The sequence below is a fragment of the Schistocerca serialis genome, chromosome 8 (genome assembly GCF_023864345.2).
Source record: "Schistocerca serialis cubense isolate TAMUIC-IGC-003099 chromosome 8, iqSchSeri2.2, whole genome shotgun sequence".
Taxonomy (NCBI): Eukaryota; Metazoa; Arthropoda; class Insecta; order Orthoptera; family Acrididae; genus Schistocerca; species Schistocerca serialis.
Genome location: NC_064645.1, coordinates 65,165,655 through 65,237,743, shown reverse-complemented (window position 1 = coordinate 65,237,743; position 72,089 = coordinate 65,165,655).

Here is a 72,089-nt window from a genome sequence, read left to right as displayed (position 1 = left end):
GCTAGGAAGTCTCTCTAGACCTGCCGTGTGGCGGCGCTCGGTCTGCAATCACTGACAGTGGCGACACGCGGGTCCAACGTATACTAACGGACCGCGGCCGATTTAAAGGCTACCACCTAGCAATTGTGGTGTCTGGCGGTGACACCACAGAAACTGTTAGTAATGTACATAGCCTGGTTTTTAATTGGCTACTTCCAAAAAAGAATGTATAAATAAAAATGAAATGCAAACGCCCGCATGGCATAGACTAAGACCGGGAAATTGAACTTTCATTTACGCTGATTACACAGTGGATTAGACAAGCGACTCATTTAATATTCGTAAATTATTGACAGGGCTCAGAGCTAATAGACAGGAATAACAATGAGATAAAGAGTTCTGCCAATGAAAGTTAGCGCTACCATCAACTCGCTCAACATTTGTTTTCTGTCAGCCGAAAACAATGCTACGAATGCAAAACATTTCATATGTCAAACTTGGTGGCAGATTAAAACTCTGTGCCGGGCCGAGACTCGAACACGCGTGCAAGTGCTCTACCAACTTCTCTTTGCCATTTTGCTCGTTGCGGACGTCACATGACATCCGTTGAAGTTCGTTTGTTGATCCTTAAACTCAGTTTTTTATTACAGAAGCCAACCAGCTCTCTGACCGAACACGCTGAGTTATCGTGCCAGCTGCAACTGAGCTACCCAAGCACGACTCACGACCTGTCCTGACAGCTGCAATTCTGCCAGCACCTCGTCTCCTTCATATGTACGAGTTATTAGGAGTCTCCAGAGTGAGCGCGCCAAGTTTCCATCATTTCCGACAGATAGCGTAGCTGCAGGACAGTTTCGAAATGGCGTCTGTGGGTGATGTACGTCACAAACAACGTGCCGTCATTGAATTGCTCTCTGCAGAGGAAGAAACTGTGGGGAATATTCACAAACGCTTGTGCAAAGTCTACGGAGCATCTGCTGTCAACAAAAATACAGTTATTCGCAGGGCACGGAGGGTGAGGTCATCAGGAGGCGGTTAGGCGGAGATCCACGATTTGCAGCGGTCGGGGAGACCATCCATGGCTGTCAGATTTGACACACCTGACCTAGCCCCCACGGCCTACCACTTGTTTGGACCATTCGTGGAAGAAATTTTTGGGATGATGAGGAGGTAATTCCCGCAATGAAGCACTGGCTCCGCCACCAGGGCAAGGATTGGTAACGACAGGGCATACACGCCCTTGTTTAGCGCTGGAGGGAAGCCACAGAACGGGATGGAGATTACGTGGAAAAATAGGGTGTGTGGATAAAACACAATTCTTTCGCTTCCGTAATTTTCATTTTGTTCAATAACAAATTGGTGAGGGAAAAAATCCAACCCTTGTAATATTTCTAGTGATGATAATAACGTCCCCATCAGAAACAGCACTCGTAGCAGTTCTGAGGCGAACTCTGCGGGGAGCTCCACGTAAAATGGTCTATCGCTCTGATTTGTAATCACCAAAAGTTAATTTCTCCCCACGAAAGAGGACATTAAGCAAATCTAAGGATGGTGTATAGTCCTTGCGAGTTCACTTCCTACTTTTACCGAAAACACTTCTGGTAGGTACTTGGCTCTAACCTCATTCGAGGCACAGCGTGTGCTGGGGTTTGACAGACTGATATCTCGGTGGGAAGTGTCCCTTCTCAACTACCTCATTAGCCAAATTTATATATGGACACAGCGGACCACTGAATGGAACATCGGCTTTCAACAGCCTATGTACAGGTAGCAGCATCTAAGTTGCCTCTTTCTTGGACATCTATTAACTAATATCTTGATGTTTAATACTTCATAATCTTCATAATTCTTACATGTATGGAGTTCAGTTTACTTTAGTAACCGATAAAGTTTTATGTCGACTGCATTTAAACATTACCAGCTATAATTTTTAGAACGAACCGAAAGTAGAACACAACCTCTGAACTGCCTCTTTAAGATTCTTTGTAATGATTGTTATTTACAGTAAAGTTTTGAAAGTTGGTACAGTTGTATTATTCCATCGTTGTAATTGAGTGCTGTAATTAAAACTTCCTACAAGAAATACAAATGATACTTAATTTATTACGAATAAAGATGTTTTCATTCCAAATTTAGTTTCTAGTAAATAACTTGAAAAGCATTAGAGGTACTTAATGGAGTCACGGGGTTAATGTTTCTATATAAAAGTGACACTATATATTACTTTTCATCTTCCTGAGTATAATACTCAGCGCCCTCAAATTTTCGTAAAAACACTGATTTTGATCAGAGTATTCCCCCCTCCACCTCCCCTCCCCCCCTCCCCCCCACCAATGAACCATGGACCTTGCCATTGGTGGGGACGCTTGCGTGCCTTAGCGATAAGACAGCCGTACCGTGGGTGCAACCACAACGGAGGGGAATCTGTTGAGATACGAGAAAAAGTATGGTTCCTTATTTTGCTGTGCTGGTACTGCGAAAGGCTGAAAGCAAGGGGAAACTACAGACGCAAGTTTTCCCGAGGGCATGCAGCGTTACTGTATGGCTGAATGATGATGGCGTCCTCTTGGGTAAAATAGTCCCCCATTCGGATCTCCGGGTGGTGACTATTGAGGAGAACGTCATTATCAGGAGAAACAAAACTGGCGTTCGACGGATCGGAGCGCGGGATGTTAGATCCCTTAATCGGGCAGGTAGTTTAGAAAATTTTAAGAGGGAAATGTATAGGTTAAAGTCAGATATAGTGGGAATTAGTGAAGTTCGGTGGCAGGACGAACAAAACTTCTGGTCAGGTGAATACGGGGTTATAAATACTAAGTCAAATAACAGTAATGCAGGAGTATGTTTAATAATGAACAAAAAGAATAGGAACGCTGATAAGCTACTACGATTAGCATAGGAAACGTATTATTGTAGTCAAGATAGACACGAAGCCCACGCATACCACAGAAGTACAAGTTTATACGCCGACTAGCTCCGCAGTTGATGAAGAGATTGGAGACATGTATGATGCGATAAAAGAAATTATTCAGATAGTGAAGGGAGACGAAAATTTAATGGCCATGGGGGACTGGAATTCGATAGTAGGAAAATGAAGAGAAGGAAGAGTAGTAGGTGAATATGGACTAGTTGGAAAGGAATGAAAGATGAAACCGCCTGGTAGAATTCTGCACAGAGCATAACTTAATCATAGCCAACATATGGGTTAAGAATTATGAAAGAAGGTTGTACACTTGAAGAGACTTGGAGACACTGAAGGGTTTAAGACAGATTAAATAATGGTAAGACAGAGTTTAAGGAGCAAGGTTTTAAATTTTAAGACGTTTGCAGAGGTAGGTGTGGACTCTGAGCACAATCTATTGGTTATGAACTGTAGATTAAAACTGAAGAAACTGCAAAAAGGTTGGAATTTAAGGAGACGGGACCTCGACAAACTGAAAGAACCAGAGGTTGTAGAGAGTTTCAGAGAGAGCATTAGGGAACAGTTGACAAGAACAGGGGAGAGAAATACAGTAGAAGACGAATGTATAGTTTCGAGAGATGAAAGAGTGAAGATAGCAGGGGATCAAGTAGTTAAAAAGACAAGAGCTAGTAGAAATCCTTGGAAAACAGAAGAGATATTGAATTTACTTTATGAAAGGAGAAAATATGCAGTGAATGAAGCAGGAGAGAAGGAATACAAACGTTTCAAAAATGAAATCGACGGTAAGTGCAAAATGGTTAAGCAGGGATAGCTAGAGGACAGATGTAAAGATGTAGAAACTAGGGGTAAGATAGATACTGCCTACAGGAAAATCAAACAGACCTTTGGAGGAACGAGAACCACGTGTATGAATATCAAGAGCTCAGATGGAAAACCAGAACTAAGAAAAGAAGAAAAAGCAGAAAGAATGAAGGAGTATATAGAGGGGTCTATACAGGAACGATGTACTTGAGGGCAATATTGTGAAAACGTAAGAGGACGTAGATGAAGATAAAAAGGGAGAAGAATTTCACTAAGCGCTGAAAGACCAAGTCGAAACAAGGTTCCCGGAGTAGGCAACATTCCACTAGAACTACTGCCACCCTTGAGAGACTCAGCAATGACAAAATTCTTCCATCTGGTGAGCAAGATGCATGAGACAGGCGAAATACCTTAAGACTTCATTGTCCATTGTTCGTTTTTTCCAAATCACGAAGCAATTGCACAGTATCGCCTCTGCTTCAATTTTCTGTATTAACTTTTATTTATGAAGCCAAATGGTATTGTTTTCAGAGTGAGGAATATGTGCAGAATGTGTAGTTTTGAAACTGACAACTATTGAGGAACAAAACCTCTGTTGCATGTTTTCATAATTATTTACGTCCCTTCATTTGCTTGAGGTTCTAAAAACATACAGCATATGTGCTTGTGGAACACTCAGAACGGAAACAAAGAGTATGCCTCAAATGACAGACGGTAAAAAATTGCAAAGAGGTGACTCCTAAACTAAGATTTGTAATTTGGGTTCGTCTGCGTTCATGTGCAAGGACAATTGAACTGTGATACTTGCTTCCAAATACTGGAGAAATGAAACAGCCAGTGTTAGTGGAAAGCAAAAGACTGGTACAGAGAGACATATTCCTTGGCCCACCTAAGTTAGGGATTACAAGAAACAATTGGGATCAATTCATGTCTCTGCACAATGTTGACTGGATGACACCAAAAGGTGTAGAATGTTCTGGACCGTTACTGATGTAGTATTTACCAACAAATGTGCAGTTTATTGTAATTTGTACGAAATAATGCCCAAGATATATGCAGTTTATTGCAATTTGTACGAAATAATGCCCGTGTTACAGTTAAGAAGACAGGTTACACCGAGGTTGATGGCGAAGAGTCTTTGAAAGTGGAGAAAGAAAGGGGAAAGAAGTTGAAGCACATCAACAAGAGACCGTCCTAGAAATACGAGCCAAACAATGAACAGTGATTTTCTTTGCCTAAGGATGTTGGTGTAAATATCGGAGGAGTGCACTGGCCAATGTTGGTGAAAAACGGAAGATGTTGTGAAGTGTGTGCAGCTAACAATATTGAACCACGACTTCACATAAAATGTAAAATGTGCTAGGTTTTCTTGCGCTTGGACGAGAAGAAATCGTGTTTCTTTGCGTACCATGAAACTTCACAATAGTAACCATGAACTATTTAAGTTTTTGATACTATTTCCGTAACTGCTAATAAATAAATAAGCCCAATTAGATACTCTGATTATATCACGATTGGAATAAGAAGTCTCACTTACGTTTTGTACATATATTAAACAACATACATTCTAAAACAAAAAAAGGGACGCAGCACTAGGAAACTGAAGGCTTTACCCGAATAGATCGGAAATCGGTAGATGTGATGTATATTTACAGAAAAACAAAAGATTAAAATTTCAGAAAATTAGAGTGATTAGGTCAAGAGAAAGAGTTTAAAAAATTGAGCAAGGTGGCATCGCATTGGTTCAGCTCTGGCCTTTATACAAATGACTATTCCGCTTGATAGAGTTGTTTGGTGTCCTCCTGAGCGAAATCATGATAAATTCTGCCCAACTGGGGCGTTACACCGTCAAAATCTTCAGCTGGTTGATTTTGTCATAATGCTGCAAACTTCTCTGACCGTGTACGGGCGAGCATTATCTTTCTGAAATCTAAGCTCAGGACGGCTTGCCATGAAGGGCAACAAAACAGGGCGTAGAACATCGGTGACGTGTTGTAATGTTGCCGCGGATGACAGCCAAAGGTTTCCTGCCATGACATGAAATGCCCCACACCACCGTTGCTGGTTGTCAAGCCGTGCGGCGGGTGAGAGTAGTGTTGGTATCCCCATCACCGTCCACAGCGTCTCTAAGCATCTCAGAGCAATTCGAAGCAGTAAGCGTCACGGAAAGGAATTCCACTCTAGTCAACGAGAATCCAGGCCTAACGTGTCCGACATTACTGCAAACCGGCTTGTTGGTGTACAGAAGGCAAAGGTAGTCGGTGCGAGGAGCGCCAAGAGCTCAGACCCCGAACTGCCTATTAACGGTCCTCATGGTCGCTGAAGCACAAGTTGCACTTCGGATGACGAATCCGAGGCTCTGATTACCTGTCTGATGACAGCACGGTGCTCTCGTTCTGTCGTCTCTCTTGAACGACTGCTTCCTTCTAGATGCTGTGATCGCCTATCGTTCACCCATTCCTGTCGAATAATGGAATCGCCCCTATTGAAATGCCGAGTGATCTGCCTATTACTCCAACTGGCTTCTTTGAGCCCTTTTACACACCCTGTCTTAAATGCTGTGTATATTTACGCATGCCTGTCTGTGAGGCGTAGTTACTATCCAGCCCTGATATCAACATATGCTCTGTTTACAAACCTTACCAGCTGCGCTGTGATACTGAACTGCAGCGTCACACATTCATCCATCGGCCGCCGAAGTTTACGATTTCGTATTTCCTGTCGATACCTATATGGAGATCAGTTTGCGACCAGTTTGGACAACTCCTTCATGGTGCGTCGTTTGTCTTGTCTTAGGTAGTGTATGTATTACAATGAAGACCTTTGTTTTGGTCGTTTTAGCAACGTTCTCGTCATATATTGGTAGAGTTTTTCATAGCTGGAGCAGGAAAGGATTGAGTAGATGTGATGGGGAGAGAGCCTGCCCCTGGTGAGGCGAGAAAGAGGAGGTCGCTTAGCAGTGGGCAAAGATGTTATATCGCTCTTTCGACTACGTATCGACAAAGCACTCCGGTCAGGTCACCTCCTGCCAGTTTTCATCCCATACACGCATTTCGTGTCGGCCGGAGTGCCCAAGCGGTTAAAGGCGCTACAGTCTGGAACCGCGCGACTGCTACGGTCCCAGGTTCGAATCCTGCCTCGGGCATGGATGTTTGTGATGTCCTTAGGTTAGTTAGGTTTAAGTAGTTCTCAGTTCTAGGGGACTGATGACCTTAGAAGTTAAGTCCCATAGTGCTCAGAGCCATTTGAACCATTTGAACCACGCATTTCGTACCTTCTCAGCAATGGCATTATGCCATGCGGGGGTATTATCCATTTCGATACGTTGCCCGTAAATTCATGTTTTATGGTTCGCGCATATGAGGAGTTTACCATGACTACTTCTCCAGAGGTGAACAGACGGTTACTGGCACGCTGCAGAAACCATTGATGTGAACGCAAACTGGCTCACCGTTACTTGGAAGAGCTGGACTTGAGAGTGGAGTACCTGAAAGTGACGTAACATTTGAGGGACGTGATAACCGTTAAAATTGTTCGCCACTGTAACGGCAAATAACATTTTTGTAGCAAAACAAACAAACGCTGATATTCCATCTGAAAATGCCTAAATGAAATAAACAGTGCATAAAACGGCTAAATTGCGAAAAATAGGGCTTTGGCCCAGTAAATCTTAGCCCCATGTCCGTGAGAGGTACGGTTTTGCTCCTTTGGATATATTTATTTATTCTATAAGGACTGCAGTGGCTGGCTAATATACATTTCCGACAATTTTGTAGCCCTGAATATTTGTTTCACTTCACTTACGAGGAGAATTTTGGAAAATAATGGTTCACCTGTAAAGGAGACCGCATATAGGACGCTGGTGCGACCTATTCTTGAGTACTGCTCGAGTATTCGGTATCCGTACAAGATCGAATTGAAGGAAGACATCGAAACAATTTAGAGGAGGGCTGCTACAGCTGTTACCGGTAGGTTATGGAGATGTTTCGGGAACTCAAATGGGAATCCCTGGAATGAAGGCGATGTTCTTTTCAAGAGACACTACTGAGAAAATTTAGAGAACCGCATTTGAAGCTGACTGCCGAATGATTCTTTGCCGCCGTCATACACTGGTCTTTATACCACGAAGAACGAAGAATTAGAGGTCATACGGAGGCATAGAGTCATTTCCCATTCGCTCACTTTGTGAGTGGAATAGAAAAGGAAATGAGAAGTAGTGGTACAGGGTACACTCCGCCACATACTGTACGGTGACTTGTGGAGAATCAAGGTACATGTAGAACTACGCCCATGAAATCAGTCATGGTCATAACCCTCACAGTGAGTGAAAAAATTATCATCACGGAAGAAGAAGGTTCTACCTGTTAAATCTTTGTTTTTTCACAGACTCCAGTGATCAGCCAGTATCCAATACTGGCAATTTTTGACGCCAGAAAATTCGTATCGCTTCAGCCCCATGGTCATGAAACCAATATTGAAAACTTTGTCTTCTGTTAATGTTACTATCTTGGAGGAGGAAAGTCCTAATCTGAAACATAAATAAAATGGTCACCTTAAGTCCTTTCATAAAAGATCTCTCTATGTTGCCGAAGAGTGTATCGAAACACAACAACTTCGCTGCGTAAACAATTAAAAATATTCTTCCCTCCTTCACACTTAGGACAGAGCAGCCGGCATTTCTTTCTTCCTGTACATACAAACATATCGCGTGTTAGAGATAAGACTCGCAGATGCTTCCACCCACGTTACAAGTCTCTCTTGATCGGTATCAGAAGCCTGCTCCCTGGACCCACTGGAGTCTTTTATTATTTACGAGCTGCTTCTTTTTATTGTTTACGTTTGAGCCCTAGTAACTTAAACTCAGCAGTTAAGATGATAATGTCATTCTAATGAGAGGTGTCCACAGCTCGTTATCTCGCGATAGCGTTCTCGCTTCCAGAGCACGGGGACCCGGGTTCGATTCTCGGCGGGGTCAGGGATATTCACCTGCCCCGAGATCATCATTCATCCCCATTACGGTCGGAGGAATGCAACGGCAAACCACCCCCATTAGGACCTTGCCTAGTACAGCGGTGGGGGTTTCCCGCATCGTTTCCCTACGCTCTATCAAGAGCTAACAGATTGAAACGGGGCTTCCACGCAACTTTGATGACTGATTCACATGGGCTAAGGCTTGCTTAAAAGAAGTAACTCCTTCAGTAGTCATCCTTGTTCATGGCTTGTGTGAGAAAGCTCTTTCTGTTCCCCTTGAAAATAGTGTCCACTACGACACAAAATACCTACAACTGGCGCTAGCGTTTATTGGACTTCCTCTTCTCAGGTTATGTAACAGTCAAATCTGCGTTAAATATAAGACGAACATGTTAAATACTTATCCTTGTTTTTTCGTCATAGAGTATATTATTAGTGCGTGGTAGCTAGCTCTCGCCGCTGAGAACATACAGAGAAAGGCGGTGAATTGTTTACGTTCCTACGACAGTGCTGGCTCCAACTGTGCAGGCATGGACACAATATCTGGCAGCATGACCTGATGTTGACGTACGCCGGCCAGTTGCATGGTCTCTATTTATTTATTTTATTTATTTATTTATTGTTCCGTGGGACCACATTTAGGAGAAGTCTCCATGGTCATGGAACGAGTCAATACATGAAATTATAACACGATTGTAGAAACAGATAAAATGAAATATAATAAACATATTCAGGCGACAAGTCGTTAGTTTAAATAAAGAAAATCAAGAATGTAACACTGGAATTTGCTTAATTTTTTAGCTCTTCCAGGAGCTCCTCGACAGAATAGAAGGAGTGAGCCATGAGGAAACTCTTCAGTTTAGACTTAAAAGTGTTTGGGCTACTGCTAAGATTTTTGAGTTCTTGTGGTAGCTTATTGAAAATGGATGCAGCAGAATACTGCACTCCTTTCTGCACAAGAGTCAAGGAAGTGCATTCCACATGCAGATTTGATTTCTGCCTAGTATTAACTGACTGAAAGCTGCTAACTCTTGGGAATAAGCTAATATTGCTAACAACAAACGACATTAAAGAAAATACATACTGTGAGGGCAATGTCAAAATTCCCAGACTATTGAATAGGGGTCGACAAGAGGTTTTCGAACTTACACCATACATAGCTCGAACAGCCGTTTTTGAGCCAAAAATACCCTTTTTGAATCAGAAGAATTACCCCAAAAAATAATACCATATGACATAAGCGTATGAAAATATGCGAAGTATACTACTTTTCGTGTTGAAATGTCACTTATTTCAGATACTGTTCTAATGGTAAATAAAGCGGCATTTAGTTTCTGAACAAGATCCTGAACATGGGCTTTCCACAACAGCTTACTATCTATCCGTACGCCTAGGAACTTGAACTGTTCCGTCTCGCTTATAACATGCCCATTCTGTCTGATTAAAATGTCAGTTCTTGTTGAATTGTGGGTTAGAAACTGTAAAAACTGAGTCTTACTGTGATTTAGCATCAAATTATTTTCCACAAGCCACGAACTTATATCATGAACTACATTATTTGATAATGTTTCAATATTACACACAAGATCCTTCACTACCAAGGTGGTGTCATCAGCAAACAGAAATATTTTTGAATCACCTGTAATACTAGAAGGCATCTCATTTACATAAATAAGAAACAGCAGTGGCCCCAGCACCGACCCTTGGGGAACGCCCCATTTAACAGTGCCCCATTGGGACTGAACATCATTACCACTCTCAATATTGTGGAGGATTACCTTCTGCTTTCTGTTCTTAAAGTAGGAGGCGAACCAATTGTAAGCTACTCCCCTTACTCCATAATGTTCCAACCTCTGTAGTAATATTTTGTGGTCAACACAGTCAAAAGCCTTCGTTAAATCAAAGAAAACACCTAACGTTCGCAACCTTTTATTTAATCCGTCCAAAACCTCACAGAGAAAAGAGACTATAGCATTTTCAGTTGTTACGCCATTTCTAAAACCAAACTGTACATTTGACAGCAAATTATGTGAATTTAAATGCTGCAGTAACCTTGTATATACAACACTCTCGATAACTTTAGCAAACACCGATGGCATAGAAATAGGTCTATAATTGTCAACATTATTCCTGTCTCCCTTTCTATAAAGTGGCTTCACTACCGAGTTCTTTAATCGGTCAGGAAACCGACCACTCCTATAAGCTCTAAATGCTCGGAAGAATCAGTATTTTCTGACGAAGACGATGGAGGACTTCGTAGCCAGACCTATATTTTAGCTGTGTTTGAAGCGACAAGTAAACGCACAACAATTAATATCTATGTAACGTGTTTTAAGCCGTCAGTTTTACATAATAGTGAGTGAAACACAAAATCAATGCTTCATTGAAACACTATAAAAAATAGAAAACATTACTTAAAAACCGTGGTATTTTCTCCATTATTTTATGTTCAAACTACCGCTGAGGGCAACTAACTTTTCATTGAACATCAGTAGCAAAATTCTGAAGTTAGCGACACAGCCAAACATTCCCATGTTCGGACAGAATCGAGAAAACGTCTTTCCCCCTCACGACTCCACAAGCTAGTGGTCCGAAAGCGTCATAAAGTGTTTATCTTCGGACCACGGTAAAGTTGACCAATCAAATGAAGCTGTTCACCTACGCGGAGATTTTTACATTTATTTAATAAACAAGTCACAAACCTAACGAATTTGAGGCTATTATCTTAAAGTAAAGTTCATGAGATGCATAATTTCTCATTTACGTCAATCTGGTTTCGTATTTATACCTTTAACAGTGGTACATCGGCATCCGTCAATTACGCAGATGGATGCCGCCCGCTATCACTGTACTTCAACAGTCTATATGAGCTGGAGATAATTTCACCACCAACATGAAATCTAAGCGTTGTTTCGAACAATGACGTCCTTGAACAAATTCATATCGGAATGCAGCAAACTTTACTCATCCTTGTATATAACTACACTGATCAGCCAGAATATTATCAGCACCCGAACTACTATCGATATAAATCAGTGGAGCAGCGTCACTCGGCGAGGAATGACTGCTAATCGCACACACGTACCATACTTGCAGTACTTGTGCTGCGAATACACAGAAAGATAGATCCTTTATCATTTAGCTACAAAATAGCAGGTCAGCAACTGGAAGCAGTTAATACCATAAATTATCTGGGAGTACGCATTAGGAGTGATTTAAAATGGAATGATCATATAATGTTGATCGTCGGTAAAGCAGATGCCAGACTGAAATTCATTGGAAGAATCCTAAGGAAATGCAATCCGAAAACAAAGGAAGTAGGTTACAGTACGCTTGTTCGCCCACTGCTTGAATACTGCTCAGCAGTGTGGGATCCGTACCAGATAGGGTTGATAGAAGATATAGAGAAGATCCAACGGAGAGCAGCGCGCTTCTTTACAGGATCATTTAGTAATCGCGAAAGCGTTACGGAGATGATAGATAAACTCCAGTGGAAGACTCTGCAGGAGAGACGCTCAGTAGCTCGGTACGGGCTTTTGTTGAAGTTTCGAGAACATACCTTCACCGAGGAGTCAAGCAGTATATTGCTCCCTCCTACGTATATCTCGCGAAGAGACCATGAGGATAAAATCAGAGAGATTAGAGCCCACACAAAGGCATACCGACAATCCTTCTTTCCACGAACAATACGAGAATGGAATAGAAGGGAGAACTGATAGAGGTACTCAAGGTACCCTCCGCCACACACCGTCAGGTGGCTTGCGGAGTATGGATGTAGATGTAGATGTACCAGCGAGCGTGCTGTTCGTGTACAGAATTGGGAAGGCGCGCGATCTACTAGTTTGACCGCGAGCAGGTTGTGATGGTCTGGGGGACAGCACGAGCATTTCGGAACCTGCACAACTTTTCGGGTGTTGGAGGAGCGTTGTTCTGAGTGTCTTCAACACGTGGCGAAACCAAGGTAAACCATGTCAAAACGTAGGGCGGTTTGGCGGCCACAACTATCGGACGCGGTAGGTTGGACAGACTGGTAAAATAGAACAAGCGGTGAACTGTAGCGGAACGAACATTGGACTGTAATGTTGGGCAGAGTACAAGTGTGTCTGAACATGCAGTGCACCGAACACTCCTAGTGATGGGCCTCCGCAGCCGATTCCCCACGCATGCGGCAATGTTAACACCACGACATCGGTAACTACTACTGAAATGGGGACCTGGCCATTGGGACTGGACGTTGGCGCAGTGGCTGAGCACTGCGTAATCTGATGATTCCCGGTACCTTCGTCATCACGCCGTTGGGAGGGTGCGAATACGTCATTTTTCAGAGGAACTGCTCCTTGATACCTGTAATGCGGGACGGAGACACGCTGGCGGCGGCTCCATTATGCTCTGGGGAACATTCGCGTGGCATCCATGGGTACAGTGGAGGTCTTGCAAGGTACCATGACGACCAAGGAGTTTCGTAGACTGGTTGTAGACCACGTACACCACTTCATGACGATCACGTTTCCCGAGGGCAGTGGCATTTTTCAACAAGATGTGGATCACACACGCCCCAAAAAGATCCGGCTTATACATATTCAACGAATACGATTTATAATCTGTCCTCGGAGTCTTTCGCGACGGCATACGTGAACCAAACGTTCTCGGTTTTCAAGCACCGTCAATTCGAATAAAATCCTCGAGCTTTCGATGAGCACTAGCAACTAGCAACTAGCGGAGCTATTGCCCGTGGCAGCACCGGTGACGCCAGATGGCGCCAGGGGCAGGCGCCACGTTTGAAATCGCCGTTCCCGCGTCGCGCATCTGTCTCTGCTTTCTTTCGATGCCCTGTCGCCACCTGACGTCACCGATGCTGCCACGGACAATAGCTCCTCTAGTTGCTACTTGCTAGTGGTCATCGAAAGCTCGAGGATTTTATTCGAATCGACGGTGCTTGAAAACCGAGAACGTTTTATTCGGGATTTATAATTTCATACCAATAGAAGATTACTTAAATATGTTAAGTAATATGGCGTGTGCAATAGTTACAGAACGCCTCAGAGTAACAGTTGACCTGGCTTAATCGATAAAAAACCATAATCAGTTAATGAATGTCATATCTAAAAACGAAATAACACAATTAGGAATCACAACTGATCGTTGATTGAAAGCAGTGAAGTAGTAAATCAAATGAAAAATAGATGGAACCGTCCCAATCTGACGCAGAAAAATAACCGAAAAGAGGACTGACCTGTGTTAAAATCACGAACTGTCATCACCTTACTTGTAAAAATATCTGCTTGGCGGCCTATGTCATGCAGGAGACAATGCCCCTCATAGCTATTATCCAGGGAAGTACTGCGACTATACTGTCTGAACAATAAAATGAAGTTAGTGATGAAAACGAGTAAAATTAATGTATTGAAATCTACTGAAAATTATTTTAACTGTTTTAGTGGCCCACCAGTGACCGAAAGGAAGAAGGTTATGCTGCCGCTCAAACTCACAAAAAGCCATAACACTCATGTGTAACTGTCACCAACATAGCAGCTGACAGCATAAGCTACAACCATCCTGTCTGTTGTGGGAGCGTGTGCTGTGACTGCCGTAAGGGTAACTGGACGGTGGCAAATGCTGAATTGACGCGGGCAAACGGAAGATAAGAAAAGCGCGATGCTAGTGCTCTGCTCATTACACGCGGCTCTCTGTATTACACAAACTGAATCTGGATGATACTAAATATAACAATGTACCTGAGGTGAACTGTTTATTTCGGAATCATTAAAACACTGTAGACATTAAATAGAGCAGATGACCTCCAAGTGGACCGGCAGTGGGAGTACACATGAATATTAATATAAAAATCTGTAATAAGCTAACCAGCTGGTTATATCTTGATACATGTAAATTCAGAAATTTAAATAGTCAAAATTGGTCAATAAATCTCGGTGTTTTAACTCTGTTTGGCTGTCTAGAATATTGTCAGGGGATTGTGTTATGGTTTTATTATATAAATCTCCTCAAACACTTTTAAAAATACCACCCTTTCTCTCTTTATGTAGTATCTCCAAGTTGTGAGGATTTCACATATTATGTTGATTATCACGTAAGTCAAATGTTAACGCGGATTTTGAATTGCTCACGTTGACATGTTCTTTAAAGCGAATTTCGAAATCCCTACCCATTTTCCCAATGTACTTTTGAAAACAATCATTGTAAGGTGGCGTGGTCTCCTGACCTTCAGTTCTTACATATTCCATCCTCACAATCGTACTCTGCATATCAAGGTGCTTCATTCGAACACAAACTGAATAAGGTAGAGTCAATTTGGTATGAATTCATGTAAGCGATATGCAAATCTAATAAGTAAATCACAAGTGCGCACTGAGGTTGAAAAAAGTCGAGGCTGGCGTACACAACATGATGGCCACAGGAATTCTCGTTCTAAAGAGGAAACCAGCCCGCTGGGAAGACCGTCCCTTCAGAGGTCTGGGTCAAAAACATACCTACTTTTGCCGAAGCGATCGCCCAGAGAGAAGACAGCTTTTGCCAGAGCGAAGTGATAATGACCCCCATGTTCGACTTAAACGAAACGTCATTCTCCCGTTTAAAAGAGCAACGCTGATTGGCATAATATTTCTGATACAAAGAGTCAGAGGAGTGAGGGGAGGCAGTGAATAATATACCCTTCCAACTTTTCCAGAAACAGGGGCCGTTCTGTTGTCGCTCTTGGTGCGGAACACAAAACGAGAGCGAGTGCACTCATACGTGTATGCAAAGAGCGAGGAACAAAGTCTCTCCTCAGTACTTCACTGGGAGGGCACCTCTGTCGTTAGCAAATTGGAGTGACACTCTGTATTGAGCTGGTCGCGATTAAGCGTTGTTCATTGTGTTGGGCGCCACACTTATTGTGTGGTGTGAACACTGACAGAGTACTAGTTAAATGCCTGCGAGCGAGTATTCAGTGGCATCGCGGTGGACTCACTACCTGACCCGTGTACCACGCCAATAATTAGACTAGGGGCGGATAGGGAGAGTTTGATTGGCGGAGGTCAATCCAGATAGAAAGAGATAGTTGTGTTATTTGTCAGCAGCGAGTGATGCAGGCAGCAGTCGTTGCAGCTCACAGTATTGTGCACTACAGCGTATGCGAGCCCCATCTGTCCTCCCCAACAGTACACTCCACTACGTTTCTCACACGACAGCCTTGACTGTACCTAGAAAAGTTATTCAAGTTGTGTAGGTGTGGCTTTCAGCCATTTTGCGAGTAAATAACATTCTTAAAGAAAAGGGAGAAAAGATTCTTTCAATACTTTGTAAAATAATAGTATTCCTATCCATAAGAGACAGTCTACTGTTCCAAAAAGGACCTGGAAATTTATTAATTTTTTATAAGAAAAAGTTTCACTTGATTTCTCAGAATTTTTTTTACAATAAATAATATTTTTCGTTCGTTTAATGTTTTTCTTACACTAACTAGCAATACTCCTGTACCCAAGTATCCCACTAGTTATTTAAGAATATAGAATATTTTTGTGTCTTTTCCATACAGCAGACGACTCCAGGAGACATTTGTTGCTGAATGTTTCTCAAGCAGTTCTTTTTGGTACATTAGGATCGTCTGTCTGACTTCTGCAATAGCGTTGGGTGGAAATTGTTTCTTGCAGGAGCCAAAGGGCACTGGTTGGATCAATCCATTGCGCAACTTGACAGAATAAAACCCACACACTCACACCATTACAGGAAATTGAACAAACCCCTCTGTTCTCATATGGGTTGCTGAATGACTGTTGCCTGTGTCTATACTTGGCATTTACCTTCTTTTTTAATTGTTTACCTATTCTTTCAGGAAAGGGGCCATAGAAGGGAATGCGCTGGTAGTTCTTGTTGTCCTGCATAACAGGCGATAGTGACAGAAAATGTAGAGTGGTTAATTGCAAGAACTTGTCTGTTCAATTCTTCCTTATTAATATTGTGGACAAAATTTATACAGTAACCATCAGCTAATGCAATACTTTGTATAACCTGGTACTCCTGGTCGAAGGCCTGTGGGTGGGGGTTGGGGTGGGTAGCGGGGTGGGAGAGGTTTAGGAGGACTTGATGGAGGCGGATAAGAAACGAACGAAAGTCAGCCTTCTTATATTTTATGGTACGATTAAAAGAACGTTGGAGCACGGTGTCAGTGGGTGATGGTGTCCGGTAAATGTCACAAAACAAGTACTGTTTCTTAATGTGGTTAAGAGATCAAAGTATGTGAGTGTGCCATTGACACTCTGTTTTCTTACAGACTACTGCGAAACCTAAGGAACCTCAAAACTCATTGGGGCCTTTATATAGTAAGAGACCGTCATCGACGTAACGAAACCAACCAAGGTTTCTACACCGAGTAAGATGGGTGTTTCTGCACAAAATCGTGTTCAAACTCAGACATAAAAATACTTATCTGGCAGTAATACAAAGGGGAACACGTTATTAGTCCCTGTTTTTGAATGAAATTGAAACACCTAACTTGAAGTAATTATAATTAAGAACAATTCATAGTAATCATACAATGTAGGCTATCACCGCCGGCGTTGTCTTCAGTTGAAACTTCCGGGCTGAGAGGCCGTGGTCGAGTAGCTGGACGACCTCAGAAGATGTCTCCCGCAGATGGAGACGAAATGTTAGGTGGAAATTTTATACATCGACCACGGCCTCTCAGCCCGGAAGTTTCAACTGAAGAATTCCTAGCAACTTCAGAATTTCATTAATTTCGTCGGGTGGACGGTTGTTATGTGTACGCAGATTTTTCAGGAATAACATTGTAGACTTGGTCCATAGGTACGTTGGTATACATATTTTTAATGCCTAAAGATGCTATGTTGGCATCAGTGGGAATGTTCAAGTCATTTAGAATGGAAAGTAGATATGCACGGTTGCGTAACAAAAAACTAGATGGGTGTATGTAATGCTTGTTAATGCAGATGAAAAATAAATTTTTCTGCTTGGTAGCCAACAACATTTCTGGCGTTGACGGTCGGACGTGCAGGAAAGCCAGTCTTGTGCAACTTGATAACTGTTCTTAACGTGGGTGCTTGTGGATTCATAGGTATGAGAGATCGCTGTTGAAAACAGGTGGATTCGATGAAGTAGATTTTATGTGTTTCTGCAATCGGGCTAAAAACTTTGCAGTCGGATCAAATTTACAGCGAGAAATGAAGTTTTCTACAGTTAAATCCTGTACTTTGGCTACGTATTCATCCTCCTTCATAACAATATTCGTTTTACCCTCATCTGCCCTTATGACAATCGCCCTGTGATCATCTAGTTTTTTATTAGTGGTGCGTAGAGCTGCGTTGTCCGAGATTGATTCCGGATACCCATATGCACTAACCCCTTCATGTTGAATGCTCCCCCGTAGTACATTATTAATTTTAATGGCCGTTTCATTTCTTTGGGCAGTTGAAAGTAGAACGCTATCCATGGCGGCTAATAAGTGTGCAACCGTATAATCAGTTTGTTGTTGGGATAACGGCCTAGTGGTATTGTGTGACAAGCCTTTCTCAAGCAGACGTGTTTCAATGGTATTGAACCTAATGTCAGTTAGGTTGCAAACCCTGGGGGCAAATTTAAATGCACTCCGACGAGTTCTAGGTGGGGGGGGGGGGGGGGGGGGCCAAGTTCCCTCCTTCGATGACGTATATCGTAGTCTCTTCAGATGAACTGAAGACAGCCCATCCCATCTATTGACTCATTCATTCACATGCTGCATCAAAGTTCTTCACGATAATTACAGTAGCGATCTTAAAGTGTGCCATATACAGTACCTGATTAGTTCTGTCTTCTTTCCCATGTAATCAAAAAGTCATAATGCGCTTGGATGAACGTGCTGCCATATGAGCACCCTTATTCAGCCCATTCACAATGTAATTTGGAAAAATATAGTCCTATAAACGTTGTCTGTTGAATCGGATATTCATAACAGTTTTAGTAATATCTTACTAAAATTTAAAACTTCTAAACTTGTCCAAAAACGCTGTCATCGAGGTAAACTACGCAGCACGCTACTGACGTAGGCTGGTGGAAGCAGTGTTACGCTAAGGGGAACTGTCTCCTACGCTGTCATGCGATCTGTGGTAGTAACAGAAAACACGCTGGCAGCTGCAATCCACATGCATCATTTCATGCTTGATGTCTTTCCCCCGGCCATGTCATCTTTCAGCAATATAACTCTCCGTGTCTCGGAGTCAGAACCGTGCTACAGTGGTTTGAGGAGCATTATAGTGAACTCATGTTGATGTCTCGGCGACCAAATTCGCCTGATGTAAATTCCATGGACTCCATCTGGGTCACTATCGAGCGCCTTCACCGCGTACACAGATCAACGACCTGTCACTTACGCGAGTTACATGACCTGTCTATAGACATCTAACGCCATGTACTTTCACAAACCCGCCAACATACTGTCGATACCTGACGCGGAATCGGTGGTGTATTTCGTTACAAAGACAGACAAACAAGCTATTAAGCAGGCGGTCGTAATGTTTCGGCTCATAAGTGTAGACCATTCAGGAGACAATCAGAGCAGCCCTCTTCCATTGTTTGCAAATGATGCCGTCGTTTAAAGTCTTATTAGACGAGATAGTGGTTCCAGAAATGTCTATTGAACCAAACAATGGGATCTATTGGTCCTCCACAGAGTTCAAGAAAATTCCGTTAAATACCGGTTACATAATAAGTATTGCTGTTTTAGAACTTCTAGATTTTCATAAATACGTAGCGATTGTAATTCTGAATTACTGAAAGTGACACCATCACACAGAAAGTTTGTGTGGAAGGCGAGCCAAAGACTGCTTGATTGGCAGAATACTTAGAAGATGCAACAAATTTACTAAGAAGACTCCCTACACTAGGCTCCAATGCTTCTTCGTCCTCTTCTGAAGTACTGCTGCGCCTTATGGGACCATTACCAGGCCGGATTGTCAGAGGACATCGGAAAAGTTTTAAGAAGAGCAACTGGTTTTGTATTAGCACGAAGGAGGTGAGTGACAAAAATAGATAAACAACTTGGAGTTGCTATCACTAAAGAAAAAGCGTTCTCGTTGCGACGACATCTTTCCAAGAAGTTTCAAACTTACTCCTCCGAATGAGGTAATAGTTTGTTGACTATCGCCTACAAGGGAGAAAAGACCACTGCAATAAAATAACAGCAATCAGATTTCCCACGGAGAGATTTGAGTGTTCTTTTTTCCCGTGAGCTGTTCGAGAGTGGATGCGTCGAGAAATAGTCTGAAGGTAGTCCTATGTACCGACTGCTGAATAAGTAGTCTGAATTGTAGAGAATCATGTAGATACAGATAAAGTGCTTACGATTAACAGACGTCATTTTCTAAAATTTGTGGGAACAAAAAGAGCAGGTAGCCAAGATATAACAGAAAGCACATCAACGGGCGAGGGTCCTTCGTTGGTAAATACTGTGAAACAAACAACAAAGATGAAGAGAGAGAAACGAAGAGAAAATTTTAATGTCTCTACAATGTCGAGGTCTTTACATGTGCCAGTTCGCCGGGTATAGATGGGGCAGTAAATTTATCGTTATCTTTACCTAGGAATAATTCCGACATTCAGCTTACAGAACTGAAGGAAAATGCACAGTTGTAAATCAGGATGGTCGGGATCGAATTTGAATCCCCACTCCGTCTATATGTAAGACCTGTGCCTTAATCAATGTAGGTAGGTTAGTCGGAAACGTTGTTTGAAAATGAACAATTATTTCACATGTGTGGCGAAGGGATGCCGTGTCGTACAGACGACAAGCCACCCATAAAAATTCAACAAAGATCTGATGAAGCGGGAGAATATTACTACCGGTCTTCTGGAATGAAAGTTGTTTCTGTAGTCTGCTGAGACACACCTGTATCTCAGTTGGTAGGCCAGTGCTCCATTTTAGTTTATCATTCTTCCTTAAAATTAGACTCAGTCGGATACGTGGATTCACTGTAGTCCGTCTTTGTCAGCCACGCAGCTGTGCAGAGCTAGCTAGACTCGTGAAGAAATAACACAACGCCAGCGCGCTCTGGCCTTTACGTGCGTGACCTGTCCCGCGAGAAATTGTCTGGCCGTTCCACCAGACGCGGCAACTCAAGGTCTGCTGTACAATTTCGTTCCGTCTGCGGAAACGTGACGTCAAGATCCAAGTCTCTGCAGTGCTCTGTGCAGAGAAAGATCGTCGTAGATACTATGTTACTACCGTACCATTGTTCATTCCGCTCAATATTTCCCGGAGATTTCCTTCTATGTCTTCAGCCGGAAAACAACGCTTCATCGGAGACATGTCTGCTAATATCGATGTCCACGTTTGCGTTTAAACCAGCGTCTTTAGCCGACCAGTAACATTACGGTACGCAGACATAAGGCGCGCTGCTCTGTTATATCTAATTCCGGGCGTGGTATTGTACTGTCCATGACGCATGATAGGACGTCTGTAACGTATGCTTTCCGTTCTTTTTCCAGTGTGACAGCCAGGCACACAGACAGCAGTCAGTTTGCAATTATTTGCTTACAGTATTAGACAGGCGATTAGCAAGGACATGGCTTAACGTTCTTTTTTTTATAAACAATATTTTTTTCGTTAATTTAAGCATACTGATTGTGTTTGACCTCAAGAGCTCTGGACTAAACGACTTAAAGAAAGGCGGCAAAAAGACTTTTTTTGTATACCTTTGCCTTAAGCAAGGTGACGTTACAGGCGTCACCTATCTTCAGCATGTTCAATACATTTACATCTTCATTACTATAACGTTTTTCGTGACTGTATTTTGAATGGAATAGCTGCCTTTTTTCTGTAATTGGGGGCACCTTTTTCGCTTTTATATCCATACCACAAAATGTGCAGACGTACTGCGGCCAAGAGAACCATTGTACTGGTGCTGATCTAAACGTTACGCAAACTGAAAATTGGGCATGGTTGTAAACGTGCTGTTACATAAATTAGAGCTTTACAAAATAGTTATTCGCTGTTGTATTTCTTCTTTAAGTGTAAACTTTCTTAACTACCATACACGGAGTATGGGATACCACTTATTTAACCGTGATTATTTTCATGTGGAGAAACACCCGTGATGACCATCCATTGAAAACTGATAGCTGTGTTACAATGGAGAATTGCTCACGTCCCACGCCCGGGTTCCCGGGTTCGATTCCCGGCGGGGTCAAGGATTTTCTCTGCCTCGTGGTGACTGGGTGTTGTGTGATGTCCTTAGGTTAGTAAGGTTTAAGTAGTTCTAGGTTCTAGGGGACTGATGACCATAGATGTTAAGTCCCATAGTGCTCAGAGCCATTTGAACCAATTGCTCACGACTTTAATTGTATCAGGCGTATACTTGTAATATCTCTGCATACACAGAGAATACAAATTTTCTAAATAAAATGCTTGTGCTAAACAAGATAAGCACACAAAGCGCTATGAAAAGTAAAGTTTTAGGATGCCCTATGCCACAATGGTATATTTTGTAAGAAGGCAATTAGATCTAGATTTATGTTACGGAAGATATACCCCTGAGAGGAGCCCGTAATGCAGGACATTACGATGTTACAATGTCACTGCAATGACAGATCGTGAAAGGCAATTGCATCCAAGACAGAGAAGAGAGAAGCATCGTCTTTCTCATCCACTCTTCGGAGTTACGACTGGATGTCATATTAAGACTAAGTAAGTCAAACGAACGTACTTCATTCACCAATGTTTAAAAATATTGATAAAATCTCGCTGTCAAGTACTGAACTGGTTGGGAACTGTCGAACCAGTGAACATCATTGAAACATTGACAGGAGGGGAAGTAGCGACAGCTCTCTGAACTCTGAAAATATTTCCTAAATTCCAGAAGATCCCAGAAAATGAGAAAAGCAGGGAAACCATAAGCTGTAGAGAGACATAGAGATCAGTATTTATTTAAGCGACTTACAGGAACGAAGTATACTATTACTCACTCTACGTCATGCTTTGTATCTGAAAGGATACTTGGTGGATGAATTAGACATGTTAATGTTTAAATACATTGATTAGCAGAGTATTTGTCTCAACAGCGCAGGAGGAGAAACCAATGCAGATATCACAATGCCTATTAGATCAACAACTGCTAAGTTAGTACCAGTAATGAAAATGTGTTAGACTCTGACACCTTCTACGGATCTCGTGTGTATGATAGACTATCGGGTCTGTGGAAACATTTTATGTACACTGAAGAGCCAAAGAAACTTGTACATCCGCCTAGTATAGTACTATAGTGTAGGGCCCTGACAACCACGCTGATATGCCGCAACACGACGTGGCATGCACTCGACTAATGCTTGAAGTAGTGCTGGAGGGAATTGACACCATGGATCCTGTAGGGCTGTCCATAAATCCGTAAGAGTACGAGGCGCTGGAGATCTCTTCTCAACAGCACGTTGGAAGGCGTCACAGATATGTTCAATAATTTTCATGCCTGGAGAGCTTTGTGGCCAGCGCAAATGTTTAAGCTCAGAGGAGTGTTCCTGGAGCCACTCTCTAGCAATTCTGGACGTGTGGGGTGTCGCATTGTCCTGCTGGAATTGCTCAAGTCCGTCGGAATGCGCAATAGACATGAATGGGTGCAAGTGATCAGTCAGGATGCTTACGTACGTGTCACTTGTCAGAGTCGTATCTAGGCGTATCAAGGGTTCAAAATCACTCCAACTGCACACGCCCCGCAATATTACAGAGCCTCCACCAGCTTGAACAATCACCTGCTGACATGCAGGTCCACGGATTCATGAGGTTATCTCCATACTCGTACATGCCCATCCGCTCGATATAATCTGAAACGAGACTCGTCCGACCAGGAAACATGTTTCCAGTCATCAACAGTCCAATGTTGGTGTTGACGGTCCCAGGCGGGGAATATGGCTTTATGTCGTGCAGTCATCAAGTGTACACGAGTGGGCATTCGACTCCGAAAGCCCATATCAATGTTTCGCATGCTGACACTTGTTGATGGCCCAGCATTGAAATCTGCAGCAATTTGCGGAAAGGTTGCACTTCTGTCACTTTGAACTATGATCTTCAGTCGTCGTTGGTCCCCTTTTTGAAGGATCTCTTTCCGGCCTCAGCGATGTCGGAGATTTGATGTTTTACCGGACTCCTGACATTCACGGTACACTCGTGAAATGGTCGTCCACACTTCATCGCTACCTCGGAGATGCTGTGTGCCATCGCTCGTGTGCCGATTATAACACCACGTTCAAACTCACTTTCATCTTGATAACTTGCCATTGTTGCAGCAGTAACCGATGCAACAACTGCATCAGACACTTGTTACCTTATGTAGGCGTTGCCGACTGCAGCCCCGTATTCTGCCTGTTTACATATTTCTGTATTTCAATATACATGCCTATACAAGTTTCTTCAGCACTTCTGTGTATAAAAAGCGCACTCTGACGCTCTATTGACTAAAGTAGCCTCTACCAACATTGAGATGGTGTATGGTTCAAATGGCGCTAAGCACTATGGGACTTAACATCTGAGTCATCAGTCCCCTAGACTTAAAACTACTTAAACCTAACTAACCTAAGGACATCACACACATCCATGCCCGAGGCAGGATTCGAACCTGCGTCCGTAGCGGTCGCGCTGTTCCAGGCTGAAGCGCCTAGAACAGTTCGGCCACACCGGCCTGCGAGATGGTGTATGTTAGTGTCGTTTACAGGATTCCTTTTCTTACAGTACAGCTCCCAAAAACCTATCCACTAAAAAAAATAAAAAATAAAAAAAAATAAACTTTCAAAAATATCGGATGATTTATTCAATAGAAAGAGGTTCACAAATTGAGCAAATCAATAACGGAGTGGCCCATCTCTGGCCCTTACACAGGCAATTATTCAGCTTGGCATTAACTAAGTTGTTGGATGTACTCCTGAGGGACATCGTGTCAAATTTTGTCCAGTTGGCGCGTAGCATCGTAAAAATCCCGAGCTGGTTGGAAAGCTCTGCTCTTAATGGTGCAAACATTCTCGACTGGGGAGAGATCCGGCGAAATTTCTTGCCAGTATAGGGTTTTGCAAGGACGAAGGCAAGGAGTCACCCCAACTGAGAACGTTTGGAGCATTATGAATTGGGCCCTCCCACCAGCTTGAGATTTTGTCGATCCCAACCAAGTTGAACGGAATTCTCGCGCTGCACCTCAGGAAGACATCCAACTACGCTAAAAATTAGTGCCGAACCGAATAACTGCTTGCATAAGGGCATGAGATGATCCAACCTGTTACTTATTTGTTGAATTTGTGAAACTCTTTCTCTTGAAAAAAATCATTCATTTTTTCTGGAATTGTAGTCATTTCTTTGTCTGTACGTGCACATCACATCTACTGATTTTCGTCCCATTCAGGAAATTCTTTAGTGATGCATCAGGTGCTTTTTTCCGAGTGTACAGAATCAGTAAAAGATGACGTGGAACGGAAAGCTTGTGGAACGGAAAGCTTTATAACTTGGTAACCGAATCAGGAACTGTTAGAAGAGTTTATGATTGATCTGTTGGAAAGGGCTAGAGCAAAAGAAACTTTCCCTACCCTAGAAATGATAGAGAAAAACACAGGCTAATATTATTCAATGAGCCAACGGCTTTGTCGCATTGGTAACACCGGTTCCCATCAGATCACGAAAGTTAAGCGCTGTGGGGCTGGGCTAGCACCGGGATGGGTAACCATCCAGTATGCCGAGCGCTGTTGGCAAACGGGGTGCACTCAGCCCCTGTGAGGCAAACTGAGGAGCTACTTGACTGAAAAGTGGCGGCTCCGGCGTCGTAAACTGACATACGGCCCGGAGGGCAGTGTGCTGACCACTGTGATGTAATGAAATAAAAGTGATGTTGTTATTCAATGGAAAAGTTGGAATTTGAGATTTCGTTTACGGTTTTATCAATCACAATTGGCGTGAGAATCATGACTTCACCATTGTCATAGGATATTGCATTATGAAATGTGAATAGCCTTTACTTGAAGTTTCGCATGGCTTGAGGAAGTCACACCTAGCGTGCTGTTGATTAAGAAATTGCATTATCGTCTTTGTAATTACTTCATGATCGTAGATACGATCATACCCGGTTGTGAAATTATTATGAAAAAAAAATTTGATAAGAGACCAGAAAGTTCTTAAGGGCGCAAAAACAACTGTAACATCACACAAAAGGGGAATTCAATATTAAAGCTGATGCAAGAAGACGATAAAACAGTTTTTTTTTTTAATTTAACACGCGCATGGGACTGCTGATCTTGGTGTGTGTAATCTTAGCAAAATGCATACCTAAAATGAAAATAATACTGAGGAGATGATAGGAATGAGCACATAAATGATTCAGTATTTCCAGAACAAATATTTATTATAACTAAAACATATATCGTACCTTATGCTTAGTACAACAATGAAGGTAGATTTTTATGTCCGTTTCACGTCCATTGAGCGCTCTTTTATATAGCCACTATCCTCTTGAGTCGCCCGTGCGTCGTCACGATAGGTTATAACAGCTTTTCTTTTTACATTTCACTCAAACTTACACGGAACACGTTTTTACACATTTAGTAAAAATTAGATCAGACCACCACAAATCTGCATCCGTCTTACTTAAGAAAACAGTACAAGTGTTTAGCGCTCAAGGCTTCATTTGTTCTCCAACGAACAAAATAGTGAAAGATCGCATATCGATCCATATTCTTCTCAGTTTATATTGCCGCTCAAAGACGACGAAGTACATTATTTAGGAAATTCCACCGTCGCTATGCGACGCCTTATTAAACATTAATCATTCTTTATAAACAAGTATTCACCTTCTGGCTGAAAGTGTTAACTATTTACTGTTTTAATGAAGCCAAAAATAGCGAATATCACACCACATGACCCTCTATCTCCGCATCCAGTGACGCCCGTTGGATGACGATGACACGGCGGCCGGTTGGTACCACAGGGCCTTCCAAGGTATATTCGGCCGGAGTTTAGTTTAACATTATTCAATACAATCATGATCGAAACATAACTTTTGCAGCAACTGAAGCAGGTTGGTTCAACTGGACACTTTTGGAAGAACTGCAAGCATCAATGGTCGTGCCCCTTTTCCGACAAGCAGACGATACTACGACCGAACGCTGGAGAAACTTGGGTGGGGGGGGGGGGGGGGGAGGGAAGGGAGTGTCTTCTAAGTGAGCTTCTTCCAGGTGACGCAGCAGAAGACGACGCAGAGGTACATCTGCGTTCCCGCAATATATGTAGCAGAACTCAGGACAACTCCAGCGTCATAGAATTTGCTGTCAATGAAGTAGCGTTATCTATTGCTACCGCTCCAAGCCCGAACAGTAATCCCACCTAGCAGTCACGCAGAGAAGCGTTGCTCATGGAGATCTTCCAACGTCCACATTTAAAAAGTCATTAAAACTAGGAAAGGGTACTGGATAAAGGGGGTAAGGGTACGGCTTTAATGATTAGAAATTGTATAAATTCGTAACTGACAATTTACAGACTACTCTGAGGTCCAGGAGACACTGCTACGAAATCGGATACAGACACATGGCTAGCTCTTAATACTTGGAACGAAGAAGGTAAATCTGCTGTCATCAAATGGGACTTAAAACTAAAGATTAGATTATTAAAAACATACAGTGGTAGTTATGAAGAGCATCGCAGGCAGCTTCGATAACCAATGATGATGATGCAAAAAAAAAAAAAAAAATTAGAGCCTTTCCTAGTCAATAAGCGGACCTGCACCGTGGGACCCGACGGTAGTTCTCCTCTTATAAAGATTAAGTGGGCGAATGCAATGGATGGAGCAGTCGCCTACGTTGCTGGACTCCTCGTTTTTGTGAGTGTCGGCTCCGTAGCAAAGCGGGAAGAGAGAGCGAATAAGGCCGATGCAGCAATGGTGTACCGTATAGCTACTGTACGCATTCATTGGCTTCCACTGAACGTAAATTTCTGCAAGTATCTAAGTGCGCCACTTAACAAGAGCGAAATTTTTCCACACAAGTGGACACAGTCTCTCAGACGACAGCCAAAATTATGCACAGGGTAGCCTATGCTAGAAATGTAGGTCATGAAATACCGATACACGCTATTGTTTAGTATCATACCGCTATCCTTGCTAGAAGGGTGAGCCGTGTGTCGACTCTCAACATATATCGCGCTGTTAAGATTGTTCTGAGTCCTTCCATTCCGTCGTTAATTGATTCTTTCATATTTATCGTTATGCTGCGTACGATTCTGTTGAGATTCCCCTCTGGCGGCGTGTCTGGTCTTATCGATCTGGGAGTCGTTGCTTCCTGTTAGCCTTGTGTAAGGGAATAAGATCTTTGGGGGGACGGCCGGTTGGTTGCCTAGCGGTGAGGAGTCGGTCGGTCGGTTTTTAAAATCGGGAATTAGAGAATGTCGTACGATGAGACCGCGGCGTGGTGTGTCGGTGGAGAGTTGGCTGTTGTTCCGGGAAGCCGCGTGGTCTATCCTGGCTGTGCGAGACGAGTGGGACGAGTTGACGGGACTCGGGGGCCACGACTGTGGTTCCGAATCACTACTTGGTGGGAGCGACAATGGATGTCTTTAAATTTTCCGTCTGGGGGCGAGAATGATGGACTAGTAACTCGCCTGACCTGAGGAGTGGTATTTCGCCGCCGTGGGTGCAGAGAAGTCGAGGTCTCCGGTGACAGAGGGCGGGGCTGCGTGACTGTGCCCAGTTGGGTACGCTGGCGACGTGTACACGGTCGGGTGTGAGGAACCTTTGCATTGCAGTTCACCTGCTGTTTCTCTGATAAACTCCAAGTTAAGTTGGTTAAAGGTTTAGATGTTAATTGAAGAATTTTAGTTTCTGCAACCAGCGTCTTTTCTGCCTTGTGGCCTCCTGCGTTCGGGTTTCCTGTCCCTGTCGCCGGTGTATTTGTAAATAGTGACCTTTTCGGCTTCTTATTAGCACTGCCCAGTAGGAAGTGTATTTTTAGGCCGTGATTATTGTTTTAGATTACATTGTTTCTGCCTTGTGGCCTCCTGCGTTCGGATTTCCTGTCCCTGTCGCCGGTGTAATTATAGACAGTGATCTTTTGGCTTCTTATTAGTACTGTCTGGGAGGAAGTGTATTTTTGGGCAGGGATTATGGTTCCTGATTTGATTCCTCCCTCTCCCCTGGCCTCGCGTGAGGTCGATGTGATTGCTGAATGTGAGGCGTTGTGGGTCTGTTAGCCCGCTTCTAGCCTGAGCATCCTTCGGGAGACAATTGTGGCCGGCCTTACACCCGGTCGGTTAATTATTTCAATCCCAGGACATTTTGGTGGCAGGACATGGTATTAAAGTTGTTAGTTGTTGTAAATTGTTAAATGGTTGTATTTTACTCTGATTGTTTTTTGGCCACTGTTTAAAAAGGTTAAGTTTGCCTTTCATTGGTGGGTTTTTAAAATTGCGTGGCTTTAAAATTGTTGGTTATTGTAAAAGGTGAATGACTGTATGTTTACTTTGATTGTTTTAATCTACTTGGCATCCTTTGAAAATGCTAGTTCTGCTTCCCTGTTAGCGAGCCCTTGTAATTTAATATATTGTTGTGCCAAAGTTTAAAAGAAGTTGGCTCCCTACATGTTCGGTAGCGAAATTGTATGCAAATTGGTGGCTTTTTTGTTTCATTACTTGGAGAATTTTAATTTTGTTATTAAATGCTTTATCACAGTCTGTTTTAAGTAAAATGGATTGGCTATTAACGGTAAAGTAAAGTTTTTAATTTCATTACTTGGAAAATTTTGATTTGTTATCAAATGTTTTATCAAAGTCGCTTTTAAGTAAAATGGCTTGGCCCTTAGCTGTAAAGTAAATTGTTTTGAAAAGGCACACATGCCTACTAGCCTTTTGAGTCTTTTCCTGGTCAAGTGATAAAGAAATGACTTTTAATGGTTGAAGTAATCAATAAAGAAATTGTTAAATGCAACTGGACAGTAACCAACTAATTTTCTCCCCCTTTCCCAACTGGGGGTTTTCCTTGATTAATCGTAACACCCGTCTCAAAGAGACCTCTTCCATGACGGTCAATGACAGTTACAGAAACAAGACGACACACTTCTTGCCTACTTTCTGTAGGGTACTGTGAAAACAGTGCTTTCTACGTGTTGGGAATGCACGAGGACGCCGTAGATTATCGTGAATCAGAAAGATTCCCAACAGTTGGAAATAAAATGATGTTTATTAAATACAAATAAATACTCAACTTAGATGGTAATTGTGACCCGTCCTTCCTTCATTTCTGAAACGGCGAGAATATTTTTTTTTAGTTTTGTGTTAGTCTCTTTTGGTGCCACTATCATTGCTCAGCTTCCCTGTCCGTTAGTGGCAGCACCAGCGTTATCGATAGTAGGTTCGTGTTACTATCTCTGGAGGGACCGCATGTATTTCTGGGTTATGCTCTGGTAGGTATGGAGTGAGTCGGTGGAGTGAGTCGACAGAGTCACATGGAAGACAGACAGTTGCATGTTAGTCAGTCGGCTCTGAGTATCAGTCGCTTTTGGGTTGTGGACTGAGTTGGGTTTGTCGTTACTTGGCTGTTGGACGAGTTGGCAGTCAGTAGCAGGCAGGTCCGCACGGTGCAAGTACGCGCCGGGACCGTGGTCGACGCAGACGGTAGGCCGTTGGTCGGTCGGTCGGCTGGTCGTCGGATGGCGACATGTGGTCTGCTGAGCACTGACACCAGGATCAGTCGAGGAGGAGTTGACAGCCAGCAACAGTCGGGTCCGTAGGGTGTTAGTGTTTGCCGGGATCGCTGTAGGCGAAAGTGGGCCGCCGCTGGTTGTTTGCTCGTCTCACTCGACGACGTCTTGGATCCTCGGGACAAACACCATTTTCCGAGTCGGGATGTGATTGGACCTGGTTGGTTCGTTGGAACTGAGCAGCGACGTATTCTCCACAGCCGGGGATTTGACGGTGGGCACGCGCTGTTGCATTTGGAGGCACTAGCTGTGTGAGCGACTTTTCACTTTCCTCCAAAAGCAGGATCCTCAAGTTGAGTAATTAGTTACCCTGTTCTTAAAACTCCACTGTTACGATTTGTTCTTTATTTGTGGATTGTTGCTTCCTCAGCCATTGGCGTGTGTGATAACTAGGGGTGTGTGTTGTTGCCTAGAACGTGCAGCCTTCTTCCTTAGTGATTTGACAGTTGTTACTTGTGTTTCCTACACTCTTTTAAGCTTGTCTTGAGTGGTGTTTGATGCCTTTATCTTGGCGAGGCCTTGTCCGAAGTTATAGGTATCTTGGTTTACTGGTCATCGGCCGATATTTTATAATATTAGTGCAGCTGGATCTGACGGTTGGATATCGGTCAGATTGTCGTACGGTCGTGAGCCGTCCCTAGGTTTTGCTGCCTTCTCTTATCTGACCTTAAGCCTGGGCTGCCTGTTCCATTTCACTACACCCTTAGAGACCTACTCAGGACGACCCTTGGAGCACATCTGAGCACCACTGTTTGTTGTTTGTGACTGTCGTTTTATTTGGTCGCAGGTGCTGTGCCAGGCATTTAGCCGTGTATTAATATTGTCTGTTTTATGTATAGTATATGGCCTTGAGTCGAACTTCATAACTTTAAGATTAGGCCTTCAGCCGCGTTTGTTCTAAGATTCTTGTTGCTCTGTATTTGGGCCTTCAGCCACGTTTGTTTCAGAATCTGTGGCTTTCATATGTAAATCCTTATTTGTAAGGTTTCTCTTTAATTTTAATTGGAAATGGCCTTCAGCCGTGTTCTGTAAATGTTTATCTTAAGGATGTCGTTAATTATTCTTGAGTAACTGTTTGGGCCTTCAGTCGACAAGATACTTCAAGTTTTCTTGAGATGTTCTTCTGTTGTACTGTGTAAAAGCTTATCTTTCAAGCCTCTCTTTTATTTTGTAAAGAAATTTCTTCTATTGGGCCTTCAGCCGAAGAATTAACTTGAATTTTTCTTAATATGGCCTTTAGCCGGAATTTGTAAATGCTTGGCCTTTAAAGAATTTCCTTAGCTGATGTGAAATATTATTTCGGCCTTTATCCGAGAAGATATTGTAATTTTGCCTAAGTAAGGCCTTCAGCCATTACTTTAAATCCTGGTGTTTTAAAAGCAATCATTTAAATCTATTCTGGAGAAGTTACTTGGGCCCTCAGTCGTGAATTGATCTTTGTTGTTTTAAAGAGAAAAGTGTGCATTGATTTGAGCAATAAAGTTGTGCGTGTTCTTGTATAACTAACAGTAATTGGCCCTTGGCCGCTTACCACAACCTGATCTGCTCTGTCCTGCGAAACCAGATTTCAGTAACTTTTCTTGTCAAATGTCCAGCACAATTAGATGTTTGACATTATGAAACGTCCCCCAAAATATTAAAGTTCTATCCCTGTGATTCTGAGTGATGCCTACGTAGAGTCCAGAGCTGGCCTACGATGCCTGCAGAGCCTGAACTTCGGAGGTGACGTACGAACAGTGCTGTTCGTAGTCTTGGCTGTAACTGGAGACCGTACACGTCATCGACCAGTAACTATCCTCACACTTGACTCCATGGGTTGGCAGTTGCGGCCACGGGCGAACCTCGGTATAGTTCGTACTGCCACCCGCACAGCTGCTGCACTACGAGTGTTTCGATCGCGGCTTATCAAATGGTTCAAATGGCTCTGAGCACTATGGGACTTAACTTCTGAGGTCATCAGTCCCCTAGAACTTAGAACTACTTAAACCTATCTTCTGGTAAACCTTCCGGGATGTAAGATCGTGGTCCATGAAACTCTTCAGCTCCTAACGTTTCGTCTAGAGCTGCGCTGGACATCTTCAGAGGGGTGTTTCTCCTCCGGTGAGTCTAACTAACCTAAGGACATCACACACATCCATGCCCGAGGCATGATTCGAGCCTGCGACCGTAGCGGTCGCGCGGTTCCAGACTTTAGCGCCTAGAACCGCTCGGCCACCCCCGCGGCTTATCGATTGTGATGCGGTACTCTCTGGAGTCGTGAGTACCGTCACCTCAGTGCGACTCCTGTCACATCAGATGGGGAAGACCTTATCGCTTGAATCCGCGCTCTGCTTCAATGGTGAACGATAGGCGCGTTTATCGCACCATGAGCGGAAGTCTGGAAACCGCCGATGTGCAGTCTGGAAACAAAATAAGTTTTCAATCTAATGCATAAGAATGACACTTCACCATACTCGGAAAATTTTCTATATTTTTTCCATCAACAGTCCAATCAGTCGAAAACAGCATAAAAGAAATGAGGACGAGGTCTAGGAACCAATTGAGAGCAGCGTGCTGAACGTTGGAAATGGTTCTGAAAAGCCGACCGCCGAGGTGCTTATTAAACGGTACAAAGAGATGAAAATCATTTGGGCTGGACGGAGGGTGTTCCAAAACAGTCAGTCGGAAGTGTCGGACCAAGTCACGTGTAGCCCAGGCCGCTTTCCAAGGTACCCTTGGTCATTTCCTCAGAACGGCCTTCTGCAACAGTACCTCCGTGGCACAATAATACACAGCATTCGCCGTCTCTCCATAAGTAAGGACATCAAACAGTGGCACACCATAAACGTCAGAAAAGGCTGTGGTCGTACCTTTCTGCGCGGATACCGTTGTTGTAAACTTATTTCAAGTGGTGGGCGAAGGCGAAGGGCGATTAGGGATATCTCAATGACAGTGACGTTCCTTCGTCCAGGTGTCACACGAGGCAACTTCGTTTCGTGCATTGTGACGATCAGGTTAAGGAATGGAATACCCTCTGCCTCATATGAACTTAAGTGCTGAAGAGAAACCTCATTCGATTGGTTTTATTCGTCTGAGAGTTACTGCAATACCCAGAGATTAGCCCAGTTTTCATCGTTGCAAGTGGATTTTCGCGGGATAATATCCGTCTGTCTGCAATCACGAGCAGTGTTCTTGGATGGGTCGTACAAGTGTTTCCTAAGTAATTTCCTTTCTAGACAGGCTTCAGTTCCCTAATATGCCACCAAGAACCGAAGTCTACCACCAGCTTTCCCTACACCTGACCTTTCTTATCATCCCATTTCGTATCACTGTTACTGTAAAAGTAAGATGATTGGTAAATCGTAGAATTAACTGGTGAAACCTATGACTGACCATCACGGTGTGGTAAAAGTTCTAAACTCCTTATTATAAGCATAGATTTCGAACTTTTATCAAGAATTTTGTCAAATGATCTTTGTATACAAGTATGGACTTCGGCTAATTGCCCGGGTTTGCCTCCATGTCGGTTATGTCAATTTGGCATCGTGAATTTATTTCACTGTGTATGATAGTTTTCACTGCAACACCCCTTTCCAATGTTTTTTGCTTTTTATTACATGGCTCACATAATCTCAGATAAGTAATGATTGATTCAACAGTCACATTCTAGTACTTACGATTCACTTCCACAATCATCCGTGTTCGGCCGCCATGGGTTTCAGAAAGTACGTTAAACAGTTCATCAAAACGAACTTAATAATGGATTTCTTCTTTTCCAGCAGACACCAATGCTATGAGCTTCTCTTCACCTCCGATGCTGAGAACATCATATCGCTTCAAACGTCTGTTGTGAACAGATTTTTTTGGAAATGATTTTTGCATTTCTCACTTAACTGAATATTTTTTGCTCAGATTCTTGTCCTTCTTCTTATTCACTGATTCACTTAAAACTTCGTAAAATCTGTTACGAATAACATCACTCATTCTGATGGAAAGCTGCGGAAGAAACACCACTAAAACGAGTCGCAAAGATGACCATGCGCACGATGCTCCACACTGACAGAAACCATGCAGCGCTGAGCGGACTGAGAACTCATAATTTCCAACAGATAAACTTATCTGAACTCAAAGTTGGCATCTATGGAACTTTTCTGAACCTGAACGACGGAGGAGGAAGTCTTCGATCCAGCTTTTAAGAGCCTGCATTGCTAAATCCTAAGATTTACCAATGTCTCTTCGTAAAAGTTCGAAATCTATGCATGTAATGAGAAACTTCGGACTTTTACAACACCGCGATGGTAAATCTTAGGTTTCACCGGTTAATTCTAGGATTTGCCAATCATCTTACTTTTACACTAACACCACCACAACACATTTATAGGAGTTGACTAACTGCTGTCGTAATTTACTGCCATAGGATACCATATTTGCGTTCCGCGACGTGCAGAGTTTAAAATTTTTAAACCCACCCATGAACCATGGACCTTGCCGTTGGTTGGGAGGCTTGCGTGCCTCAGCGATACAGATAGCCGTACCGTAGGTGCAACCACAACGGAGGGGTATCTGTTGAGAGGCCAGACAAACGTGTGGTTCCTGAGGAGGGGCAGCAGCCTTTTCAGTAGTTGCAGGGGCAACAGTCTGGATGATTGACTGATCTGGCCTTGTAACACTAACCAAAACGGCCTTGCTGTGCTGGTACTGCGAACGGCTGAAAGCAAGGGGAAACTACGGCCGTAATTTTTCCCGAGGGCATGCAGATTTACTGTATGGTTATATGATGATGGCGTCCTCTTGGGTAAAATATTCCGAAGGTAAAATTGGCAGTCATTCGGATCTCCGGGCGGGGACTACTCAAGAGGATGTCTTTATCAGGAGAAAGAAAACTGGCGTTCTACGGATCGGAGCGCGGAATGTCAGATCCCTTAATCGGGCAGGTAGGTTTTAGTAAATTTAAAAAGGGAAATGGATAGGTTAAAGTTCGATATAGTGGGAATTAGTGAAGTTCGGTGGCAGGAGGAACAGGACTTCTGGTCTGGTGACTACAGGGTTATAAACACAAAATCAAATAGGGGTAATGCAGGAGTAGGTTTAACAATGAATAGGAAAATAGGAACGCGGGTAACCTACTACAAACAGCATAGTGGACGCATTATTGTGGCAAAGATAGATACGAAGCTCACGGCTACTACAATTTACATGCCAACAAGCTCTGCAGATGACGAAGAAATTGAAGAGATGTATGACGAAATAAAAGAAATTATTCAGATTGTGCAGGGAGACGAAAATCGAATAGTCATGGGTGACTGGAATTCGGCAGTAGGAAAAGGGAGAGAAGAAACGTAGTAGGTGAATATGGACTGGGGGTAAGAAATGAAAGAGGAGGCCGCCTGGTAGAATTTTGCACAGAGCACAACTTAATCATAGCTAACACTTGGTTCAAGAATCATGAAAGAAGGTGGTATGCGTGGAAGAAGCCTGGAGATACCGACAGGTTTGAGATACATTTTATAATGGTAAGACAGAGATTTAGGAACCAGGTTTTAAATTGTAAGACATTTCCAGGGGCACATGTGGATTCTGACCACAATCTATTGGTTATAAACTGTTGATTAAAATTGAAGAAACTGCAAAAAGGTGGGAATTTAAGGAGATGGGACCTGGACAAACGGAAAGAACCAGAGGTTGTACAGAGTTTCAGGAAGAGCATAAGGGAACAATTGACAGGAATGGGGGAAAGAAATACAGTAGAAGAAGAATGGGTAGCTCTGAGGGATGAAGTAGTGAAGGCAGCAGAGGATCAAGTAGGTAAAAAGACGAGGGCTTGTAGAAATTCTTGGGTGACAGAAGAAATACTGTATTTAATTGATGAAAAGAGAAAACATAAAAATGCAGTAAATGAAGCAGGCGAAAAGGAATACGAACGTCCAAAAATGAGATCGACAGGAAGTGCAAAATGGCTAAGCAGGCATGGCTAGAGGACAAATGTAAGGATGTAGAGGCATATCTCACTAGGGGTAAGATAGATACTGCCTACAGGAAAATTAAAGAGACCTTTGGAGAAAAGAGAACCACTTGTATGAATATCAAAAGCTCAGATGGAAACCCAGTTCTAAGCAAAGAAGGGAAAGCAGAGAGGTGGAAGGAGTATATAGAGGGCGATGTACTTGAGAACAATATTATGGAAATGGAAGAGGAGGTAGATGAAGATGAAATGGGAGATACGATACTGCGTGAAGAGTTTGACACAGCACTGAAAGACCTAAGTCGAAACAAGGCTCTGGGAGTAGACAACATTCCATTAGAACTACTGACAGCTTTGGGAGAGCCAGTCCTGACAAAACTCTACCATCTGGTGAGCAAGATATATGAGACTGGCGAAATTCCCTCAGACTTCAAGAAGAATATAATAGGCCGGCCGCGGTGGTCTAGCGGTTCTAGGCGCGCTGTCCGGATCCGCGCGACTGCTACGGTCGCAGGTTCGAATCCTGCCTCGGGTATGGATGTGTGTGATGTCCTTAGGTTAGTTAGGTTTAAGTAGTTCTAAGTTCTAGGGGACTGATGTCCACAGATGTTAAGTCCCATTGTGCTCAGAGCCATTTGAACCTTTTTTTTTTTTTTTTTTTTTTGAAGAATATAATAATTCCAATCCCGAAGAAAGCAGGTGTTGACAGATGCGAAAATTACCGAACTATCAGTTTAATAAGTCACAGTTGCAAAATACTAAAGCGAATTCTTTACAGACGAATGGAAAAACTGGTAGAAGCCGACCTCGAGGAAGATCAGATTGGATTCCGTAGAAATGTTGGAACACGTGAGGCAATACTGACCCTACGACTTATCTTAGAAGAAAGATTAAGGAAAGGTTAACCTACATTTCTAGCATTTGTAGACTTAGAGAAAACATTTGACAATGTTGACTGGAATACTCTCTTTCAAATTCTAAAGGTGGCAGGGGTAAAATACAGGGAGCGAAAGGCTATTTACAATTTGTACAGAAACCAGATGGCAGTTATAAGAGTCGAGGGACATGAAACGGAAGCAGTGGTTGGGAAGGGAGTGAGACAAAAAAATTGGTTAAAATGTCTCTGAGCACTATGGGACTTAACTTCTGTGGTCATCAGTCCCCTACAACTTAGAACTACTTAAATCTAACTAACCTAAGGACATCACACACATCCATGCCCGAGGCAGGATTCGAACCTGCGACCCTAGCATTCCCGCGGTTCCGGACTGCGTTCCTAGGAGTGAGACAGAGTTGTAGTCTGTCCCCGATGTTATTCAATCTGTATATGGAGCAAGCAGTGAAGAAAACAAAAGAAAAATTCGGAGTAGGTATTAAAATCCATGGAGAAAAATAAAAACTTTGAGGTGTCGCCGATGACATTGTAATTCTGTCAGAGACAGCAAAGGACTTGGAAGAGCAGTTGAATCGAATGGCTAGTGTCTTGAAAGGAGGGTATAAGATGAACTTCAACAAAAGCAAAACGAGGATAATGGAATGTAGTCGAATTAAGTCGGGTGATGCAGAGGGAATTCGATTGGGAAATGAGACGCTTGAAGTAGTAAAGTAGTAAAGTAGTAAAGTAATTTTGCTATTTGGGGAGAAAAATAACTGATGATGGTCGAAGTAGAGAGGATATAAAATGTAGACTGGCAATTGCAAGGAAAGCGTTTCTGAAGAAGAGAAATTTGTTAACATCGAGTATAGATTTAAATGTCAGGAAGTCGTTTCTGAAAGTATTTGTATGGAGTGTAGCCATGTATGGAAGTGAAACATGGACGATAAATAGTTTGCACAAGAAGAGAATAGAAGCTTTTGAAATGTGGTGCTACATAAGAATGCTTAAGATTAGATGGGTAGATCACATAACTAATGAGGAAGTATTGAATAGGATTGGGGAGAAGAGAAGTTTGTGGCACAACTAGACTAGAAGAAGGGATCGATTGGTAGGACATGTGTTGAGGCATCAAGGGATCACCAATTTAGTATTGGAGGGCGGTGTGGAGGGTAAAAATCGTAGAGGGAGACCAAGAGATGAATACACCAAGCAAATTCAGAAGGATGTAGGTTGCAATAGGTACTGGTAGATGAAGAAGCTTGCACAGGATAGAGTAGCATGGAGAGCTGCATCAAACCAGTCTCAGGACTGACGACCACAACAACCACAACAATTCAACTTAACAATCTTATCAAGGTCTGACTGGATATTTGTACAAGTTTTTCAGACAGTATTTCAGCACAGATAAGTACATTATCAGGAGAAATCATTAATATATATCTTGCTTTGTAAAAGGTCATAACACACTTCCATTGCGAACGCCTTAAGTTACCCCTCTCTGCCATGAAATCCTCAAATCCTTAGACCAGTTACAAATCTCCTCCCCCCCCCCCCCCCCCCCACTCTATCTCTTTCTTTTCCTTTTTTTTCAATCATCAGTCTTTTGAACGGTTTGATACCAAATATGATCGTACTTTTGTCAATAACCGTTGACATGTCAGTCACAAGGAAAGCAAGTACAGGGGAGTCCACGAATTTGCTCTCCTTCCGCGAAACTGTAAAATATATATTCACTTTTAACAAACTTTTATGTAGCAAAAAGTTGTTATTGGGGGAAGTTTCAATCAAGATAATGATCTCATTTCAAGGTCACAGCAACCGTCTCCAGTTTCAGATTACACCTCAGGCAACTGGGCGAGTTATATTCACATTCACGAAGGGAAACGTCCGAACTATCCACGCACTTTTACGTGGTACATTCAAAATAACCCTTAACTCACGATATGACTTTTTCTGTAACATATACTACAAGGAGGGGTCTCTGGGACCCCTGAGTTTAGCCCGAGATTCAAGGTGCAAATTATCTGAAATTTTTAATTTAAGTTATGTAATAATTATTTTTAGTTATTTAAGTGTTCTTTAAATCATTGTTGTTGATTTAATTGCACTAAATAATGCCTAAAATGTTTTACTTTTATCACATAAAATTAAAAACATTTGTGCAGTTTTTTTTTAAATAGTTCGTATAGACAGTCTGTTAGACAACTGAATTCTACCCACTAAAAAATTGTAGTATACCTGTAGCAAGTAAATGTTCACGTAAAAGTAAATTCCAGGGTTTGAACTTGCACATAAAAATTATACTCGATGGGTGTAAAGAGAAACTGCAAAAGTGGCATTCAGTGCTGTGATTTACATTTTTCTTTATCGGCACTCAGGATACGTTTGATTTTAATTACCACCTGAAGAAACAGAAAGATATCTATCACAGTTGTTCTTAAATTTTTTCTTGAAGGAACGACTTTTTCGCTACGAGAACTATGATCACTGGCTATTGTAAAATCTTCACCTTTTTCGTCTGTTTGTTGACCTGCTGACATCTCCCTCCATCCACCAAATAACATATCATGAAATGTAGGATTGTTAAAACTGGCATGTTACTGCAACATATTCTCTATTATACTGAAGAAACCAGGTACGTAGTTGACGAGGTGCGGTTTGAGAGACCCCGTCACGCGTCAGTAACACGTGTCAACAACAAACAAAGAAGGCAGTAACGCAACTAACAGCAAAACATTACAGGATTGGTGATTTAAGGAAGGCAGGGGAGGTTTAGAAATGGTTCAAACGGCTCTGAGCACTATGCAACTTAACTTCTGTGGTCATCAGTCACCTAGAACTAATTAAACCTAACTAACCTAAGGATATCACACACATCCATGCCCGAGGCAGGATTCGAACCTGCGACCGTAGCGGTCGCGTGGTTCCTGACTGAAGCGCCTACAACCGCACGGCCACTCCGGCCGGCCGGAGGTTTAGAAACTTTCCGTTGGAACTGAACTTGCGGAGGGAGATGGAAAACTTTCGCACGGTTTAAGATACCACACCTCGCGAGTTAAGGCTTAGCCCGCAAAACCCTCCTCCCAGTGCAGCAGTATCCTTTCCATCCACCTGAACTACTGCCGATAGGGGGTGAACAAACCGGTTATTACTTGTTCAATCCAAGAGTAAGACTTCTGGGAACCCTGGCAAGACACCTGTACGTGGTACTTGCAAGGTCACCCAGCCACACCCTCTGGACGAAAAACAATTAAGCTCCTCTTAGTCATCCTTTGTAACTAGAGGAAGTGTGTGGGATGCGTCATTTGATTTCTTTGAACCCTGGGTAGAGGATCAGGACTTTTTGGGATCAGGGTGGTGGTAACTGTTATAAATAATAACCATAACAAATTAATTTTATTATTCATCAGATCACGTGATATTCATCCCACTATTCTCAAAGTCATGTCAACATCGTGTCACCTCAGTGTCAAGTCACGTCAACTTTGTGTCGCATAAATGCCGCATCACCTCATACTCACATTACGTCGACGTCATGATGCGCTCTACCAATTACAATGCTTCCTGTGCTCAAAAATGTGTGAACGATCTGATTTACTCATCAATCATACACTGCTGCTCCCCATTCGAAGGATCAAGTTGTGGGTAATTGTTACAACCAACAAATTAATTCTGTTGTTATTCCAATTACGTGATTTTCGCCGCTCGAGGCCTGTACATCGTAGTGAGTGATCCATCAGCAGCAGCAAGATCATTCTACTTAAATAAAAAGGTATTAATGTTGTGAGGTAAGACACTTCGACATTTTGTATATGTGTCAATTGAAGACATCACGACATATTGTGCAAAATTGAGGTAAATGTTAAGGTATGAGGCTCAGACGTAATAAATTAAACAGTCAACAAGCCAATGATTCGCTATTGCTGAATATACAAGGGAATTAATATACAACATAACTCCTTCCCCTCCTCTCAGCGCATCCCCTCCTCCTTTTCTTCTCTATCTCGATTTCGTCCTCTCTCCGATCTCTGTGCTGTTACCACTCTCTCTTAGCTTGACCCTTGCTTGTTGCTACTGTAAATAGATGGGTACAAGTGTTGAGATCATTGGTATACGGCGTGTGAGAGAAACCTCTGCAGCTGCTGGTTCTGTGAGGACAGTAATTCAATAATAATACGAGGTGCATCCGGAAAGTTCCGGTCACGTCCAGAGATGGCGTTGAGCAGTTGGACGGGAATGCGAGAGCGCAGGAGTAGTGATGGGATGTGTTGGAATACACTATGTGATCAGAAGTATCCGGACACCCCAAAAAACATTCGTTTTTCATATTAGGTGCATTGTGCTGCCACCTACTGCCAGGTACATATCAGCTACCTCAACAGTCATTACACATCGTGAGAGAGCAGAATGGGGCGCTCCGCGGAACTCATGGACTTCGAACGTGGTCGGGTGATTGGGTGTCACTTGTGTCATACGTCTGTACTCGAGATATCCACTCTCCTAAACATCCCTAGACCCACCTGTTTCCGATGTCATACTGAAGTGGAAACGTGAAGGGGCACGTACAGCACAAAAGCGTACAAGTCGATCTCGTCTGTTGACTGGCAGAGACTGCCGGCAATTGAAGAGGGGTGTACCGTGTAATAGGCAGACATCTATTCAGACCATCAAACATGAATTCCAAACTGCGTCAGGATCCCCTGCAAGTACCATGACAGTTAGGCGGGAGATGAGAAAACTTGGATTTCATGATCGAGCGGCTGCTCATAAGGCACACATCACGCCGGTAAATGCCAAACAACGCCTCGCTTGGTGTAAGGAGCGTTAACATTGGACGATCGAACAGTGGAAAAACGTGTGGAGTGACGAATCGCAGCAGGCATGGTGTGGGTATGGCGAATGCCCAGCTAACGTCATCTGCCAGCGTGTGTAGTGCCAACAGTAAAATTCGGAGGCCTTGGTGTTATGGAGTGGTCGTGTGTTTCATGGGGCTTGCTCCCCTTGTTGCACTATCACAGCACAGGCCTACATTGATGTATTAAGCACCTTCTTGCTTCCCACTGTTGAAGAGCAATTCGGGAATGGTGACAGCATCTTTCAACACGATCGAGCACCTGTTCATAATGCACGGCCTGTGGAGGAGTGGTTACACGACGATAACATACCTGTAAGTTACTGGCCTGCGCACAGTCTTGACCTGAGTCCTATAGAACCCCTTTGGAATTTTTGGAACGCCTTGCCAGGCCTCACCAACCGACATCGATACCTCTCCTCAGTGCAGCAGTCCGTGAAGAATGGGCTAACATTCCCCAAGAAATCTTTCAGCACCTGATTGAACGTATGCCTGCGAGAGTGGAAGCTGTCATCAAGGCTAAGGGTGGGCTAACACCATATTGAATTCCTGCATTAATGATGGACGGCGCCACGAACTTGTAAGTCATTTTCAGCCAGGTGTCCGGATACTTTTGATCACATAGTGTAATTGCTGTGCATCATCAGTCTTGTGACGGTACTGGTTGCCGTAATGTGCTAGAATAACAGGCTGCACTGGTAATGCCTCCAACTGCCTGCGAGAGTTATTCGATTGTTGAAGACTCAGAAATACTACCAAGCAGAGACCCATCAGCAACTGCGCACGTGTGTGGACACGCTATTGTGAGCGGCAGTACGTGCAGACAACTGAGCAGACAATTCACTGAAGGACGAACTGCGGAGACGCTTGTGACCGATCGTCTCTTGTGGCACCAGGAATCATGGGACGTGTGCGGCAAGCAATTCACTAGCACTGGCGCTTCAGAATTTCAGAAGTGTCTCGCCAGCTCCTCGCTCGATTGTGAAATAAGTTTTCTCCCGGTGGCTTGGTTTTATGAAGTGTGAACAAGGTGGGTGCCAGTGCACCTGGCAGATGAACACAAAACCAAACAGCTCACTGCAGCATTGACAGGCCTACAGCGATATGCTGAGAAAGGTGTCGAGTTTCTCGAAGATGTTGTCACAAGGGGTGAAACATGGGTGTCGCATGCCACACCAGAACCAACACAACAATCAATGCTTTTGCGATATGGTGGTTCACCTGTGAAGTCCAAATTCAAGCAGACAGGCTCTGTCAGAAAATTTATGCACACTTTTTTCTGGGATCGACATGGTGTCCCCGTGTAGGGGATTTTACCACGAAGGGAAACCGTAAATGCTAATCGGTATCGTGAAACACTGAAAAACCTGAGAAGGCAATACAGAGCAAGAGAAGTGGAATGTTTGCAAAACGCATTACGTTTTACATGACAATTCAAGACCTCATACAGTCATTGCCACACGAAATGTGCTGAATCAGTTTGGATGGGCGATTTTGGAGCATCCACCCTTCAGCCTTGGATCTCGTCCCAAGTACCTTTCATCTCCTCCGCCTCATTAAGCGTTTTCTGGAAGGAAAACGTTTCTACAACGACGCTGTGGAACGGACTGAAGTACCTTCATGGCAAGGACGTAGGTGACACACTCCTTGCAACTGATTGTGCATTGTTACAAGTGATCGCTTGCTGTATCATAAATGTACGTCTAAATGGTTTGAAATGGCTCTCAGCACCATGGGACTTAACTTCTGAGGTCATCAGTCCCCTATAACTTAGAACTACTTAAACGTAACTAACCTAAGGGCATCACACACATCCATGCCCGAGGTAAGATTTGAACCTGCGACCGTAGCGGTCGCGCGGTTCCAGACTGTAGCGCCTAGAACCGCTCGGCCACTCAGGCCGGACATACGTATGTCAGAGTGATGCTACACGTTATTACCTTCACTTATAAAAAGTACTATGTTCTCTACAATCTTCAAATGGTGAGATACACCCTTAATTTTTATATATGAAATTAGTGAATTTACTCTTGGCACTTTTTTGCTTTTTTCTGCGGTCGCTTTCATAACTAATATTAATCATCAAATTAACTAATTTAGTACGATTGCATTCTTAATTTCTGGTGTATTCCTGTATCACCATAATGAAGTAAAAACAGTGAAGGACTGGGGGAGTATGAACGAGAACATTGGCGCATTTAAGTTTATAAGAATAAGACACGTTTTTATTCATCCTTTTATACTACAATCGAGCTGATAAGTATTACAGAAAAATGACAAATATAAATCAGGAAAGAAATGGTGCTAGACTGCCAAAGCATTCATTGGGATGGAAATTACACAAGTTCTCGCTGAATTAATCCCTTTTACAACTCAATCAGACCTCGTTTACATGAAGCCACTGTGAGACCGAGTTCTGTTCAAATGAAATCAGCTACGACCAGGTACACCACAAATTGTGGTTCACGGAGAACAGGGAGCTGTGAATATCATTTAACAATCCTTAGTTGGTGTAGAAATACTCCACCCTTTCACCTTGATTCAGGCGGCAGTAGGTAACTGCTCGCTGTGGGCGAGGGGCAGAGGGCGAGAGCAGCTGTTATGTTCTGACACATCCACGAAAACTTGCAAACTACGCGGACTTGCGTTGTAGTTATTACACTCCTGGAAATGGAAAAAAGAACACATTGACACCGGTGTGTCAGACCCACCATACTTGTTCCGGACACTGCGAGAGGGCTGTACAAGCAATGATCACACGCACGGCACAGCGGACACACCAGGAACCGCGGTGTTGGCCGTCGAATGGCGCTAGCTGCGCAGCATTTGTGCACCGCCGCCGTCAGTGTGAGCCAGTTTGCCGTGGCACACGGAGCTCCATCGCAGTCTTTAACACTGGTAGCATGCCGCTACAGCGTGGACGTGAACCGTATGTGCAGTTGACGGACTTTGAGCGAGGGCGTATAGTGGGCATGCGGGAGGCCGGATGGACGTACCGCCGAATTGCTCAACACGTGGGGCGTGAGGTCTCCACAGTACATCGATGTTGTCGCCAGTGGTCGGCGGAAGGTGCACGTGCCCGTCGACCTGGGACCGGACCGCAGCGACGCACGGATGTACGCCAAGACCGTAGGATCCTACGCAGTGCCGTAGGGGACCGCACCGCCACTTCCCAGCAAATTAGGGACACTGTTGCTCCTGGGGTATCGGCGAGGACCATTCGCAACCGTCTCCATGAAGCTGGGCTACGGTCTCGCACACCGTTAGGCCGTCTTCCGCTCACGCCCCAACATCGTGCAGCCCGCCTCCAGTGGTGTCGCGACGGGCGTGAATGGAGGGACGAATGGAGACGTGTCGTCTTCAGCGATGAGAGTCGCTTCTGCCTTGGTGCCAATGATGGTCGTATGCGTGTTTGGCGCCGTGCAGGTGAGCGCCACAATCAGGACTGCATACGACCGAGGTACACAGGGCCAACACCCAGCATCATGGTGTGGGGAGCGATCTCCTACACTGGCCGTATACCACTGGTGATCGTCTAGAGGACACTGAATAGTGCACGGTACATCCAAACCGTCATCGAACCCATCGTTCTACCATTCCTAGACCGGCAAGGGAACTTGCTGTTCCAACAGGACAATGCACGTCCGCATGTATCCCGTGCCACCCAACGTGCTCTAGAAGGTGTAAGTCAACTACCCTGGCCAGCAAGATCTCCGGATCTGTCCCCCATTGAGCATGTTTGGGACTGGATGAAGCGTCGTCTCACGCGGTCTGCACGTCCAGCACGAACGCTGGTCCAACTGAGGCGCCAGGTGGAAATGGCATGGCAAGCCGTTCCACAGGACTGCATCCAGCATCTCTACGATCGTCTCCATGGGAGAATAGCAGCCTGCATTGCTGCGAAAGGTGGATATACACTATACTAGTGCCGACATTGTGCATGCTCTGTTGCCTGTGTCTATGTGCCTGTGGTTCTGTCAGTGTGATCATGTGATGTATCTGACCCCAGGAATGTGTCAATAAAGTTTCCCCTTCCTGGGACAATGAATTCACGGTGTTCTTATTTCAATTTCCAGGAGTGTAGAATGCAGGAAACTTCCCTGTCAGAGCCCTGGAACCCCGGCGGAGGTGCACCCATTCGCTCGTCTGGCTAACCAATTTGACTCACAGGCACGACGGCACGTTGTGGAATTGTGAGGCATCAGACAGCTGACTCAGGACGAATGAGTTCACCCTTGTGACATACGATATGTCCGCGATGATATGTAGTTCCACTGTCAGTACAGTTGGAAACTGCCACTGGCTCTTATAGTCCACCACATGTTGTGTACCACAAGTCTCACCCACTAGTAAAATACCTGAAGCTCTCCGCCAGAGGAGTATGAGAAGATGAAGGATGGCTAATAACCACTAACACTTTTCACCAATCCTCATACAGGAGCCGAATTAGCAGAAAAATTCCGCCTCCACGTTGTACAAACCAATCGAACTATTCTCCACTCATTGAATCTCCCGTCTTGACTGTACTGCTGGCCTGGTAACCAATCCAGGCACAGCGTCGGGGTCCCCACGCTGGGGGAGAAAGCCTCTGCTTTGCATATTCTGAGCCAATCAGCGACTCAAAATCTCTCTTATCTGAAAGAAGAAGATTTTAGACTAGGGAGGCGTCGTTCTCACTGTAAGCATAGTCATGTTTCGGCAAGAAACGTCTACCTAGAAGGGACCACAGTCCCTCTTTAATAAAGAGATCTAATCTTTCCAAGTTCACCATTTCATGAGAATCCTTACAGTTCTATGAAGATCCCACCATTTGCACTAAAGATCAGATTACAACAGTCCCTCTTAAATGGCTTCCTACACCCACTTCCCGCTAACTGGCCACCTTCTTGAAGGACTGTTGCCTAGCCCAGCTCTCACTCTAAGTGGGAAGAGTGAAGTGTCAATGCCCGAGGTCCCTCTGCAAGTACAATTCACAGAACACTGCTTCCCTGAATCACTCGCACAGCCAGGTCATTGGACGCAACATCTGTGGCTCATAATCCATCTTTCTCCCTGTTCTCCATTGCCGCAATCACAGCCCCTCAGGCAAATTCTCTACAGGCTACACACTCCGCTGTAAGAACATTCTGCTCACAATTTCCTGATGTACAAATGTCACAGACCTCACATACCAAGTTTCATATAGGGGAAGGTGGAGATTATGATATAAAATATAAATATTAATCTGGTCAACACGGTAGTTAATGTGAGAGAGTGGCTTCCCACCTGTCATCGTTATGGTAAATGCCTCCACAGTGTTGGTGACAATGCTGGGAAGAAGCCAGTGAATCTACGTAATTATTCCAATAAATATTTCAGACTTAATGGTATTTGTCATTTCTTTATTGGCCATCGTAATTAAATTTTTCGATGCACCTCGTACTTTTACATTGTTTTAATTTGTGACGTTTTTGATGATTGAGACTCCATAATAGCATTATATTCGTAATCCCATAATCTACAAATACAACATTGCCGTTTGAAAATGTATATACAGCTTAAGCATGTCTGAAGGTTTATTAGTCTATTGTGTAAAAACCTTAAATAAATCGGTCAACAAATTTACAGTATATATTTTGACAAGTTTCTCATACATATACGAGGATCGTTCAATAACTAGTGCCCCACATTCTTTTTCTCAAGAACATATTTATTGTTAAGAATCAGAATTTGGTGATAATATGCATCAACATATCTCGTCCATGTCCTATTTATCTACGTAGCCTCCATCTCGTTCTATGGCCGTAGGCCAACATTGGGGAAGAGCATCTGTGCCCTACTGGTGAAAGCTCTTGTCCCGTAGGCGTAGACACGTTTTCACAGCATGACTGACACTCTCGTCACCTTCAAAGTGTGTTCCCTGTAGAGAATCTTTAAGCGGCCCAAAGAGATGGAAGTCCGAGGGTGCCAGGTCTGGCCTTTAGGAAGGATGAATCAATGACGTCCCACCCAATTTGGCGACGTGTTCCCGGGTTCTCAGACTTGTGTGTGGGCGTTCATTATCGTGTTGGAACAAGATTTCGGCTAGCTTCTTGTCCAATCGAAAACGTCGGAAACGGTTGTTGAGTTCATTCAGAATCTTCGCGTACTGCTCTGAATTTATGGTTGACCCTCTTGGCATCACATCCACGAGAATGACACCATCACAATCTCAGAAGACTGTCACAATAACTTTTCCGGCAGAGGGGTTGTCTTGAATCTCTTCTTTTATGGTGGATGACGATGATGCCACTCCATGGACTTCCTTTTTGTTTCCGGCCCAAAGTGGTGCACCCACTTTCGTCCCCCGCAACGATCCGTGACAGAGAGGCCTCTCCGTCAGTCCCAAACGCTCAAACGCTGTAACAATTCAGATGAAAGGGACTTTTTTGAACCTTGTGACCCGCTGTGAGCATTCGTGGAACCCATCGTGAGCACCTATTTGAATACCGGAGATTCTCAATCGTTGCAGACGCACTTCCAGTGTCGAGCTGTAATGTCCCGGTCGGCACAAATAACGGCTTCTGCACGATTCAGCATGTCTGGACTAGATGCTGTGACAGGACGTCCCAAGCGTGGCGGATCACCGAGTTCTGTTTCTGCATTTCCTGAGGCTGCAACTTTCTTTACCCATGGCCCAGCAGTACTCCTATCAATTGCAGCATCGCCATACACTGCACACAAACTTTCATCGATGTTCACCAGTTTTTCTTTTTCTGCACACAACAATTCAATAACAGCACGCTGCTTGTAACGTGAGTCGTATGTAGACGCCATTTTGACGCTGTACTGAGGCTCTGCCATGTGCCACAACTGTTCGATACTTCACCGGCGCAAAGAGAAAACATCAAATATGAAGAACCAACAAGGACGTTTGTCTATGTATATTAATGGTCTTTTAAAAAAATGTGAGGCATTTGCTACTGAACAACCCTCGTATATAAAGATCGGTAGATGTGATGTACATCTATAGACAGCACGGACTTGTCGAATTGTTGGAAGTCCTCCTGAAGGATATTGTGCCACATTGTGTCCAACTGTCGCATAATATCTTTAAAATCACGAGCAGACCCGCCCATAGTGCGCCAAACGTTCTCAAATGGGCAGATATCCTGATAGGGTTCACAAGCAGGAAGAAAGCAGTAGAAACTCCCAATGTGCGATCATGTATTATTTCGCTGAAATGTAAGGTCTGGAAGGTTTGCCACTAAGGGCAAAAAAACTGGAAGTAGAATATTGTCGCCATACTGCTGTGGGCCGCAGATGGCAACCAAAGGCTTCCTGCCATGAGATGAAATAGCGCCCCAGACCCTCACTCCTCGACATCATAACATATGGCGTGTGATATTTAGGTTTGTATCCCATCGCTGTCTGGGGCGTCTCCAGACACGTCTTCACTGGTCACTGGGGCTCAGTTTGAAAAGGGACTTATCATTGAAGACAGTTCTACTCCAGGCAAGAGAGTCCAGACCAAGAACATATCTGGAGACGCCCCAGACAGTGCTGGGGTACCAACCAGAATGACGCCCACCACACGGCCCGAGGGAGAGGAGCACTGTCTTTCATGGCACCCTTAGAACACAACGGTACGTCGACGATATCTACTTCCCGTTTAGTTGCCCTTCATGGCAAGCCACCTTCGCTTGCATTTCAGCAAGATAATGCCCGCCAGCTCGCTCATCTGCGTGCTTGCAGAGCCCTACCTTGGCCAGCAAGGTCGTCGGATCTCTCCCCAATTGAGACCGTTTGGAGCACTGTGGGCAGGGCCCTCCAACCACCTCGGGATTTGTACGATCTTTCGCTCTAACTGAACAAAATCTGACACGATATCCATCAGGAGTACATCCAACAACGCTGTCCATCAGTGCCACGACCTAACGCGCCACTGGAACAGCATCTGTCACGATTTACCTCGGAAGGACAACCAACGACTCTATCTATCAGCTCCGAGCTGAATAACAGCTTGCATAAGGACAAGAGGTGTAACGAGGCGTTTCTGACTTGAGTTATTAAAGCTCATTTTCTTGAATAATTAATCCAGTTTTTTCTGAAATTGTAAACATTTGATTGTCTGTACATGTAAATCACATCTACCTATCTCCTTCTCATTCGGATAATTCCTTCGTGATGCGTCGTTTTTAATTTTTCTTTTTTTAGTCTGCGGTTGTGTATAGCCTGTGTCAGTCCGAAGATGATATAAAGATGTCCAGCAAATCGCTCACTAACTTTTCGAGATTTTTGGTAATAATGTTTGCTCTTTAAATATTTTGTGTGTCTAATTATGTACTACATACATTAAAAAAGCGTGTAGCCTATGTTTCCAAATTTTCATAAACCACGTAAATGTTCGGAATAATTCGGTTAAGACTTTTTCGGAATAAACAACGTGTGCCTTTATATATTACACATTTGTTTATATGTTATATTCGTTCAGGAATGTATAGCCAATGTCCATCCCAAAGTCAAATAAAGTTTTGTGTCAAAATTTTGAAGGAAATTAATCAAGAATGCTTCGAGCCTTTTGGTGACAACATTTCATTTTTATGCAGGGTGTAAGAGGTTTAAGTGCCGATTTTGTATTGGTGACTGAGGACAGGGTACTGAACAACATTAGATCAGTATTTACTTCATTTGTAGACTAATACATACAGCTATTAGGAGGATTAGAGATTAGATTAGATTAGTACTTGCAAAATATTACATGACACTTAATATTTTTTTTGGGTGGGTGGGGGGGGGGGAAAATTACTCACTTACTTTATTCAAAAATTCATCTAATGAGTAGAAGGAGTTGCCATTCAGCAATTCTTTTAATTTCCTTTTAAATGCTATATGGCTATCAGTCAGACTTTTGATGCTATTACTTAAGTGACCAAAGACTTTTGTGGCAGCATAATTTACCCCCTTCTGAGCCAAAGTTAGATTTAACCTTGAATAGTGAGGATCATCCTTTCTTCTTGCGTTGTAGCAATGTACACTGCTATTCCTTTTGAATTCGTTCGGCTTGTTAATAACGAATTTCATAAGTGAATATATATATTGTGAGGCTACAGTGAAGATCCCTAGCTCTTTAAATAAGTGTCTGCAGGACGATCTTGCATGAGCTCCAGCAATTATACTGATTACACGCTTTTGTGCAATGAACACTCTTATCTCAATGATGAATTACCCCGGAATATGATGCCATACGAAAGCAGAGAATGAAAATAGGCATTGCAAGATAGTTTGCTGAGATGTATATCAGCAAAATTTGCAATGACCCTAATAGCATGTTTTAAGTTGCTTGGTTCCTACACGTTCATTTGAGAAGAGCAAACCATGAACGTGTATTTTCCCCTGGGCAGCAGGGCAGATGCTGAAGTGTGGACTTATAGACGGAAAACGGTTAGTCTTTACTGACAAGTGTACTCCACTTCGTGACTCACCCTGCGGGAAACATCAGGTAGTAAATTATGTGACACATTTGTGGAATACTGTGAGATGCAGAGAGGGAACAACTAATGCACTGAAGTGTATACATATTAAGGTGCCAATGAACACAGTACCGTCACTTATATCCCTTGCACTCTGTATGTTATATATATACTAACACTACTTAAACAGCTGAAAATGTCTTAAATAAATGGGTAAAATAGCAGGCAAGCTTTCTAATAATAACATGCGAGTTCTCGTTAAATAACCATATTTGAAACTCGAATAGTAACAAGTTCACACGCCTTTGTTTATTATCAGCACACAATGGCGTCCAGCTTATAATCTTGACAAATGAGAGCTACCTGTGCGTTAAACATAGCGTCACAGGTTCCTCTTCTCTACCTGGCTCCAAGAAGACTACAACAACGATATGGTTGTTACACTACTATTTATACAATGACCGATTGTCATGAAATCTTTGAGTTTTTCTTTATTAATTCTTATCTGTGGCGGTTCAGAACTCGCCGACACAGATATTATTTCACAAATCCACTACTTAATTCTTTACAAATACAAAATATAACATAATTGTCTCTATTCTATTATTATTCAGAGTCCACAGACGTAATCAATGCATATATATATAAATAAAATTGTAATTGCATAGCTATAAAGCATGTTTTACCAGGAGACGTTATATGCTGCACACCAACCAAAGCACTAATAATGACCCTTAAATGATAAGAAATCCCTCAAAATACAAGAAAGGTTACAAATTACAGCAACCAGTTACCACAGCAAACTGGCAGCAACCACGCAAGTTTGACAATGAATAGAGTTAGCTTTTGTCTGTGTATAAAAAAAACTCAACATTAAAAGACTTCAAAAATTAACTCACCCAGAACTAGCAAAATAGGGCCTTCAAGTTTTAAACAAGTTGTTAAAGGCCAAATACAGTCACAAGGAATTTCGGACTTGCAGAACATACCATCAGGCTTGTGTGCTTGTTCAACTCGCAATATTCGAGTAGATCAAGGGCTCTGGTATTAACTGATCGGCACTCCACCATGTCACATACAAAAACGATCGCATTTACTTAACGTGAGCTAAAACGAGGCAGCTGATAGAGGCGCTTGGCTGCAATAATAGCTGGACGTCGTGCGGTGATGGAAGTGTCGCCACAGCAGGAAGAAAACACGTCTCTGCTCTGGACCCAGGAAACAGGAGTGTGTCGTCCGCTGCCAGTACTACCCTGCCAACATGCATCCGAAAGGAAACAGTAATCTGCTCAAATAACCCTACTAACTACATTATCTAATATACAAAGAATATTAACATATTGCGCAAATGGCTACACATACAGGTCACAAACTGAACGTTCCTTAATGTTACATATCATAAATCCAAATACAAGTGCACATCCTCTTTTAACAGTCCATTGCCTTCGACACAGACGATGTCCCAATTACATCAGCTCAATTAACAATAGAGAGTATTCATAAGCTTGCAATGAATATGATCTGGAACAAACAGATTAAAATCAATTGCCCTGACCGGTGAACATCCATGCAATCTATGATAGCGATCGAAGCAGACGAAATGAATCAAAATTTGCGCTGCAGCCGGGACCCGAACCCAGGTCTTCTTGCTTGCTACGCAGAAATGCTACCATTACACCTCCAGAGCACGATGGTCAACATTGCTGCACTACCTAAACTGAGTGCCCTCCCCAACTCAAACTTCAATTCCTTTTTCCCTCATATATTGTCACTATTGCCAGGGCTCTCCGATATTGGCAAGCACCACAGCATGGGACGTAATGGGACGTCCTTCTGCCATTGGTGATCTGATAGATCTTGTAATTAAATGTTTCCCTGACGTCCAATGCTAGGGTGCTTTCCCAATATCGGAGAGCCCTGGCAGTAGTGACAATATGGAAGGGAAAAATGAAGTTTGTGTTTGGGAGGGCATTCACCTTAGGTAGTTCGTGCAGCAATGTTGACGATCTTGCTGTGGTGGTGTAATGCTAGCATTTCTGCCTAACAAGCAAGAAGACCCGGGTTCGAGTCCCGCTGCTTCGATCATTATCGTAGATAATAAAAAGAGACTTAAATGTCTCAGGGAAATATTTAATTATAAGATCCACACAATCACTTGGAGGCGTAATGAACATGACGAGTCTAATTCAGTATTACGATAACAAGTACCTATAAAACATCAACTCTTACCTCCACTCAGGTGTAAGGGAGCCCTGACCTCCAGGATTCCAAACAGGGGTGTTATTTCTTCCAATCCACGCAGGTGATCTACAGGTGACGTAATATTTAAGCCTCCAGAGTCCGGCCGGTGCTTGCTGACCAAGTTGCACACGGCGTCAGCTGCCCTTCCCGCACCTCGCCGCTATCAATACTTAATACAGCCGGAAAACTTTGGTTGCGACCAACTTCACAACTCTCGGCTTCACGAGCTCCACGCCAAGCAGCAGGTGCGCCGCAAAAACCAACCCGCCAGCCACATGGCCGCCCGCTAACTGAGGGTACCACGGTCTGCCAAACCCGACAACACACTCATCCACCAAAGACACTAGCCCTGGCGTATGACCAGGATCGATATCGGCTGTACAAGTAGTTAGTGCCACCAATAGAGTGGCATACTCTCCAAAATTAAAGACGCCATGGGTCAGTCTATACGTTCCTCTAGGCGAACAGTGTGTTTCCTGGAACATAAGCAGGCGTGGTGCAATGCGAGTCTGCAGACAAAACCATCATATTTCTGTGCACATGGACCACACCTTAGAAGCAATCGGCACGATTTAATGACAAATACATCACGGGTTGTATCTTTTATAAGCTTCCTGACCAATGATCGCATCCGTTTACTTATACCTTGGCTGGCTAATGAGAGCTACCACGAAATGAAATCCAATGTGAGGTCCCTATCACCAAAATCCACTTTCTCACTGGACTAATAAGAATCTAGTTCCCCATATCTCCCCCCTCTATTTTCACCAGTCTCACTTTAATTACTAGAGAAAATGCGTGGACGACGTGATTCGATGCTACCAACGCTCCCAGACTGAATAAAAAGGGTAAGAAGCCATGTAATTTTAACTAACTTGCCATAATATGATATTAAAACAAATAAACTGATGTTACACTCCTCGTTCAATAGTTCGTGACGTCACTGTAAGACTCGTAATAACTACGGAAAAATCCGAGTTGTACACTTACAACAAACTGCTATAAACAATTAGTGTAGGTCATTATTTTAACAAAATAAGTTGGCACTCTGCTCTAAATGATTTCCAAAGTGGATTGTTTAACAAAAAAATACATTACTGGTTGCACCTTCGGGAAAGCACACTGATGGTGTTCACATTCAAATTGCAAAATTATCTCTTCTGGAAAGCCAGAAACGCTTGTGTCCTTAATGTTTATTTTTCGTTAACGCTGACTGATAATAGCCTTGCTGATTTATACATTATACTATTTTGCGTTGTGTAAGGTTGCTGGCATCAGTCTTCAAAATGCAGTTCTAAAACTACTTTGTAGAAATACATATTTTATTGTTTGAGGAAATCTGAAACTGCTGTATCACACATCTTAGATACTGATGGCTGACTTTGTACAACGCTTTCTCTAAATCAGTTACGTAATGATACGTCACATAGATACGTTATCGGTAGGTTCAGTTAATACGCCAGTGTTATGGAGATGCTTCTTTTCCCGACAACGACACCAACTTACATTTCGCGTAAGGACGACAAAAATAACAGAAAATTAGAACTCGTCCAGTTTCATATGGACACTCTTCTTTTCTCTCTCTCTCTATTTGTGATTCGCATAAGGTTTCCAACAAGATGCACCATACAGTGGCTTATGAAGTGTCTATTTTTAGACATGGTCTAAAAAGTTTCGAGTTATAACCGGAAGACATATCATGATCACGTGACCAACTTACGTGGATAAATTTACCTAGAGATTACCCTAGAATTACGTATACTAACTGTGGCATAAAAGAAAATCACAAAGAATTTGCGACATATGGGTAGGATATGTGGACATCTGCCTATTTCGTGGTTCAATCCGATAGTTCTTATCTACGCATATCTAGACCCTGGAACAGTTTTCCACTTCCACAACAAAATATGCATCCATGGTGCTTGTCTTGAATCCTTACGGAATATACTTTTGAGGATAATTACACACAATTTCGAGGAGAGTAATGGAAAAGTGTTGCCTCCGAAATTTTAAGCGGAAACTCTAAGAGCTTCTTAAATAAAACAAACGTTATTAACATGATACGTGTTTCTTCTTCGTGTCTACATATTTGCAGTCCTCTGCCGATAGACGCTTCCGAATTCTAGCATGTAACCCAACGGTGTGTAATGTAATTACGTCGGTGCGTGATGAACACCGTACTGTAATCAAGTATCGAACTTCACGATTTTATCTTTTTGTGGGACCACAGTCATACAAAACTTTTCGAAAGAAATAACTATCATTTATTCTACAACAGGTTTTATTCCATAATCTAGTTTTCGGCCTACAATTGCAACAGAATAAAGCACAATAAAACTACAAGTGTCAGAAAAACTGCAGGGCATACAGTTAAATTAATGTATGGGATGTTCATTTATTCTCTTACTTACGTATCAAAAGTCGACAGACTTAAGTAGAACACAAATCATCGTCCAAATATGTATCTTCGGTTATATAGACCAAGTTTGTCAAAAGTAAGTGCGACAGCATCTGTTAGTAGGCTAATTTACTGCCAACTAAAATGACTTATTCACTTGATATGGTTGTGGAAGATAAAAAGATCGCCAAATCACAGGCTTAAATATCGCTAAACTGTGTCTAACCAACCACTGAGATAAGCATAAGTGAGACGATCGTCAAACACCATCATAAAGATATCCCAGTTTGCACCATGTGGTATATCATGGGAAAAAATATTGGTATTCTTTTTTATACAAGCTGGTTACATTGTCTCTGGAGGGGCAGAAGATGCCGGTTTACTTTATATGGCGTAAAGAGCCAGCTTCTAAGTACACATGTAAAAATGCGACTTACACCATCGTCATTGAATATACACAGAAGTACAATCTTGCAAGACAGTGAATTTTTTATCCATGGTCAATTATAAAATAAGTAGTTATACATTGTTATGGATTACAGTCATGTTTACAAATGGTTGGTTATGTAAAATAAAATGTCACAAACATCACTGGAATTCAAAACCCTTTATATAAAAGTGTCAATGAATGTTACACAAAAAAGTGCAATGATACAAAAATGGGGAAAAAGTGGGGGAGGGGTGGGGATGGGGATAGATGCATAATGAACGAGGAAATGGTGCACATTAGAATTAACAGGATTGGATCGGAGATATTAAATAGATAAGGGGTGGAGTGGTAATGATGTTAGAGGGGTGGAAAGATGGGGTAATTAGATTAAATAGATGAAATGAAAGGATGGGGGGGGGGGGGGAGGAACAGAATGGGGAACAGCCAATGTGCATAATGTTCACATACCCATACAAACACCTATACTGAAATTTTATTTACACAGATGTTTAAAATGAGCTGCAAGCCTCTTACTGTATTAAGATTAACAGCTGTAGTAAGTGCACTGAATATTAAAAACGTAAACTCTATGGACAGTTCTTCATTATTAATGTAGAACTGTAGTCCACAACACCAATTGTTCCATTATTTTAAATTCCATCAAAGTGTAAAGACTAGTGTTCTCTTTGTAGGAAATGATTTATAGAGAAGTAATGTTATATTTTGAAAAAGACTGTGAACACCAGACCAGATTTAATTATATAATGGGCACAGCTTCTGAGAGAAACTTGTAGGCTGGTGTGGGAGGTGTAGTCTGGTTAAGTATGTGAAGATTAAAAAAAGGGGGCAGGTGGAGCGAAGGTGGAAATACTAACTTTTAAAATGTACACAGTGTCCTCCATATATACACTATATTGAAATATTATTTACACAACTGTTTAGAGAGGACAGTAACCCACATTGAATGATGGTTTGCAAATGTAGTAACTGTACTGAACATAAAAACCTAAGATATATAGGACAGTTTTCTGTTAAAAATATGGTAAATTATGACATAACATTGGTTGTTCCATTTTTTAAAAAAACAATAAGATATAATGAAGAATTTTTATATTTTAAGTAAAGTAAACAAGGTGTGGTGGAGTATTGATGATGTAGGAGAGGAGTTAGGGTTGACTAGTCTGATTAAGTAGGTAAAGTTAATGAGGGGGCATACCAATGTCCATATTCTTTACATTGTTAACAATAGATACAGTTATGCAGCAATAATGTTTACATAGGTTTTTAGAAGGAATGGAAAGCCTTTCATTGTATCATTGTTAACAACTGTATAACTTATGTAACAAGAAAAAGTAGCGCAACTTATATTTTAAGCAGCTTATATAATATGTAAAAACCTGGACAGGTTACTTAAAGAATCTATACTTATGAGATACTGTGTAAAGTCCATAATTCACAAGATTTAGTATACAAAATGGAAGACCTCAGAATCCCAGACATCAATAACCTTATTTCATTCGACATATCAAGTGCATATACTAATATTATCGAAACAGGAACTATTGACGTCATAAGCAAACTTGATTAAGCATTAAAAATTGTCGCTAGGTGATATGACCAAAATAATAGAGTTTCTAGAGTTAATAGCAGCTAACAGCTACGTTTTCTTTCAAGGAATGTATACCCAAAAAATGGACTAGGATTGGGCAGTTCTTTAGTGGGAACTCTTGCTGAGGTTTTTAGTAATAGCTCGAAAAAAAAAAACTTTTTAAGAAATACAAAAAGTCAACTAGCATATCTGCCATTATAAAAGACATGTAGGTGACTCAGTTCTCATATTTGATGGCACTATCATTGAAATAAACACCATGCACAACCACCTAAATATCCTCCCCCCTAAAATTTAATTTACAAAGGAGCTTGAAGGACAAAAAACAGTACACATCCTAGATTTGAAAATTAGGAATATCAACAACAAATATACATACAGTACCTACAGGGAAACAACAACCATGGATTGTATAATTAGTAATCATTCCAGTCATCTAACGAATCACAAAATAATGTAGTTTATTTCTATGGTACATTGGCTAGACAGATTCCCTTTGCAGAATAACGAAGTTGAGAGACAGCTACAAATCCTACAACACATTGCAGTCACAAATGGGTGGAAGCAAGATATAGCTACAACAATATATAAAGGGAAAGCTAGAACTATTAATGAACATAATGTGATGGAGATCATGTTACAAAAAGAATAAGACTGCATAAAAAAGAACAGGTTAATTTCTATCCCTTACATTGGTGCTGTCTCTGATAACATTTCTAGAATATTTGATTGTACAGATAAGTTTCCACACAAACAAGAATTTGGGTAACAGCCTGAAGCATGCCACACGCAGAACTAGCCCAGTGAGTTTATCAGACGTATATAAGATTGTGTGTGATACATGTGATAGTTGTTACACTGGCCAGATGGAACATGCCTTTAAAGATAGGTATAAGAAACATATAAGGAGAACAGGAAACAACATTTCAACATTTAGCAAGCACCTCAGAGACACCATTCAAAAATTAAAAGAAATAAATCATACTTTAAAGATTCAACACACAGTACCAAGAAGTAAGAAAATGAATATCCTGGAAGAAACTGAAATATACAATGAAGTAATAATAGACCCCCAAAAGTTACTGAATGACCAACCTGAACTAAAAAATATATTTTTAGGTAACTATGGATCAAAGTTGGTAGAAAATTAATTCATCATTTTTATTCTAGACCATGCATGATTCACTAAATACATTAACTACAGTTCTTAACCCCATAAGCTTTAACTCCGGAATCTTTCACATGGACAGATATACCATGTAATGTAATGAAGGTACAATATATTGATGGAAGACTGATGATGATACGACTTAAGGGTAGTTCAAAAGATTTGGTATTAATACAGGTATATATGCCAACCAGCCAGCACAGAGATGAGGAACTCGAAGAATATTATGAGAAGATACAAGAACTCATCGAGAAAGAGAAAATAGAAATGCCTGCATTATCATCATGGGGGACTGGAATGCGGTGGTGGGTGAAGGAAGAGATGAAGATACAGTAGGAAAATTTGGATTAGGAATAAGAAATGAGAGAGGTGAACGACTAATTAGTTTTTGTAAAGAAAATTCATTAGCAGTGGGTAACACATTATTTGAACACCACAAGAGGAGACGCAACACATGGATATCAAATTTGAATAGGGAAAGACACCAGCTGGACTACATCCTGATACAAAAAAGGTTTAGGAACTGTTCGTTGAATGCTAAAGCGGATATAAATTCAGACCATAACCTAATGATGGGAGAAATTCAAGTGAAGTTGAAAAAGTCTGGAGAGGTAAAGCAAAGGAAAGGCTAAACATAGAAAGACTCAAAAAGGTAGGAAAGGCATCAGATTTGAAGAACAGATCTATGGAAAAATGGCAAAGAGGTAGTGTTGATGAAAGTGTTAAGGACATGTGGATAAAAATGAGGGAAGGACTCATGGACTCTGCCAAAGAAGTACTAGGAATCAATCCCAAAGCACCAGGAAAGAAAGGATAACAGAAAACATGTTGAAAAAGATGGAAGAGCGCAGAAAGTGGAAAAGTGTAGAAACTGAAGAAGGCAAAAAGAGGTACAGGAAACTGAATAATGAATTATGAAGAGAAACTGAAGAAGCAAGAGAAAAATGGATGAAACAGAATTGCGACGAAATAGAGAAAATGGAGAGAGAGGGAAAGTATGAAATGATGTATAGACTGGCTAGCGAAATAGTTTTTGAACGTAAAAGAAAGAGGAATAACATGGAAATAGAAAGAGCGGATGGTACTCTAGCAGAAGAACCACAGATGTTTTGAACAGAGGGCAAGAATATAATGAATGTCTGTATAAGGGGATAAAATACAATACGAAATTAAGGTAGAAGATGAGCAATACGAGCCGGAAGATGGAAAGGGATTTACCATCTTAGAAGCAGAAGTAGAAAAGGCGCTGAAGGAGATGAAGAATAGGAAGGCATGTGGAATAGATGATTTTCCAGCAGAACTGTTGAAGAGTCTGGGAAACAAGGCAAGAAAATAAATAGTCTACCTCTGTAACATATATGACAAAGAGGAAAGGCCTGAGGACTTCGCTGCGACAGTTATGATACCAATAGAGAAAAAGAGGAGCACTAAAAAATGTGAAGAGTACCGGACCATCAGTCTAATTCCTCATGCAGCTAAAGTCTTGCTGAGAGTGTTGAATAGAAGGTTATATGGCAAGCTGGTTAGAGGTATTGCAGAGGAGCGGTTCAGATTTAGAAGAGGAAAAGGAACAAGAGATGCTATTGGCATGCTAAGAACTATAGGGGAAAGATATATGGAAGAGGGTAGAGAAATCTTTGCTGTTTTTATAGATTTAGAAAAGGCTTTTGACGGAATTCAGTCTAACAAGCTGATGGATATCTTGAAGAGGAAAGGAGTAGATTGGAAAGAGACAAGACTGATACAGAATCTATATTTACACCAGAAAGTAAGGATAAGGATTGGAAATGAAATGTCAGAAGGAACCAGCATTGGACGAGGTGTTAGACAAGGTTGTTGCCTTTCCCCACTGTTGTTTAATGTATACCTTGAAGAGATTATTGCGAAAACCTTAGATGGGAAAGAGGAATATGTATTGGTGGAAAGAGAATAGAATGTATAAGATTTGCTGATGACATGGTATTAGTTGCAGAAAGTGAACGGACAGTGAATAACATGCTCAAAGATCTGAATGAAGCTTGAGTGTAACATGGGATGCAAATAAACACAGCAAAAACAAAGAGTATGGTCATCAGCACAAGACGCAGACTGTCCAATATTAAAATAGGACAATCTACCATTAGCCAAGTAAGTGAATTTAAATATCTCGGAAGCACAATAACTGAAGACTTGAGATGTCACCAGGAGGTGAAAACTCGAATTGCCATAGCGAAGGAGGCATTCAACAGAAAGAAGAGACTCTTATGTGGCAAATTAGATAAAGGCCTAAGGAAAAGGCTTGGCAAATGTTTTGTCTGGAGGGTGGCACTATATGGGGCAGAAACATGGACACTGAGACGAGAGGATGAAAAAAGGTGAGAAGCATTTGAGATGTGGATGTGGAGGAGAATGGAGAGAATAAGCTGGATGGAAATAGTAAGTAATGAATGAGTATTGGAAAGGGTTGGTGAGAGAAGACGTCTGCTGAAGGTTGTAAGAGAAAGGGAAAAGAACTGGTTGGGACATTCATTGAGAAGGGAGTGCGTGCTAGTAGACGCTATGGAAGGATTGGTTTGTGGGAGAAGACTGAGAGGAAGAAGTAGATACAATATGATAGACGACACAAAGGGAAGAGGAAATTATGCAGACCTGAAGAGGATGGCAGAAGACCAGACAGTCTGGAGAACTACCATGTGAAGACCCGCCTCTAGGCAGAACACTGATGATGATGATGATGATGATGATGATGATGGTTAACGTCATAAAATAAGAGGCTTATCGTTCCTTCTACATCGTCAAGTAAATAATATTGCAGTATAAGTTTATATATGAACAGCATTGTGAACATTGTGTGCAGTGATTTTCTTCTTCACAGCTCTCCCCCTTTGTCTTCACCTACCTAATCGGATTAACCTACCTTCCCTCCAATCCTAAAATATTCAAAAAGGATTTCCATAATTAAAGTAATCATGTTCCCAATATTTTAATTAATAGCACAATTACTTCTCTATGAAACTTATCTAAAACGTGAAGACTGTTCTTTTTGCTTGATTGTCCCTTAAAGTAATGGAACAACAGGTGCCATGTACTACATTACTATGTTTATAATGTAGAATTAACCTGTTAATGTTTATTACACTTACTACAGTTGTTAAAATTCATACAGTGTTTCTAAACACCTGTATAAATCATATTGCAGTATAGAGTAAATATGGATAACACTATAAAAATTATGGACTACGGTGTCTCCCTCTCCTTTAACTTAATCTACTTAGTCAGATTACCTCAGCTTACCTCCCATCCCACATCAACAACACTCTGTTGCCGCTTATCTACTTTACTGAAACGTGAAGATTCTTCATTATAATTTATTGTTTTTTGAAATAATGGAACAACTGGTTTTATGTTGTACATTATTACATTTATAATGAAAAATTGTCCTGCACACCTTATGATTTTAATGTTCAGTACAGTTACTAAATTTGCGAATTCTTAATGTTCAGTACAGTTACTACATTTGCAAACCATTATACAATGTGGGTTACAGTTCCCTCTAAACAGTTGCGTAAATAATATTTCAGTATAGTGTATATATAGTGGACACTGTGTACATTTTAAAAGTTAGTTTTTCCACCTTCGCTCCCCCTGCCCCCCTTTTTTAATCTTCACATACTTAACCAGGTTACAACTCCCACACCAGCCAACAAGTTTCTGGCCCCTTTTTTTAATCTTCACATATTTAACCTGGTTACAACTCCCACACCAGCCAACAAGTTTCTCTCGGATGCTGTGACTCTTCCATAATTAAATCTGGTATATTGCTCACAGTCTTTTAAAAAATAGAACATTACTTCTCTATAAAACTTTTCCTACAAAGTGAACACTGGTCTTTATACTTTCATGTAATTTAAAATAATGGAACAATTGGTATTGTGGATTACAATTCTATATTTATAATGAAGAATTGTCCAGTAGAGTTTACGTTTTTAATATTCAGTGCACTTACTACAGCTGTTAATCTTAATACAGTAAGAGGCTTGCAGCTCATTTTAAACATCTGTGTAGATAAAATTGCAGTATAGGTGTTTGTATGGGTATGTAAACACTGTGCACATTGGCTGTTCCCCCTTCTCCCCTTCTGTTCCTCCCTCCCTTTCATTTCATCTATTTAATCTAATTACCCCATCTTTCCACCTTTCTAACATCTTTACCACTCCATCCCTTATCTATTTAATACCTCTGATCCACTCCAGTTAATCCTAATGAGCACCATTCCCTCTTTCACTATGCATCTATCGTCCTCCCCACCCCTCCACCACTTTTTCCCCATTTTTGTATCATTGCACGTTTGTTTCCTTGTAACGTTAATTGACTCTTTTATATGAAGGGTTTTGAATTCCAATGACGTTTGTGACTTTTAATTTTATATAACAGACCATTTGTAAACATGACTGTAATCCATAAAAATGTGTAACTACTTATTTTATAATTGACACTGGATATAATACTTCACTGTCTTACAGGACTGAACTTCTGTATATCTTCCATGACGATAGTGTAAGTCAGCTTTAACATGCATACTTAGAAGTTGGCTCTTTAAGACAGCCAAGCCTTTCTTGTGTTAGCAGAGATGTGTAGCTCTTCTTTGCATTTTCAACTTACTGTCATGTGGACTGTGACCCTCGATATTTTTTTCTATATTCTTAAACACTTGCATCTTCTGCCTACTTCAAAGACAATGTAAGTATTTTATATAATGAATAGTCCACTATCTGTTCCCTTGACAGACAGAAAATACTTATTTTGACGATGATTTATGTTCTACTCAAGTCTGATGATTGTTTAAACGTAAATAAAAGAACAAATCATGCAGCCCATACATCACATTATCTGTTTGCTCTGCTGTTTTCCTGTTAATTGTAGTTTTATTCTGCTTTATTCTGTTGTAGTCCTAACATTTGAAAATCTAGATTGTGAAATAAAACCTGCTGAAGAGGTCGAGTACAGATGTGGCACCCCACTCTTTCTGCATGACAATGGCAGACCACACACGAGTACTGTGACATGTACAACAACTGGACGCCCTGGATACACTGTCATTGGTCATCTTCCCGACATGATCCGATCGGATTCACATCTGTTTCCAGAACTTAAAGAACACCTCCGACGAGTTCACTTCGATAGTTATGAAGCGGTGTAAGCAGAGGTGAGTTGTGTCTCAATCAACAAATTGAAAGAAATAAATATGTACAAATGAAGAATTCAGATGTAAAATGTTAAAAACGTTTGATTTATTTAAAAATCTTTAAAATATTTTAGAGCTTTCAGATGAATATTTGGTGGAATTACTTTCCACACCCCCGTACTAATCCATCCTGGAAGGGAGGTGCAAATCCTGTAACCTAAAGTATTTGTTCTTTTTCGAAACGTAACACAAAAACGCGTTTAAAATCTAAGTCATCTGCAGGATCGTGTTATGAAAACGGTAAGTAATCATAGACTGCCTCAAACATGACGGATAATTCTACATATTCGTTACACGATTATTATCAGTAGCGTCAATATGTATCATAATTTTAGGAAGCACGAACGCAAGTGGTATCGTAATGAGGTGACCAACTTATAAGCTTGTATTACTTCCCAGTACATGATTTCTGCTTGAAATCTTTAATAAGTAATGGCTTAGGTATGCTAGACAGATTGGTTCCTTTAGGCATGACGAAATTCGTTCTATATCTTTGCCAGCAAGACAGCCAAGCCTCTCTTGTGTTAGCAGAGATGTGTAGCTGTTCTTTGCATTTTCAACTTACTGTCATGTGGACTGTGACCCTCGATTTGTTTTTCTATATTCTTAAGACTAGCTAAATCCTCTGGGAACGTGGCGTATCTGCGAGGCATAGTTGCAAGTCCATAACAGAAATAATAACATCCTCAGGGTCATCATCTTCCGTCTTGGTTCGGTTGGCAACACAGCAAATATCTGACCCCAGTACTTGGCGTATCAATTGATTTCCACATAGCTGATAAATCAGCACACACTCCCTTCTGTTATCATTAAATGTTCCTTCGAAACTACATTCTTATAATTTACATGCATACCATACTGATTTTGAAATGTAATTTTCTTACAACAAATAGGCAGTTATCCAGCAGAGTAACGAGATCAGATCTGCAGCATGCAATTCCACCAACATGTAGTCTACAATACAACTGTCGTTATCGCAGTTTGTTAGTTTGTGTAATCGATTTCTAGATTAAATAATTGAAACTATAGCCACAAACAGCATATTTTTATAATCCATTGTTGTCCCTGATTGCTTGGAATGTGTGTACCTCTTCACCTGTCAACCATCAACTCGTATGTATTTACTCTAACTCTCTGGAAGGTACTGGTTTATATCCCAAATCAGTCAACATTACTTATTGTAGCTGATACTTCTCTCAACTCCGTTAATGTTTCGTTTGTATGTGTGCAGAGCGAAGAGTGCAACGTGTTTTGCACAGCACTGTTATCAGAGTGCCCTCTGATAAGCTGTTCAGAGACTTTTCCAGCGTCTGAGGGACACAGGTAGCCTTGCGTCTCGCAAGACTGACAGTGGAAGGCCCCGCACACAATGGACGCCTGACATGGAGGAGCGTGTGCTGCGTGCAGTGGAGGAAACCCCTGGGATCAGTGTCCGACGTTTAGCAGAAGCACAAGGCGTCTCAATCTAGTACCTGGGGTGGCAACTCGTGAACTATTGCTGTACCCATATCGTCTAGAGCCTGTTCAGACCCTAAGGCCACAGGATGGTCATGGCAGAGACACTGTTCGTATCCAAGATTTTATTTACCAATGAGACAGGGTTGACAAGAGATGGTGTTGTGGAATTCTATAACCAGTATGTATGGGCACATGTAAAACACCGAAAAATACAGGAAAGAGGGCATCAACACCGATTCTCAATCAACGATGGGCACGATCACTTGGCTATGGATTAATAGTGCCATACATGCTACCGCAAAGGCTAACCGTGGTACATTATCTGCAACGAATACAAATATGGTTCATGCTTGGTGGCCCATTGGCGCACTTTTGTCACAATGTGAGCGAACATCTGACTCGGACATTTCAGCAACGCAGGATTGGTCAGGGGGGCCCCACACCTTGGCCTGCTCATTCCTCAGGCGCCAGTCCCCTGGACTTCTGGTTACGAGGACACTTGAAGGAACTGATCCACGCCACGCCAATCAACGATGTACGGACAGGTAACATGTTTCTAGTCATCAACAGTAAAATATCTGCGTTGACCGGCCCTGGCGAGGCGTAAAGCTTTGTGTCGTGCACTCATCAAAAGTACACGAGTGGGCCTTCGGCTCCGAAAGCAATCGTAGATGATATTTCGTTGAGTGATTCGCACGCTGACCCTTATTGATGACCCGGCATTGAAATATGCCGCAGTTAGTGAAAGGGTTGCACTTCCGTCACGTTGATCGATACTCTTAAGTCGTCGGTGGTCCTGTTCCCGTAGGATCTTTCTCCGGCCGCAGCGATGTCGGAGATTAGATGTTTTATAGGATTCCTGATATTCACGGTACACTTGTTGTCTTATATAGGCGATGCCGACCGCAGCGCAGTAATCTGGCCGTCTACATATCTCTGTATTAGAATACTCATGTCTGTACAGTTTCCTGGCGATTCAGTGTAATTACACAGGAGTACTGGATTGTGTTCTAGATTTTGGATTGATGTACTCTCTGAAATCATATCAAGAGGGATTAAGCAGCTTTGACAACAAGCACAAATCTGTGCTCTTGCTACAGAATTCTGTTTAGCATTCCCCTCAGCTGTGTATCTCTACAACCCCATCTATACTGTTAATATACACATTGTAATCAGTCGCACAGTCTGCTACGTATGCTTTTTCAATTACTTTGGCAGTTTATAAGGATATATCCGACTTCTGTACTGACTTTGGACAGTTGTTTTCATTTACTTCTATTGAATTTACAGGTTCTATATTGAAAAGAATAATGTATATCCACCTTCAGTCTGCAGGTATGTTTTGATACATTCTTATGTCCAGTAACAGACTAAAAATCTTAAGAATATCAGTACTGTTTTTTTTTTAAGATAAGGAATTCATCCTGTAATTATTTCCTTCAAATGTGTCGCCACTTTGTAAGGTTGCCTACGATCAGTAACTGTGAGCGTTGCTTCCGTCTCTTATGGATTATGAGGCCAGCTATATGATCGTCAGACCCTTCTGAGGTGCACACTTTTCAAATGAAGTACCATACACAACTTCCGGAAAATCAGGGTAGAGAACATTTCTCCGCCCTATGCTTTCATATATTTGCAGGATGTGTTACCGTTTTCAAAATGGGAATTTTTTTAATATAGCAAATGCTGACGTTAGTAACTCAAGTTAAGGGGGCAACACACCAATTGTCGAAACTTACCCAGAAAAAGAAACCGAGTGCGCTCTTTCTCCATAGGTTAGTCTACAAACACTATAAGGAAAGTACACTGATCGTGAAAGACGCAACCGTTGTTCTTAGTGTCCAAAACAGAAGTCACGGCGTAACCAAATAGAGCTGGTTCACGAAGCTCATTAATATCCTCATGTTTTTTTCACGTGTTCTATGACTAGCATTACTGACTGAGCACAGCGCTCATGAAGATCCTCATGTATCTCTCACGTGTTCTAAGACTAGTGTTACTGACTGAGCACAGGGCTCATTAACATCCTCATGTTTGTTTCACGTGTTCTACGACTATTATTACTGACTGAGTACAGAGCCCATTAAATTACTCATCTTTGTTTCAAGTGTTCTATGACTAGTGTTACTGAATGAGCACAGTGCTCATTAAGATCCTCATGTTTGTTTCATGTGTTCTATGACTTTCATTACTTACTGCACACAGAGCTCATTAAGATCCCTATATTTCTTTCACGAGTTTGATGACTAGAGTTACTGAAAGTGCACAGAACTCATTAAGATCGTCATGATTCTTTCACAAATTTGATGACTAGTGTTACTGTCTGTGCACAGAGCTCGTTAATATCCTCATGTTAGTTTCCTGTGTTCTATGACTTTTATTACTGACTGCACACAGAGCTCATTAAGATCCTCATGTTTGTTTCACATGTTATATGACTAGTGTTACTGACTGAGCACACAGCTCATTAAGATCTTGATGTTTCTTTTATATGTTCTATGACTTTTATTACTGACTGCAAACAGAGCTCATTAAGATCCGCATGTTTGTTTCATGTGTTCCATGACTTATATTACTGACTCAACACAGAGCTCATTAAGATACCCATGTTTATTTCACGAGTTTGATGACTAGAGTTACTGAATGTGCACAGGGCTCATTAAGATCGACATGATTCTTTCACAAGTTTGATGACTAGTGTTACTGACTGTGCGCAGAGCTCATTAAGATCCGCATGTTTGTTTCATCTGTTCTATGAATTTTATTACTGACTGCACACAGAGCTTATTAAGATCCTCAAGTTTGTTTCATATGTTCTATGACTTTTATTACTGACTGGAAACAGAGCTCATTTACATCCTCATGTTTGTTTCATGTGTTCTATGACTAGTGTTACTAACTGTGCACAGACCTCATTAAGATCCTCATGTTTGTTTCTTATGTTCTATGACTAGTGTTACTGACTGAGCACACAGCTCATTAAGATCCTGATGCTTGTTTCAAATGTTCTATGACTTTTATTACTGACTGCAAACAGAGCTCATTAAGATCTGCATGTTTGTTTCATGTGTTCTATGACTTTTATTACTGACTGCACACAGAGCTTATTAACATCCTCATGTTTGTTTCATATGTTCTATGACTTTTATTACTGACTGCAAACAAAGCTCATTAACATCCTCATGTTTGTTTCATGTGTTCTATGACTAGTGTTACTAACTGCGCACAGAGATCATTAAGATCCTCATGTTTGTTTCATATGTTCTATGACTAGTGTTACTGACTGAGCACACAGCTCATTAAGATCGTGATGTTTGTTTCAAATGTTCTATGACTTTTATTACTGACTGCAAACAGAGCTCATTTAGATCTGCATGTTTGTTTCATGTGTTCTATGACTTTTATTACTGACTGCACACAGAGCTTATTAAGATCCTCATGTTTGTTTCATATGTTCTATGACTTTTATTACTGACTGCAAACAGAGCTCATTAACATCCTCATGTTTGTTTCATGTGTTCTATGACTAGTGTTACTAACTGCACACAGAGATCATTAAGATCCTCATGTTTGTTTCATATGTTCTATGACTAGTGTTACTGACTGAGCACACAGCTCATTAAGATCGTGATGTTTGTTTCAAATGTTCTATGACTTTTATTACTAACTGCAAACAGAGCTCATTAAGATCCGCATGTTTGTTTCATGTGTTCTATGACTTTTATTACTGACTGCGCACTGAGCTTATTAAGATCCTCATGTTTGTTTCATATGTTCTATGACTTTTATTACTGACTGCAAACAGAGCTCATTAACATCCTCATGTTTGTTTCATGTGTTATATGACTAGTGTTACTAACTGTGCACAGAGCTCATTAAAATCCTCATGTTTGTTTCATATGTTCTATGACTAGTGTTACTGACAGCACACAGCTCATTAAGATCCTGATGTTTGTTTCAAATGTTCTATGACTTTTATTACTGACTGCAAACAGAGCTCATTAAGATCCGCATGTTTGTTTCATGTGTTATATGACTTTTATTACTGACTGCACACAGAGCTCATTAAGATCCTCATGTTTGTTTCATATGTTCTATGACTTTTATTACTGACTGCAAACAGAGCTCATTAAGATCCGCATGTTAGTTTCATGTGTTCTATGGCTAGTGTTACTAACTGTGCACAGAGATCATTAAGATCCTCATGTTTGTTTCATATGTTCGATGACTAGTGTTACTGACTGAGCACACAGCTCATTAAGATCATGATGTTTGTTTCAAATGTTCTATGACTTTTATTACTGACTGCAAACAGAGCTCATTAAGATCTGCATGTTTGTTTCATGTGTTCTATGACTTTTATTACTGACTGCACACAGAGCTTATTAACATCCTCATGTTTGTTTCATATGTTCTACGACTTTTATTACTGACTGCAAACCGAGCTCATTAAGATCCGCATGTTTGTTTCATGTGTTCTATGACTAGTGTTACTAACTGTGCACAGAGATCATTAAGATCCGCATGTTTGTTTCATATGTTCTATGACTAGTGTTACTGACTGAGCACACAGTTCATTAAGATCCTGATGTTTGTTTCAAATGTTCTATGACTTTTATTACTGACTGAACACAGAGCTCATTAAGATACCCATGTTTATTTCACGAGTTTGATGACTAGAGTTACTGAATGTGCACAGGGCTCATTAAGATCGTCATGATTCTTTCACAAGTTTGATGACTAGTGTTACTGACTGTGCACAGAGCTGATTAAGTTCCGCATGTTTGTTTCATGTGTTCTATTACTTTTATTACTGACTGCACACAGAGCTCATTAAGATCCTCACGTTTTTTTCAAGTGTTCTATGACTAGTGTTACTAACTGTGCGCAGAGCTCATTAAGATCCTCATGTTTTTTTCAAGTGTTCTATGACTAGTGTTACTAACTGTGCGCAGAGCTCATTAAGATCCTCATGTTTGTTTCATATGTTCTATGACTAGTGTCAGTGACTGTTATTGAGGCCATAGAGGGCAAACTGTTATAGAATCAACATGCTCAAAACATATCAGAATGTATTAGTAAGTCTGCGTTCATATCGTCGATTACTATTTCTGTAGTTTTATCGCAAATAAATGAGAGAAAAACACTTGAATGTGGTGAAAGGAACCACTTTATTTCCTGGACAGCCTGTACCCCTGGCGACAGTGGGGCCGCACTACAGCTTTGTCTCCCAGCTTCTCTGCCCAGCAGCGCCTGCAGCCTCGAATGCGACGGGGTGTGGGCAGCTTCTCTTCCTCACTGGACGCCACAGGTGAGGAGTGCGCCACGGCGACTGTCTGCGTAAGGGTAGCGTCACCAACCTGCAAAGAAAAATGTACATTCTTTTAGTCCACAATGATTAATGCTTAAATTAAAACTTCGATACTATGAATGCCGCAATGAATAAATTTCAATTTGGAATGATGTGTAATACAAGCCTGGATATGAAAACGACACCACAAACGAGATAGTAATAATGCCGTCTACGTTCTGTTTGCAAGGGAAGATCTAACCTCATACTGATGTCGATGATGAAAATCAGTTAAAACTCATCGGACAGTTTAATCATTTACTACTCGTCGTATGATGACATCCCACAGAATTTTGTAAATTTGAAAGTAATGTATCCTGCCCTTGTACCCTTCACTGTAACCATTGCGCTGCCTCACCTCTCCACTGACGCGGCCCTCCATCTGTGAGTCCTCAACAGGAGCTGCCTGCAGCAGAGAGTCCTGGTGGGCGGTTCGCTGCTCCCCTCTGACGCCAGCAGCGGCCACCGGCTTGATCTTCTCAAAGTAGGCTTCCCACTGCGCCACCAACTCTTCGTGACGCTTAGCGCGAAGCTGCGCTTTCACGATGTGAAAGTTCTGTGGACGGAAAGTTTTCAGCATCACGTTTTCATTTACTGGAAAGCATCCTTTTTCAGTATCTATCGAATTTCTAACACGCCTTTGTAGCGCATTTATGTTTAAAGGAAAGTTATAATATAAAGTCTACATCGATTCCACCACACTGTTATTTTATATGATTACATTATTTATCAGTACTCATACT